Source organism: Panthera tigris, chromosome B4 (genome assembly GCF_018350195.1).
Source record: "Panthera tigris isolate Pti1 chromosome B4, P.tigris_Pti1_mat1.1, whole genome shotgun sequence".
NCBI lineage: Eukaryota > Metazoa > Chordata > Mammalia > Carnivora > Felidae > Panthera > Panthera tigris.
In genome coordinates, this window is record NC_056666.1 from 74,600,017 (window position 1) to 74,672,105 (window position 72,089).

General features: G+C 39.2%; 2 protein-coding genes and 1 pseudogene across 2 annotated transcripts; 2 read left to right on the plus strand and 1 right to left on the minus strand.

Moving 5' to 3' along the window:
* Positions 1 to 6,726: 6,726 nt before the first annotated feature.
* Positions 6,727 to 7,644, minus strand: LOC102958857 (olfactory receptor 8S1-like). The gene has a single exon (XM_007073071.1). The coding sequence runs from the start codon at positions 7,642 to 7,644 to the stop codon at positions 6,727 to 6,729; it is 918 nt and encodes a 305-aa protein (XP_007073133.1).
* A 16,772-nt stretch (positions 7,645 to 24,416) lies between these two features.
* Positions 24,417 to 49,242, plus strand: CB4H12orf54 (chromosome B4 C12orf54 homolog). Its single transcript, XM_042992191.1, has 9 exons — positions 24,417 to 24,437; positions 25,236 to 25,348; positions 30,548 to 30,578; positions 31,068 to 31,106; positions 34,393 to 34,425; positions 36,431 to 36,455; positions 38,140 to 38,188; positions 47,702 to 47,816; positions 49,031 to 49,242. Exons 2-9 carry the CDS (start codon positions 25,293 to 25,295, stop codon positions 49,040 to 49,042), a joined length of 360 nt encoding a protein of 119 aa, XP_042848125.1. The 5' UTR covers positions 24,417 to 24,437; positions 25,236 to 25,292; the 3' UTR covers positions 49,043 to 49,242.
* A 2,692-nt stretch (positions 49,243 to 51,934) lies between these two features.
* On the plus strand, positions 51,935 to 59,566 carry LOC102959142 (annotated as a pseudogene).
* Positions 59,567 to 72,089: the final 12,523 nt, after the last annotated feature.

Consider the following 72,089-nt stretch of genomic DNA (forward strand, 5'->3'; position numbering starts at 1 on the left):
CCAAACTTCCCAGTTTCCACCAGGTGCATGAGACCATTTAAAATACAACCCTGCTGTGGGATGCCTGGGTGGCTCAGTCGGTTGAGTGTCTGACTTTGGCTCAGGTCATGATCTCACAGCTCTAGTTTGAGCCCCATGTCAGGCTTTGTGCTGACAGCTCGGAGCCTGGAGCCTGCTTTGGATTCTGTGTCTCCCTCTCTCTCTGCCCCTAACCTACTCGCATTCTGTCTCTGTCTCTCTCAAAAATAAATAAACATTTAAAAAAAATTTTTAAATACAACCCTGCTGCCACTGACCATTCTGTGTCTCATACTGGCTGAACCCCAGAACTATGGGCACATACACACATGCTTGAGACCAGAACTTCCTTTTGGAAACTCTCAAGCCAAAAGGTGACAATCAGGTACCCTAGCTCAAAGGAAATGAGTGGCAGGAATTTGCATATTTTAAAAAATTGAGGGGCGCCTGGGTGGCTCAGGTAGTTAAGCCTCCGACTCAATTTTGGCTCAGGTCATGATCCCATGGTTTGCAAGATCGAACCCCATGTTGGACTCTACACTGGCAGTACAGAGCCTGCTTGGGACCCTCTGTCTCCCTCTCTCTCTCTCTGTCCCTCCCCTGCTCATGCTCTCTCTCAAAATAAATAAATAAACATTCAAAAAAGGTTGAGTCAAACTCATCTGGGCTATAGCCCAAATATTTTACTCTAACTGTGCAAAGAACAGGACTTGGATTTGGAGTGGGAGGTCAAGACTGTCCTTCACAGAAGCAAATGAAGGCAACTGTACCTTGCAGCAACAGGCTCAGAGTCTCCCTCCAAGGCAGGGTCTGCCCAAGAGGCTACGGGGCGGGGGGGGCTGGGGGGGTGGTTCCTAACATCAATCATCCCCGGGCTGGCTCTGTGCAGGTCCTGCTGGGGTCAGGCAAGGGCTCAAAGTCCAGGACAGACCTACCTCACCCATGGGTAGCACCTGCCCCACAGGGCCTCAGCAGTCTCCCCTACTACAGCTTCTCTGCAGAGCCCTGCTCCTCACGGCACAGGCTTGCACATTTCCAGATTAGCAGTGGTGCTGGAGCTTCTCTGGCAGCAGCCCCTCCCTGAGGGTGCTCCAGGTGCCCAGGATGAGGTGCGGGACTGGGTCCATGCCCCACTACCATGACCTGAACTGTATGCTTTGAATAGGTGATCTTTGTGATTTGTGAAACATAATCTCAGGAAAGCTGATGAAAAGACAACACCAGGTGAATGTAAGAAAAAAATCATACTATCTGATTTATGAACATAAATGGGAAATTCCTAAGTTAAATATTGGCAAAAGTTCATTCAGTCTTTACTACTCCACCTAAATAGGGTGATTTGAGGAATGCAACGATTCTTCAATACCAGAACACCTACTGATACAATTTAGCATTAAAAAAAATAATAAAACCATATAAATTTTAGGATTGTTTGTTCCAGCTCTGTGACAAATGTTGTTGGTATTTTGATAGGGATTGCATTAAATGTGTAGATTGCTTTGGGTAATATAGACATTTTAACAATATATGTTCTTCCAATCCCTGAGCATGAATGTTTTTCCATTTATCTGGGTCATCTTCAATTTCTTTCATCAATATTATCAGAGTATAGGTCTTTTACTTCTTTGGTTAGGTTTATTCCAAATAGCTTATGAGTTTTGGTGCAATTATAAATGGGATTTATTCCTTGATTTTTCTTTCTCTGCTTCATTATGGGTGTATAGAAATGCAACAGATACCTGTACACTGGATTTTGTATTCTGCAACTTTACTGAATTCGTGTATTAGTTCTAGCAATTTTTTGGTGGAGTCTTTTGGGCTTTCTATGTAGAGTATCACATCATTTGCAAATAGTGAAAGTTTTGCTTCTTCTTTGCCAATTTGGATGCCTTTTATTGCTTTTTGTTGTCTGAATGCTGTGGCTAGGACTTCCAGTACTATGTTGAACATTAGTAGCGAGAGTAGACATCCCCTGTGATCCAGTAATAACACTACTAGGTATTTACCCAAAAAATACAAAAACACTAATTCAAAGGGATACATGCACCCCTATGTTTATTGAAGCATTATTTATAACAGCCAAACTATGCAAGAAGCCCAAGGGTCTATCAACAGATGAATGGATAAAGAAGATGTGGTATATAAACATACAATGGAATATTAGTCAACCATAAAAAAGAATGAAATCTTGCCATTTGCAACAACATGGATGGAGCCAGAGAGTATAATGCTAAGCAAAATAAGCTAATCCAAAGAAAAACAAATACCATATGATTTCACACATATGTAGAAACAAAACAAATGAGCAAAGAAAAAAAAAGAGAAAGAGGCAAACCAAGAAATAGACTCTCAACTATAGAGAACAAACTGATGGTTACCAGAAGGGTGGGGGGCACAGGGATAGGTGAAACAGGTGATAGGGATTAAGGAGTGCACTTGTTGTGATAAGGACCAAGTGTTGTATGTAAGTGTTGAATCACTAAATTGTACAACTGAAAATAATATTACACTGTATGTTAACTAACTAGAATTTAAATAAAAACAAAAAATAAAATAAAACTATATGACTATTTCAATAAACTTATTTTTATTCAACATGTATTTATTGCATGCCTATTATGTGACAGATACTATACATTAGTAAACAAAAGAGAAAGGGTCCCAGTCTTCAATGGAAACAGAAAAAGCATTTGATAAAATTTTACACCAATTCTTAGTAAAATGTAGTTAAGAGAGAATTATTATAAGTGAATTCACTTATAAGTGTATTATATATCTTATAATGTAAGATATATTGATCAATAACAGAACAAACATCATCCTTAATGTTGAAACATAAGTTTTTTCACTGATCCCAATAAAAAGATGTTTGTACCAGAGGTTCTGGCCCATGGATTAACTTTAAAAATGAAAAACGTACAACTCAGCACCAAATAAATAATCCAATTAAAAATGGGCAGAGGACATGAATAGACATTTTTCCAAAGAAGACATTCAGATGGCCAACAAACACATGAAAAGATACTCAACATCACTAATCATCAGGGAAATGCAAATCAAAACCACAATGAGATACCACCTTAAACCTGTCAGAATGGTTAAAATAAAAAACACAAGAAATAACAAGTGTTGGCAAGGATGTGGGAAAAAAGGAACTCTCTTCCACTGTTGGTGGGAATATAAACTTGTACAGCCACTGTGGAAAACAGGATGGAGTTTCCTCAAAAAAATTAAAAACAGATGTGGCTGGATGGCTCAGCCAATTGAGCATCAGACTTTGGCTCAGGTCACAATCTCACAGTTCATTGGTTTGAGCCCCACATAGGGCTCACTGCTGTCAGCACAGGGCCCATTTCAGATCCTCTGTCCCCTCTCTCTCTCTCTCTGCCCCTCCTGTGCTCATGCTCCCTCTCTCTCAAAAATAAACAAACATTAAAAAAATAGGAATACTATATGACCCAATAATTTCACTACTGGGTATCTATCCAAAGAAAATGAAAACACTAATTCAAAAAGATATATGTACTCCTATGTTTATTGCAGCATTATTTATAATAGTCAAGATATGGAAGCAACCTAAGTGTCCATCAACAGACAAACACACACATACACACACACACACACACACACACACACACACACACACACACACACGAATACTACGCAGCCATAAAAGGATGAGATCATGCCATTTGGGACAATGTGGATGGATTCAGAGAGTATTATGCTAAGTGAAATTGGCCAGACTGAGAAAAACAAATACCAGATTCACTCATATGCATAAACTAAAAAAAACAAACAAATGAAGAAACAAACAAAAAAGAAGAATCAGACTTAATAAATACACAGAAGAAACTGATAGTTGCCAGAGGGGAGTGGGGTCAGGGGATGGGCAAAATGGGTGAAAGGGAGAGGAATATATGAGATTCCAGTTTTGGAAGGAAAAAGTCATGGGAATAAAAGGCACAGCATAGGGAATATGTCAATGATATTGTAAAAACGTTGTATGGTGACAGATGACAGCTACACTGTAGTGAGCATAGCATAACACATAGAGAAGCTGAATCACCTCTGTGTTGTACACCTGAAACTAATGTAATACTGTGTGTCAATATACTCAAATAACTTTTTTAATTTAAAAATAATAAACATAAAAAATAAAAATGAGATACATAAAAATTAGAAACAGAAAAAGAAAATTATTTGCTTTTATTCAAGATGAAATCATTAAAATGTAATTTTAAAATCCAATAGTATTTATAAATAAGCCATTAGAAATAGGAAGATAGTTCGACAAAGTTAACAGATATAAGATTAGTATACAAAATATCACAACTTTCCTATGTACTAGAAATAACCAAGTAGTAAATGTAATTGAATTTTTAATTCATAATAGAAACAAATAATGGAAAAATATCTGGTACTATATCTAACAAAATTTGTGTGTGTCACCTTTATGAAAATAAGTTTTGGGATGCCTGGGTGGCTCAGTTGGTTGACCATCTGACTCTTGATTTCAGATCAGGACATGATCCCAGAGTTGTGGAATCAAGCCCTGCATAGGGCTCCACACTGGGCATGGAGCCTGTTTAGGATTCTCTCTCCCTCCCTCCCTTTCTCTCTCTCTCTCTCTCTCTCTCTCTCTCTCTCTCTCTCTCTCTCTCTGTCTCTCACTCCCACTTCCCTCTCCCACTCTATAATTTAAAATATTTCTAAACAAACAAAAAATAATGAGTTTCATCAATGGTAACTGCAGAATAGCCTTTGTGAATGAAAATGTTGAACCTTTGCATGACCACCATGCCCAGCCATGGCCACACTGCAAATTCATGGACCAGAACTAGGCTCACCAGGAAGGAAGAGATTGGCATTCACATGGTAGACTATTCTACGCATGATTATTTCAAACTGCTTTGGCAGTGGAGTCCTTCTGGTGAGAACTCACCCTATATATTTTCTCAGTTTCTTTGCCTATAATTTACACAATCAAAATACATTTACTGTGAAATATACATGTTTGAAACTATTTTATATTCTTGAAAAAGTAGTGAAGATTGGCAGAGATCAAGATTGCCCTTGATCTCTTTAAGTTTATATCTTCTGCTACTGGGCAGTACAAAGTGAAGGGTAAGTAAGTAAAGTAAGTAAGTAAAATCTAAAAGGTAATTTCAGGGTCGTCTGGGTGGCTCAGTCAGTTAATCATCTGACTTCAGCTCAGGTCATGATCTCCCGGTTCGTGAGTTCACACCCTGCATCGGGCTCTGTGCTGACAGTTCAGAGCCTGCAGCCTGCTTCAGATTCTGTTTCTCCCTCTCTCTCTCTGCCCCTCCCCCACTCGCACTCTGTCTCTCCCTCTCTCAAAAATAAACAAACATTAAAAAAAATTAAAAGGTAATTTCAGAAAGAAATAATGATTTTTGACCTTGATAACTTTAATCTCCCAAATCTCCTTCTCAGTAATCCTCCAATTGTATTTCATGATCCAAGGGGCTTTTGCTGAAAATCTATTGGTTTCTTTTTAGAGTTTGTCATAGGCACAGTGCAGCATTTGCTTTGCCATTGACTCTCTCACATTCTGCCATTTCTGTAGCATTATTAGGGCTGAGTGGCAGAGCTACTTGTCCAGCAGTGTCTCCCTCTCACAGCCGTAGAGACTACAATATATAGAGATAGATAGATATAGATATAGATGATATAGATATATAGATATAGATATAGATAGATATAGATATCTTTTCTTTGCAAATGACAGAATCTAACTCTGACTTAAGTGAAATAAAACAAAACAACAATAAAAAAGCATTAAAAGGGAAATTCATGAACTGGGTCTGGGGTAGCTCATAGCACCAAAGGGACAGTCAGTGTGTCAAGGTAGTAAAGAAAACAGGCTTTGGGATAAGTCTATTTGATTCCAAATTCCACCCCCATCACTTACCTCTCTGAGTCCACGTTCTCTTTTCTGAACAAGGACAACTAAAGTATTTACCCAAAGCATTTGTTGGGGTATTTAAGTGAGATAATATATGTAAAATACTTAGCACAGTACCTGACATGATGCAAATATCTAATCACGTGCTTTTAATATAATTCATTTATCAATCTTCCTTGAAAGTACAGAATCTAGGATAACAATAGTGATCTTAGCAGCAGAGACACTGGGATAGGCTATCAGAGTGCTGCAAAGAGAAAGGCTGACCTCTGCCTCTCTGAATCTATCCTCAAGATTAAAATTTCTAAGGGAATGGATGGTCTGGCACTGACCATGTGCTCATTCCTATACCAGCCACTGTCTCAGGAAGAATGAGCGAATAACGAGTGGGGGAGGAAAGAGAATTTGGGGACACCATAATTAACAGTCTCTCTAGAACTATACTGAACAACATGGAGTTTAGTTACTGGTAGGATAGTAAAGATAGTGTAAGCAGGCAATAACAAAGTCTACCATACCGTCTGTAATAAATTAAATATTTTGTAAGAAAAATTGTAAGACAAGAGGTTTACCCATCTATTTTCCTCTGAATAGGACAGAACGACTATCATTCCAAGAAAATAACTCCACCTTTTCTTAAACATTTTAAAGAAACAATGTAAGGCATCTTGCAGATCATGATTATCAGAAAATTCTCCTTAATATTCAGGCACTACTTATTGTGGTTCTATTCATTTCTCCCCTCATCATTCTGATTTTGTAGCCTATCAATTAGAACGCTAGACACGTTTTCTCAAAATTCTTCTCACGGCTGCCTTCACCTCTTTGTTCTTCAGGCTGTAGATGACAGGATTCAGCATAGGAGTGACCACACTATAGTGCAAGGAGAAGATTAACTCTTGAGTGGATCCTAAATTTGGCATGAGATAGCGGAGTAATCCTGAGCCATAAAAGAAGATCACTGCAGTGAGGTGGGAGGAGCAGGTCGAGAAGGCCTTGTTTCTGCCTGTGGTAGCATTGATACTCAGGATGGTGAACAAAATGCAAACATAGGAGAAAAATATCAGGAGGAAATTTCCAAAGAAATGCAGGAGGCTGGAGCACAGCAGGACAGTAAAACTTGCAGACACGTCACAGCAAGACAAAGAGTAGAGAGAAGGCAGTTCACAGCTGAAGTGATGTATATTTTGAGCCCCACAGAAATCTAAATTGAGAGCTACAAGGATATTGACAAGAGAATCCAAAAAAGCCACGCTCCATGAGCCCCACACCAGCCCCATACACAATTGTCTGTTCATCATCTGGCCATAGAGCAGAGGGGAGCTGATGGCAACATAGCGGTCATAGGCCATGACAGTGAGTAGGCAGGATTCAGTGCCCCCAGTGGCAAACACAAAGAAGGCCTGAGCCAGGCAGCCCTCTACTGAGATGGTTTTCTTCTCAGACAGGAGGTTCTCCAACAGCTTGGGCACAGTGACAGAGGAGTGGCAGAGATCCAGGAAGGACAACTGTCCCAGGAAGAAGTACATGGGGGTATGGAGGCAAGAATCAGCCCTAATCACCAGCAGCAGCGTCAGGTTCCCCATCAGGGTCAGGAGGTAAATAACAAGGAACAGTACAAAGAGGAGAGCCTCGATCTGGGGGTCAGCAGACAGCCCGAAGAGGATGAACTCAGAAACAACACTGTGGTTTCTCATTGCCTTCAATATTTCCTTTAGAATGTAAGAAATAAATCAGATAAAGCCTCTTCTTCTAACAAATATTCAAGTCTTTTAATGTTCTTCTCCACTCAGAAAGTTTCATACCTACTCAAAAATTTATGCTCTGAAATGATAAACTTCCTTAAGTCTCTAGATTTCCTAAAATCTGAAATAATCTTTTCTACAGGATTCCAACCCTAGATCAACTCCCTGTCCACTTTTATTGTTCTTCCTTTTAATGTCTTAGAATTTATTTTTTGTTGTTGTTTTATTATTAAAGCTACTGGATGATGTTTTGTAAACTCTTGGTAATAATCCAGTAGAGAGGGAGAAATGGCAGGAGGAATAAGAGAAAATTGCAGAAATAGTGTCTGAGAGCAGCTGGGTTGCAGAGCAGAAGCAGAGCATGGCCTTAGGTGGGAGTGGGTTTACTTCATCCATCAAACATACATAGATTTGTTGTTGGGAAGGAGCAGTTCCCATCTAATGGCTTGTTTTTTCAATAAATATTTAAATGGGGTCATTAATGGGAACTGAAGATGAGTAGTGACTAGAGATTTGCAGAGTGAGGAAAAAGTTCATGAATTAGAAAGAAGGGAGCATACAGATATCCCAGATGCAATACAACTGATTAAGGGAAACTGTTGATGAATATGGGAACATACTCTGGTAATAATCTCTATCCCCAGTTTGTGTCATCTATTCAACTTCAGCTCTAGTCTGTTGCCCTTATGCCATTTGAAAATATAGACTACCTACTCACTTTCCAAAGCTTAGCTTTCTCTATTTCCTACTCTGGACTGACAACCCAGATTATAACTACAGACTCAGAATGACTCTCCAACACCACTGACTATATCATCTTGACCCCTCATGTCCTGCTCTGTCTCTTGCACTCATACTCCAAGACTGGCACGTTGAATTTCTCAAAGAACTTATTATTTCTTTCCCATTATTTATACAAACGACACCTAGAATTAAAGCTACTCTTAGGAATCAAGTCCCCATCACCTGTACCTAGGTGACCAATAACTAGCACAGAATTAAATGAAAACCTTTTCAAATCCAGTGATCCAGAAGACAAGTTTGAATATCAGTGTGAGAATTCAGTGTTAAGGTGGAGCTTGAAAATTCCTGTTGGATACAGACCTCTCCCTTGATTTCTAAAAGAGGGAATAGTAGGCTAAGTTGTGTGTATTATTTCTAAAAACCTAAATACTTCCAATCATGTAATGATTGCATTTTCCATATAATTTTTTTCTTTTGCTCACCACTGTAGTTCTAGCTACAGCAACTTGGATTCATCCTGAGAGCAGAACATCATTGGCAGAAGATGCCGGAAAAGCAAGGAACCAAACCATGAAATGCAGACAGAGAACCACCCATTATAATTTTGGAGGGCACCAAAAAGAAAGGCTCCTCATCTCTAAATGGAGCCCCACTTACTAGCACTAGAAACTCCTTAAACTTTGGGGAAATTTTCTCTCTTAGAAATAAAGGCAAAAGGACATTTTCATGAAAGATAAATCTAGAAAGTATGCCCTATCAGCAGCCATACTTCCTCAAAAGTATATAGGTGTATTGTAGTAGAGTTATTTGAGGGATCACATAAATAAATAAAATCACTTCTATTTTTACCTGGTGCTGCAATTTCATTACTCTCGATGTTTCATTTATTCAGACTGTGAGTACAAATTTAGAACAGAAACAGCTCTGAGAACATTACCGCTATAAGTTTTCAGTTATTATCACAATTAGGTGGAGTTAGCTGACTAGATAATTTCCAAAGAATAGCTGCCTAAGAGGAGCTTTTTTTAAGATGAGACATACAAAAGTACCTAGCATTATAACTGCTCCAAAGGATAAAAATGAATATGTGAATGAATGAATAAGTGAGTGAAGGAAACTTAGGGGAAGAATAGTCTAGGGTTTTACTACTCACAGGGAACAGATCTGATTAGGAACCAGTAAGGGATTTGGACAGTCGAGGCTTGCATGAAACCAGATGTATGAAGGGCACCGAAAAATTTTGCCAACTGGAAATGTTTGCCCCATTATAGTGTCTCATGCCCTGGTCTGAACCTCCACATACCTCAGAGCATATAATTACAGAGAATACCTATAACTAAAGATGTAATTAGTTTCTGGACCCATACATTTGGAGTGCTTGAAGAGAGTTATTTTTGAGTCACAAAGTACCCAAAGTCTATCATTGATGTCCTATCCCTTCTCACCTCTTACAGACAGCTCTCAGCCTTCCTGAACTTCCAGGTTTCTGGTATAATGTGGCCTTTGAGCACCCCCAAAACAAGGAATAAAGCTAGATATAAAAAAGATCTTGTCCCAGTTGTCCCATATGTAAAATGAAAGCTAAAAATTATTACCTTGAAGAGTTGTGAGGACTTAAGAATCCTGAAATGTTGAAGACTCATTAGATTCTCTTTTCTTCACACCCAATGCAAGCGTTTAATTTTCCCAAAAGAAGGAAGAGAGGTGATTTTAAGGAGCAGACCAAACATTTCAGGTCTCAGAAATGAATGCCATGTCAGAGAGAGACGGGGAGGCAATTATATCCAGCCCAGGGGAACAGAGAGGAGATGAGAGCTATAAGAAAGGAAGTGCCTGATGAGGGGGTAACAAGAAGCAGCAGTAATTGAAGCAGAAAGGATCCTATACAGGGAGCACAGAAGCAGATAAATTCATCAGAGAACAGATGAAAAATATTACCACGTGTCTGGGTTTTTCTGGTGCAGAATATGTCCCGTTTTTCTGAGTTGGTGGGCATGCCACTGAGCTCAGGAGAAATTCACAAGAGAGAAAATGTGCCACAACTGTCCAGTCATGTGAACTGGCATTGCTTTTTCTATTTAAAAACTTTCTGTGCATAAAGAGAAACATGTAAGCTCAGTCCTCAAAAGCCTCTGCAAATAAAGGCTTCAGAAAACTCTTCTAAATTTTGACAGCATCTTTACACCTATCCCTTAGTGATTCCATAAAATGACAAAGGAAAACTTGAAAACTTAAAATTCCTAACAATAAAGCAATTTCTTTCGTATTTCCCCCAGCATAATTACACAATAATTTCTGCACATATCTCTCTGTATGAGCGTTAATATATTGCTCAGAGCACCATCCTGACAGAAGAGGCTTAGGTCTAGCCTTTCAGAAGGGATTGTGGGTTAAGGTGGCCAATGAGATGGCAAAGTATGACCTGACAGCCCAGGGGACATTGTGGGTCCATCCTGATTGCTGGAAAGCTCAGCTTGAAGCTTGTTTTAGACTCATTAGCTAAACATGGTTACTGAATGATCCCTCTGGGAATTCCTACTAAAGTGATTCACAGCTTCCCTTTAGGTCATTTTTCTAATGTTGTCATGTATTTGATTGTTACATTTATTCAAATGTAATTATTATATATGACATCATCATTGTTACTACCACCGCCACCACCACTACTACTACAACAACAACAACAACTACTACTACTACCAACTACTACTACTACTATATGGTCAATGATAATTTAAATTTACCAACATATTTGACTTTTATTTGCTCAATTTTTTCTATGGCACAAAAACAGACACATAGACCAATGGCATAGAATAGAAACCCCAGAACTAGACCCACAAATGTATGGCCAACTAATCTTTGACAAAGCAGGAAAGAATATCCAATGGAAAAAAGACAGTCTCTTTAACAAATGGCGCTGGGAGAGCTGGACAGCAACATGCAGAAGATTGAAACTAGACCACTTTCTCACACCATTCACAAAAATAAACTCAAAACGGATAAAGGACCTGAATGTGAGACAGGAAACCATCAAAACACTAGAGGAGAAAGCAGGAAAAGACCTCTCTGACCTCAGCCATAGCAATTTCTTACTTGGCACATCCCCAAAGGCAAGGGAATTACAAGCAAAAATGAACTACTGGGACCTTATGAAGATAAAAAGCTTCTGCACAGCAAAGGAAACAACCAACAAAACTAAAAGGCAACCAACGGAATGGGAAAAGATATTTGCAAATGACATATCGGACAAAGGGCTAGTATCCAAAATCTATAAAGAGCTCACCAAACTCCACACCCGAAAAACAAATAACCCAGTGAAGAAATGGGCAGAAAACATGAATAGACACTTCTCTAAAGAAGACATCCAGATGGCCAACAGGCACATGAAAAGATGCTCAACGTCGCTCCTCATCAGGGAAATACAAATCAAAACCACACTCAGACATCACCTCATGCCAGTCAGTGGCCAAAATGAACAAATCAGAAGAGTATAGATGCTGGAGAGGATGTGGAGAAACGGGAACCCTCTTGCACTGTTGGTGGGAATGCAAATTGGTGCAGCCGCTCTGGAAAGCAGTGTGGAGGTTCCTCAGAAAATTAAAAATAGACCTACCCTATGACCCAGTAATAGCACTGCTAGGAATTTACCCAAGGGATACAGGAGTACTGATGCATAGGGGCACTTGTACCCCAATGTTTATAGCAGCACTCTCAACAATAGCCAAATTATGGAAAGAGCCGAAATGTCCATCAACTGATGAATGGATAAAGAAATTGTGGTTTATATACACAATGGAGTACTACGTGGCAATGAGAAAGAATGAAATATGGCCCTTTGTAGCAACATGTATGGAACTGGAGAGCGTTATGCTAAGTGAAATAAGCCATACAGAGAAAGACAGATACCATATGTTTTCACTCTTATGTGGATCCTGAGAAACTTAACAGAAACCCATGGCGGAGGGGAAGGAAAAAAAAAAGAGGTTAGAGTGGGAGAGAGCCAAAGCATAAGAGACTGTTAAAAACTAAGAACAAACTGAGGGTTGATGGGGGGTGAGAGGGAGGGGAGGGTGGGTGATGGGTATTGAGGAGGGCACCTTTTGGGATGAGCACTGGGTGTTGTATGGAAACCAATTTGACAATAAACTTCACATATTGAAAAAAAAATTTTTTTTCTACTAAAATTGGAAAGTTTGATAGCTGAAACTGCAATGGATGAGTTCAACACAAATCAGACAAAGCTGAAGAGGTATTAGTGAATCAGAAGATAGGTCAGAGGAAAATAAGAACTCACACCTGTGAGCATTTTCTTTCTCCTAGAACTTCTTTTAAGTTTCATTTAGTGCAATTCTTCTTCATGACGTATTTATCGCATCTTCACTCTTAAATGATGTTTGACCAGACACAGAATCCTAATGGGGAAGCTTTTGTTTGTTTGTTTATCCAGTACTTTGAAGATATCTTCTGTCATCTGTCTTTTGTCTTCTTGTTAGTCTAATTCCTCTCTTGTGAAGGCAGTTGTTAATCTAATTGTACTTCTCTGGAGTTCATTTGTCTTTTTTCTCTCTCTCTCTTGCAGGTTTTAATATTTTCTCTTTTGATTTTTAGTAACTTTATTATGATATGACAAAGTGTGACTTTCTTTTTTTAATTTATTTATTTAAATTCAAGTTAGTTAACATACAGTGTAGTATAGGTTTCAGGATTAGAACCCAGTGATTCATCACTTACATATAACACCCAGTGCTCATCCTAACAAGTGCCCTCCTTAATGCCCATCACCCATTTAGTCCACTCCCCTCTGGCAACCCTCAGTTTGTTCTCTGTATTTAAGAGTCTCTTATGGTTTGCCTCCCTCTGTTTTTATCTTTATTTTCCTTCCATTCACCTATGTTCATCTGGTTTGTTTCTTAAATTCCACATGAGTGAAATCATACATTTCTCTTTAACTGACTTATTTCACTTAGCATAATACCCTCTAGTTCAATCACATTGTTGCAAATGGCAAGATTTCATTCTTTTTGATTGCCAAGTAATATTCCAGTGTGTGTGTGTGTGTGTGTGTGTGTGTGTGTGTGTGTGTGTGTGTGTGTACACCACATCTTCTTTATCCATTCATCAGTCGAAGGACATTTGGGCTTTCTCCATGATTTGGCTATTATTGATAGTACATAAACATGTATAGATAGATACATATAGATACATAGGTAGAAACATATACATATTGATAGATAAACATAGGGGTGCATGTGACCCTTCCAATCAGCATTTTTTTTCTTTTCATTTAACATACTTGGGATTTACTTATAGGGCTTCTAGTATTTGTAGTTGATATACTTTTTTAGTTTGGAACATTTTCATCCATTATCTTACATGTTGCCCTATTTTCATATATATTACCTTATTCTCTCTCCCTTCTCTGTAATTCCATGTACATGTATGTTATCCTTACCATTCTATGCATTAGGTATTTTATATTCCCTTGTTTTTTTCTTTATTCTTTCTGTACCTTACTGAATACGTTTTCTTCTTACCTACCTTATAAGTCATTAGTATACTCCTCAACACTAATATCCTTCAAACTTATCCATTAAGATCTTAGTTTCAGCCACTGAATTTTCTAGAACTTTCACTTAGATTATTTTTATAGTTTCCAGAAATATTATGCCAAATTCTCAATCTTGTCTTTAATCTCCATAAATATTTTAAGTTTATTTGTTTTAAAGTTATGTGTCTGGGTCTGTTTCTACTGTCTTTAGTTTTTGTCTCCCCATATTGTTTATTTTTTTCTATTGAGAACAGGATGTTATTATGAAAATTATGGAAATAATTTAAAGCTCTGGCTTATATTCTCTTCCTCCAGAGAAAATTTTCACTAGCTTCTGTCAGACAGCCATGGATATTCACAGTCCTGGATCATTCTCATGTAATTCCAGGGGCTGAGATGAAGCTGGGCTTCAGTCCTTATGAAGTTGGGCCGCTTCCAATCCACTTTTATTTCAGGGTATTGCCCTTCAAGGCTCCAACCCACCCCCTTGGTGGTCCCTGCATTCCATTTTTCCCACTAACTTTAGGAAACTGTCAAAATAACTTTTCACATTCTCAACGACCTCTTCATGATGCACTTATGTGAAAAAGAGATCCCCGAATGCTGAGCTTGCTTCTCTAGATTTTCTTTTCTTTGGGATGATGGCTCTAAAATTCTTCACCGCTTTCTTAGTTTTAAAATATCTTCAAAGCATATATTAAAAATATGCTTTTCAAATAAAGATCCCAGAAATAAACCCATGCTTATATGGTCAATTAATCTATGACAAAGGAAGCAAGAATATACAATGGGAAAAAGACAGTCTCTTTCAATAAATGGTGCTGGGAAAACTGGACAGCTACATATAAAGGAATGAAACTGGGACACTTGCTTACACCATACACAAATAAATTCAAACCAGATCAAAGACCTAAATGTAAGACCTGAAATCATAAAAATCCTAGAAGAGCACCAGGCACCAATTTCTCTGACATTGGCTGTAGTAACATTTTTCTAGATACCGTCTCCTAAGACAAGGGAAGCAAAAGCAAAAATAAACTATTGGGACTCCATCAAAATAAAAAGGCTTTTTGCACAGCAAAGGAAACTATCAACAAACAAAAGGACAACCTACTCAATTGGAGAAGATACTTGAAAATTATACCTGTGATAAGGGGTTAATACCCAAAATATATAAAGAAATTATATAACTCAACACCAAAAAAATAAAATAAAAACAGTCCAACCAAAAATGGGCAGGGTACCTAAATAGACGTTTTTCCAAGAAGACATACAGATGGCCAACAGACACATGAAAAGATGCTCATATCACTAATCATCAGGGAAATGCAAATCAAAACCACAATGAGATACCTATCAGAATGGCTAAAATCAAAAACATAAGAAATAACAGGTGTTAGCCAGGATATGGAGAAAAAAGAACCCTCTCGCACTGTTGGTGGGAATGTAAATTGGTACAGCTACTGTGGAAAACAGTACGGAAGGTCCTCAAAAATTAAAAATAGAAATACCACATGATCTGGGGTGCCTGGGTGGCTCAGTTGGTTGAGGGCCCAACTCTTGATTTTGGCTCAGGTCATGATCTCATGGTTGTAAGACTGAGCCCCATATAGATTAAGATTCTCTCTCTCTCTCTCTCTCCCCCTCTGCCTCTCCCCCAACTAAGCACATGTTATCACTCCCTGTCAAAAAAAAAAAAAAAAAAGTTCCCTACTGTGCCCAGTTTGCAGACTTCTATAAATAATCACTGAACTTTTTTTAATTTTTCTTAACATTTGTTCATTTTTGAGAGACAGAGACAGAGTGCAAGCAGGGGAGTGGCAAAGAGAGAGGGAGACACAGAATCTGAAGCAGGCTCCAGGCTCTGAGCTGTCAGCACAGAGCCTGATGCGGGGCTTGAACCCACAGACCACAAGATCATGACCTGAGCTGAAGTTGGCCGCTTAATTGGCTGAGCCACCCAGGAGCCCCTCACTGAATTTTACTGAATGTCTTGTTGTGTCTGTTGAGATAACGTGGTATTTTTTTCACTTAAAGTTTCAATTAGTGGGTTTAAATAAACTTTTTTAAAGCTTGAATTAGAAAAGTCTTGCATTCATGGTATAAATCCAACCACTTTAAAATTAGAGGATTGGAGAAAAAACAATTCCTTCTAAATATATTCATAGTCAAGGTTCAAATAAATTAATTTTCCCAAACCTTGTAACTAGAAATTGAAAGGTATTAAAGAGCAAGGATTAAAGTTTATTTACATCTAAAATACTTTTCATGTTGCCTGTCTCAAACACACACACCATTATATATGAAACATGTAAGTGAAATATCATATACCTCTCTATCCATCTCTCTCTCTCTCTTTCTGTCTCTCTGATCTATCTGTGTATCTACATAGACACACACAGAGACACACACACAAACGTCACTTGTAGCTCATTTGCTCTGTCCTTGGAAAAAAAAAAAAGGAAGGTGACATTTCATTCTTCCACTGAACTGAAACCAGAAATGCCTTATTTTGATTTACATAAATTGGCATTAGAGGCTGCTCCTGTAACCCTGGAGCATAATGGCATTATCAGGTCACACAACTCCTGTTGTTGTTGAGAAATAAAGCAGGGGCTCTAAGTTACAGGAAATAAAATGAAGATAGTTCCTCTAATTAAATCAATCAGATTCAACAGGTGGCATAGCCATTTTTACCTGAGATAGAAACAAGAGAGAAATGATCACAAACTGTAAGCACATTAGGAAGGTCTGGAAGATACACGGAGTTTGGCTGAGCAAGTCTGATAGCTGAGAATAAAGCCCATTGACTACTTTTTCTCTTCCTACCCCTTTTTTTCTTTTCTTCTTCTCTTAATGCAACCTAAAATTAAAGGTAATTAGAATAAGCTAAGAGTTAAGAGAAAAATACAAAATTATACCTTGACTTCCTTTTTTAAATGTTTATTTATTTATTTTGAGAGAGAAAGAGACAGCACAAACAGGAGAAGGACAGAGAGAGGGAGAGAGAGAGAATCCCAAGCAGGCTCCATGCTCAGCCTGAAGCCAGACACGGGGCTCATTCTCAAGAACCCTGAGATCATGACCTGAGCTGAAATCAAGAGTCAGACACTTAACAGACTCAGCCACCCATGCACCCCATTGACTTCCTTTTTAACACTTAAATAATTCCTTTTTAACATTAATTCCAAATATCATATTTTAAAAATAGTGCCTGAGTAACCACTGCAACAGATTTACATTTTTTTGTAAATGACATACGGGAAGCTCAAAGTCATAAATCATGGAGGCATGAGAGTAAAGAAACCAGCTGGTTCAGACCAAATGACTAAGACACCACTGCCTCCTCGTGGCACAATTCCAGAATGACAAGTGATGATTAGTGGAAGGTGTTTTGTTTTTTCAAATCAGAGTTTCGACAGCCAATGTCACAGAAGCCATGGCTTGGAGTAGAAAGAGAGTTGCTATAAAGATCCCAGAAAGACATGAGAAGAATAGCAATTCTGAAAAGAGACAAAACCAGAGGAAAGTTATCCAGGTTTTCTTTCAGGTCTCCCAGGTATGGGGGCAGAGACATTAAAAAAGACTTGAGTAATAAGAAAAGCTGGACTTCAGTAGTTCCAGAATGGTATGCAGTAGAGGGAGATTGTACAGAAAAACCAATAGACACTTAAATCAAGTCTACATTACAGGCGTTGCTCTTTTCTGTATCATGTAAAATTATATATATACACATATACACAACCTGGTATTTCTTCATAAATATATAAAGACCCAGGCTCAAAAACAATGTCATTTATTGTATGTTTGCCTATGAATAAGTTACTTAATCCTCTATTAGTTTTCTTATCTATAGGGATAATCATAGTAACTACTTCAGTGAGTTTTTGCAACTCAGTTTAGTGAGTTTTGCAGTTAAAAATGTTAATAATAAAAATAATGACATGATTGAGTCTTTACCATGTGCCACAGGCTATTTTAAATGTTTTACTTTATCTTATTTCTTCTCAAGACATTTATAAAGCATGCAAAGCTCTTAGCTAATACTATGTCAGCAGTTTGTACTCAATACACAATATTTTTAAAGTCTGCAAAGCATCCTCTATATCTCAAGTCAAGTAGGAGGAACACGTTTGTTTATACAGTTCAGCCAATAAGACACGTTGTCCAGGCACTGTACTGGGCTCTGGGAATATAAGGATGAGTAAGACAGAGTCTCTTCCTTTAAGACATTTATATTGTGTGGAAGAAAGTTGTAGTAACAGCTATAACGCAACATAGTAATTTATATTACAACAGTGTGACAAGATTGCTATGGGAGTTCCGAGGAGGAAAAAAAAATTATTCTTCATCAGATACCTACTTGACTTTGCCTTGTCTAGCTCACTTAATTTTAGGAAGAAAAGAAAAAAAATCTTCCTGGAAAAACAAACACTTTATAGTAAAGGGAGAGAGATGTGGACAGTAACATTTGAGATTAAGAGGATGAATTTTGGAATTAAACAGAGTCGAACTGAAATCCCAGCTCTGCTCTTCACCTGCCTTCTGACTTTGGACAGGCTACTGCTCTTTCTCCTGTTCCCTTGCCTATAAATAGGATGTGACAATCGTGCCCTATCAAAGGTTGGTTGTGAGAATTAAATGAGATGTTCACATAACATTTGGCACATTGTCTAGCCCATTAGTGTTGTGTTGTTATTAATATATTTCCCTCTAAGTTGTCATTTGCTGAAAAAGGAAAACCACCTACTAATTGCTAATTTTTTTTGACGAGCAGAATTAACCATGTTAAATGGATTGTAAGATGCATTTGTATTTCAGAAACACTAAAATATGAAAAATGTCCATCTTAGAATCAAAGAAGATTACATTATCATAATTATGAGGACAGTCTGCAAAGAATCTTTAATGCTATCCGGAATATTCAGATTTGAGCCTACTGTTAAAATCCTTCCCTTGTTGGTGGTTTCTAGACATTTTGTTTATAGTTCTTAAATCACACCTTAAGGTTAATGTTAACTTTCTGTTTCGTGTGGTCTCTAACATGTCCTCAGCAAATAGTGGATATTCCAAAGAGTATGGAATTAAATGGAATCTGACCAACCCATGAAAGGTGACCATCAGGTTCTCACCTTCGAACTCAAAGGAATAAGCCATAAGATCAGTACAAAATGAGTACAAAAGATGCAGTTTTTGCCTAAACCCAATAGCTGATAGATAACTCACCTCCTCCCACTGTGTGCTTGTTTGTTTAACAAAAGCAAAAAACAAAACCAACTACAGCAGTGGTAACTACATGTTAGAGTGCCTCTGAATCATGTGTTGTTAATACATGGATTGCTGCCCACACCCTTAGAGTTTCTCCTTCAGTAGGTCCAGGGTGGAGCCCCAGAACTTGACTTGTTAAACCTGGTAGGCTAGTACTGATGAATCTAGTCTGCTACACTTTGAGAACCACTCAAGTAGAGGCAATTGGGCCTCCAGAGTCTCAGCCAGGGACAATTATTCAGAAAGGTCCTTGGCTCGTCTGACCTTCTCTCTGGTGGGTTGGATAAGTCTACCTCAATGCCCAGAAGCCTGTGAGGCCTCTCCAGTCAGCTGCCTTCTCTGGTTCTGGCTCTTCTCTTTGTTTGGCATTCTCTACATCCACGATAACATTAGATATTGTCCTGGGGAGAAGGAACTGTGCTCCCACTGAGCATTATTAGCCATAGAGAGAGATGAATGGGAAGTGAGATTCTGCCAGGTATCTCGGGGTCTTGTTACTGCAAACTACACTTGTCTCTTTAGGCTCCGGCAGCTTCTGCCTCCTCTGACAGATCATAGGAGGCTTAGTTAAGGAAAATTTGTGGAAGGAGCTCCCCAGTGTCCAAGCTCAGGAACAACTGCTGAACTTTAGCCTCCCTCATCTAGAGACCTCTGAAGAAATTGGCCAGCTGCCCACTTTGTCTTCAGCTTCCTCTCAGCAAAAGTATTAGAAATAAAAGAGAGGGGATACCCTTGAGGCATTCCTAGTGAGCTCCAACCTGACCTGCTACAGCCAAATGCAAGCATAAATTGTCTTCAGCCTCACTAGCTGGGATTGTTTAGAAGCTAGCTGGATTTAGAAAATATTTGTTAACTGCTACAGGAGAGGGATCACACCAGTTAAAACCCTGAATTATAGACATTTAAAACACATAACTCAAGTAATTAAACATACATGGCATTTTGTTATTGGGATGTCTGAACAGAATAGACTCCTCCTTTCCATTATAGTTCACACATCCTTTCTACTGCTTTGTTATTGTAACAGTGACCACCCTATTGACCTCCTCCCCATTAACATGGACATTTACTGCATAGCTCATCCAAACGTTACTGCTTAACTACAAAAGAGCTACTCAAGGACTTGGACCACCTCCTCCAGCTATTTTACTCCCAGTTTCCATCCTAGTAGCCAAGACACAGCAGGTGCTTAATAAACATTTACAGAACAAATAATGTTAACATCAACCTCCTGATCTCTCTTCATTGTTGTTTTATCCCTGATACCCTTTCCCTCAGGATACCTCATTGGTTTTTTTTTTTTTTTTAAATAAAACCCCTATCCTGATACCTCTTTTCCTATTTTAGAAAGATGATTGAGATGTTTCAGCATGAATGAACAGACTCAAATACTTCTAGTCTTTAACAAAACATGTAAATCTTTTAGTTTTCAAATACAGATTTTAAGCAGTTTAGCAGACTTATCAAATCTTTCTCTTCTTTCTGTTGCTGTGTTTTTCAACAGCATGTCCAAGTATAATGACATTACTTCCCACCCATCAATTCTTTTCTTAAAGCCCATTTTCCCTGAAAGCTGGCTTCTGTCTCTCCTCCTTCTCGGGAACTACACAGTCTGTGCACTAAAATCTTACTCTTGACAAATCTTAACTACCACTTTCTTCTTTGATTTCTATACCTTCATGAATATTACAAAATTGCACTTTCCCTGTTTCCTCATACTTCTTGTAATTCTTTTTGTCTGCTTAATAGATCCTACTTTAAATGGTAGATGCCTCAGGCCAGGACTTTTAGAGCTTGCAAACGCTGAAGTAATTAGCAATGCTATTCACCAATACTCCAGTTTTCTATCTAACAGCATGATAGGAGGGAATTTCTGAACCACCTCAAAGCTAAGAGTGCCTATGTCTTGCTTGAACCAATGAAATATGAGTTGGGGGGCCTGGGTGGCTCAGTTGGTTGGGCATACGACTCTTGATTTCTGCTCAGGTCATGATCCCAGGGTCGTGGGATCCAGCCCCACATTGGGCTGCACACTCAGAGTGGAGACTGCTTAAGATTCTCTCTCTCTCCCTCTGCCCCTCTCTCCTGTTCCTGATCTAAAACAAAATGAAATAAGTGGAAGTTACAAGTTTAAGGAAAATGTTTTTAAAACAGGCACAATTCATCATGTTTCTAGTTTGCTGCATCAGAAATTGCTGAAGCATGAAGAAGAAACTTCCTCAGCTTGATTACTTGAGTGAGGATGATACAGAGTAGGGCCTTTCCCCTAAAGCTCCCCAGAAAGGACATGTAATGTGAACAAAACCAAAACTTCCCAGTTTTAAACTGCTGAGATTCGGGCGTTATGTTGGGAGTCCCAAGAGTACCCTCAGGCTTGATGACTCACCAGAAAGACTCACAGGACTTCAGAAGTGGTCCTAATTATGGTTACAGTTTATTACAGGGTTAGGATACAAATGAAAATCAGCAAAGGGAAAAAGCACATGTGGCAAAATCCAAAAGAAACCAAGCACAAGACTCCAGTTGTTCCCTCCCAGTGAAGTTGCATGGGGACCTGCTTAATTCTCCCAAGAATGATGTGTGAGAACACACGTGAAGAGTTGCCAACCAGGAAAGCTCACACAAGCTATGAAGTCCAGATTTTTTATTGGAGGTCAGTCTCATGCAGTGCCTATGTGACCAGCCTCAACTACTCAGACTCAAGTCGCCTCCAGATCAAAAACATTCACCATAAATGTAAACTTATTTGGTCAAGCTAGTACACCATGGCTCAAAGTCTCCGTCTACAAAAACATTCTTGTCAGGCAGAATATTCCAAGGATTTGGAGATTATCTCCCAGGAGCCAGCCAAGGAGTCCTAAAGACAGGCCTTTCTTTGGAATATGTAGGGAATGAGAAACCCAGGCCAGCGGAGTTAACTCTTTACTGCCCAAGGAGTTAATCTGGGGGGGCATACAGTCCCCAAATCATCCAAATCATCCAAATTCCAAATCATCCAAATAATTTCCACTTTTGAAATACTTGTTAAACTAGAAAAATTAACAAACGTCCAAAAGTTTAAAAATATCATTACCAGGAGATCTGTACCGCAAGAAATTTAAAGAAAATTCCTTTGGTGAGAAGGAAATGATACCATATGGAAATCTGGATCCACATAAAGAAATTAAGATATCAGAAAGGATATTTACATGAGTAATTATAAAAGACTGTTTATTCTTTTTAAATCTCCTTTAACAATAATTGACTATTTAAAGCAAAAAAAAATAATGTATTTGGGGGGTTATAACAAAAGACAACAATAGTATAAAAGCATCAGGGGATAAATGAAAGTATATTGTTATAAGATTCTTATACTACACATAAAGTGACATAATGTCACTTGAGGGTAGTCCCTAATATGTTAAAGATATAAACTATAAATCATAAAGCAGCCCTTAAACTAAAACAAAAAGAGCTACAGCTAATAATCCAACAAAGGGGATAAAAGAAAATCATAAAAATACTCAATTCACCAAGACACAGAAAAAGAGGAACAAAGGAACAAAGAATAGCTAGGACAAATAGAAAACGTAGAGCAAGATGGCAGCCTTACACCCAAATGTATCACAAATCACATCAAATGGATGAAAAACTGGACAGCAACATGAAAAAGAATGAAACTGGACCACTTTCTTACACCATACACAAAAATTAACTCAAAATGGATGAAAGACCTAAATGTAAGACAGGAAGCCATCAAAATCCTCAAGGAGAAAGCAGGCAAAAACCTCTTTGATCTTGGCCTCAGCAACTTCTTACTCAACACGTCTCCAGAGGCAAGCTAAACAAAAGCAAAAACGAACTATTGGGACCTCATCAAAATAAGAAGCTTCCGCACAGCGAAGGAAACAATCAGCAAAACTAAAAGGCAACCGACAGAATGGGAGAAGATATTTGCAAACGACATATCAGATGTTAGTTAGTATCCAAAGTCTATAAAGAACTTATCAAACTCAACATCCAAAAAACAAATAATCCAGTGACGAAATGGGCAAAAGACATGAATAGACACTTCTCCAAAGAAGACATCCAGATGGCCAACCGACACATGAAAAAAAGCTCAACATCACTCATCATCAGGGAAATACAAATCAAAACCACAATGAGATACCACCTCACACCTGTCAGAATGGCTAACATTAACAACTCAGGCAACAACAGATGCTAGCAAGGATGCGGAGAAAGAGGATCTCTTTCGCATTGCTGGTAAGAATGCAAGCTGGTGCAGCCACTCTGGAAAACAGTATGGAGGTTCCTCAAAAAACTAAAAAGAGAACTACCCTACGACCCAGCAATTGCACTACTAGGTATTTATCCAAGGGATACAGATATGCCGATTCGAAGGGACACATGCACCCCACTGTTTATAACAGCACTATCAATAATAGCCAAAGTATGGAAAGAGCCCAAATGTCCATCAATGGATGAATGGATAAAGAAGATGTGGTATATATATGCAGTGGAGTATTACTTGGCAATCAAAAAGAATGAAATCTTGCCATTTGAAACTATGTGATGGAACTAGAGGGTATTATGTTAAGCAAAATTAGTCAGAAAAAGATAAATATAACTTTACTCATATGAGGACTTTAAGACACAGAACAGATGAACATAAGGGAAGGGAAGCAAAAATAATATAAAAATAGAGATAAAAAATAGAGAGGGGGACAAAACATAAGAGACTCTTAAATATGGAGAACTAACAGAGGGTTACTGGAGGGGTTGTGGGAGGGAGGATGGGCTAAATGGGTAAGGGGCATTAAGGAATCTACTGCTGAAATCACTGTTGCACTATATGCTCACTAGTTTGGATGTAAATTTTAAAAAAATTTAAATTAAAAAAAGAAAAAAAAAGAAATTGAAAGCCAAACTTTTAAGACCCTGTTTTGCAATTCAAAGTTAAAGGTGGATTCTGCTAAGCTCCTTCCTGCTGTCTCTCAGAAGCACTGGATGTTTAATGCAATGGGTGGAAGGCAATGAAGCAGCCAAAAATCGTAGAAATTAAAATTTTATATTTTCTCATTCTTTCATCATTATCATTTAGATTGAATGGAACCCGGGCTGAGGCGGGGGGCGGGGGAGAGCCAATTGTCTCAGATCTGTGATGTCACAGCTGAAGTCACAGAGAGTTGAAAAGGGCAAGGTAGATGGGGAGCAGATGAGATGGGATTGTTGTGAAATGGGGTTCAAAGAGGAGAAATTCTAGGGGGAAAGGGGTGGGACAAAGTATGACTTGGGCAGAGGAGCTGGGTAACTTTCTGGGCATAATTGGCCTAGTTCTGACTGGGGTTTGGAGGAGGGGAGGATAAGAGCAGGAAAAGGGGAGGCAACTTTTCAGAGGAGGGTTGAACTCTTGTCTAGGTCACTGCTTTGGCCTTTCAACCCCATGTGTTTTTGACACTATCAACTATGAGGTTTCCCTCTTCCTCCACAAAGCACTTGAAGGCTGGGGCTGCCAGACTTCCAGCCTGCAGTGTTACCCTTAGATGACCATGAAGATTCTGACTGTGGGGTAGAATGGGATAGGGAATTTTCCTATCTTCAGTTCATTACACACTACTTCCTATCCTTGCTTTAAAGTCCATCTTCACCTCAAGGGGACTCTAGCCAGCTTCTTAGCCCCAATCTCAGCCAGCTATTATTTTTTACTCAGGTTCTTTTTTTTTTTTTTTTTTCACCTACCTTCTCACTGGAACTTTCTGTTCTTACTTACTGAAAAAGACTTACCCGGGGCTACACTTCCTTCCTCTCACCCTTATCTTTCTTTACACTTATGTGCACGTGCACACACACACACTCACACACACACACACACACACACACACACACACATTCAAAACACAAATGCTTCGTGTACTACTGAGACCTCTGTCCTTGTGGGTAAGTGCTTCTCTTCTCACTATACACCTGCCCTCTCCCCCTATCATTTGTGCCTCCCCAGGGCCTAGAGCTATCTCCAACTTCAGCTCCAGAGTCTCTGGTTTCTGTTCAAGGACAAATGGCACAGCATACTTTCCAAGATCAAGAACAAAGGACCTCCATACAGCAGAATAGGTAAATGGGGGCAATGATGATCGTCAAAAGTCTTTAGATTAGATATGCTGCGTGGGAGAAAAACTAGGGTCACCTGTCTACCATCCCCCTTCTGATACACTTACTTCCTGACAGAGGAAGGTGGGGGGGGACTTTCATGTATCCTCTCTTCTCCACCTCCTCAATGTTAGAGACATTAGTAGACCTTTGTCATTTCAATTTAGAGGGTTAGCTTCAATCTGAAATCCCTCTAGGAGTTAGTTGAGTATACAACGTAGGGACATTTATCCCAGGGTAAACGTTTGTTAAGAAGTCCTTATGTGATCTACAGTTTAAATCAAGGCCAGCCATCCAAAACCATGCTTCCCTTGGACTAGGGTGGAGAGGAGGGCCAGAATCCGCTGTTTGCTCAGAAGAAAGGAGGCTTGCTATGAACTTATGGGTCAAGAAAGCTTCAGAAAGGAATTAGGACTTGGCTTGAGCTTTTGAAGTATGCAGATGTTTTGACTTAAGAGTTGGCAGGAAGTCAGGAAGAAAGAGAAAGTGTCTTCAAGGTTACCTATCTCTAAAGTGCTCAGAATGGTCAATTGGACCTCAAGTCTGAGAGCCAGTGAGGAATTGAGAAGCCTGAAACTTGTAGGAAGATGAAAATCTGTTCCAAGAGTATAAAGTCTCTTGAAGACAGCTGCAGGACTATGAGGAGAAATAGTGAGTAGATATTGGAGTCTCTGAGAGTTCTATATGAGAAAGCATAAAAACCACACCAGAGATGTCTGCTGACAGATAGGTGTTCTGACGGTAGAAGCAAGCAAGACACTGAAAAATAGTGATAACAATATTTAAAATGAACTTTACAGTTACAAAGGCTTTTATATAATCTAACCCCAAACTCAGTAAGGTAAAGATCATTTCTCCTACTTTTTTTACATGCGGAAATAAATTTATACAAAGAGACTTGACAAAAGTCCAAGAACTAGAACACAATGAAGCTGGAATTCAGACAAACTCTTCTTTCTCTAAACTCCAAATTCTTCCTACTGCAGTGTAATTAGGCTTTCAATAACTCAGTATAAAACAAGGAGGACATGGAGCGCCTGGGTGGCTCAGTCGGTTAAGCGGCCGACTTTGGCTCAGGTCATGATCTCGCGGTCCGTGAGTTCGAGCCCCGCTTCGGGCTCTGTGCTGACAGCTCAGAGCCTGGAGCCTGTTTCAGATTCTGTGTCTCCCTCTCTCTGACCCTCCCCCGTTCATGCTCTGTCTCTGTCTCAAAAATAAATTAATTAATTAATTAATTAATTAATAAAAAAAAACAAGGAGGACATAATATATGCTCTCTTAGAGAAGTCATAACAAAGAATATATTCAAACTGACTGAGTGGGAATTAGCTTTTTTTATTACTATTATTTAGCATGACAGAGCTTCAGTTTGCTGTACAGTAAAATGCTTCCCCCACCCAGCAGCCCTGTTTGAGGATAAAAAATGTGCATCAAAGCACCCACCTCAGTGCCTGGTTCATGGAGGCTCAATCTTCTTCAGCCCCAACTTCCAAGAATAAATTGCTAAAATTCTACCATGACTGCATCTTTTCTCTCTCCTCTTTCTCCCTTGTTGCCCTCCTTTCTCTTTCTCTTTCCCTCTATCTCTCTCTCTTTAGATAGATAGGTAGATAGATGGATATTGTTTTAATTTATTTAGCCATTGTTTATTAAATAATTTAATCAATTTGTGCTTATCCATTGATCATTACATAGCAATAATTATTTACTATTGCCATTTTGTTGTATCCTGAACATATTGTAATTCCATTGCTTCTCTCCTCTTGCTATCTTTGTGATTTGTTGAATCTTTCTTTTAGAACAAAATAAGCTGTTTAGTTAGGATTATATTTTCAGAAATTGCAAATAAAATTGTAACATTTATAACAGGAATATATATGAATACACACACACACACAGAGACAAAGTGTAATTCATTCAGTGGAGACAAGAATGTTCATTTTTAGAAGAAGTTCATTTTAGCCTAATCAATAAGTATAATGGCAAGTACAATCACCTACAATACATAACAACAACAACAACAAAAACATTTTACTAAACCTGTCAACAAATTCCGTGAAAAATGTTCAATAAAAAGAAGTTGCCTAAAATGACCCATAAGTAAACAAACCTAAAACTAATAGGACTAATATTCACTGTCAAATAACCAAAGGCCCTTTCTGCTTCCATATATCCTGTAAGAACGATGAATTGTGAAAGAAAATCAAAGTTTGGAATTTCAATAAAATGTCATTTAAAAACTTTACAAAAATGGCTCTTCTATATTAATAAGAAAATAAACTAGGTGTACAATCCCCATTACTACGTTAACAAAACTAGGAAATGACTGGGAATGAATTGTTGAATTTTTCTAGTGATATGCTTTGATTCCTTTCTCTTTATCTTTTGTGTATGTACTAGAGATTTCTTCTTTGTGGTTACAAGGAGGTTTACATAAAACACCTTATATAGTATAAGTTCATTTCAAGCTGATAAATTTGATTGCATACAAAAACTACATTTTACCCCTCCCCTATGTTTTATATTATTGTTGATATTTACATCTTTTTTTTTTTTTTAAGATTTTAAGTAATCTGTGCATCCCACGTGGGGCTCGAACTCACAACCTGAAAACAAAGAGCCGCATGCTCTACTGACTGAGCCAGCCAGGCACCCCAATATTCACATCTTTTCATAATGTGCATCCATTAACAAATTATTGTATCTAGAGTTATTCTTAATACTCTCGGGTTTTAAGGTTTATACTAGCATTAAAAATGATTTAAGCACCAACATTACAGTATTGAAGTATTCTGAATTAGACTATATACTTACCTTTTCCAGCAAGATTCTACTGTTTCACATCCTCTCATTTCAATTTGAAGAACTCCCTTTAGCATTTATTTTTTTTAATTTTTGTTTTTACATTTATTTATTTTTGAGAGACAGAGCACAAGTAGGGGAGGGGCAGAGAGAGAAAGAGACACAGAATCCCAAGCAGGCTCTAGGCTCTGAGCTGTCAGCACAGAGCCCAACATAGGGTTTGAACCCACAAACTGTGAAATCATGACCTGAGCCAAAGTCAGACGTTTAACCGACTGAGCCACCCAGGTGCCCCTAGCATTTACTGTACACCAAGTCTAGTGGTGATGAACTTGCTTAGCTTGTTTTTCTGGGAAAGTCTTTGTCTCTCATTTATTTCTGAAGGATAGCTTTGCCAGGTAAAGTATTCTTGGTTAGCAGTTTTTTTCTTTTGATACTTTGGTGTGGGATGCCTGGGTGGCTCAATTGGTTAAGCATCTGTCTCTTGATCTCAACTCAGGTTGTGATCTCATGGTTTGTGAGATAGAGCCCCACTTCAGGCTCTGTGCTGACAGTGCAGGGCCTACTTGGGATTCTCTCTCTCCCTCTCTCTCTGCCCCTCCCTTGCTCTCTCTCAAAATAAATAAACTTAAAAAAAAAAATACTTTGGCTATTTCATCCTACTACCTTTGGCCTGCAAGGTGTCTGCCACGAAGTCTGCTAATAGTCTTCTGGAAGTTCCTTTGTATGTGGCAATTCACTTTTTCTTGCTGCTTTCCAAATTCTCTTTGTATTTGACTTTAGACAATTTGACTATAATGTCTCAGTGAAGATTTTTCAATGTTCAGCCTTTCTGAGATTTTTGAGTATCCTGAATCAGGATGTTTATTTCCCTTCCTAAATTTGGGGATTTTTCTGGCATTATTGTTAAATAAGCTTTCTGCCCCCTTTCTCTTTCCGTTCCTTCTCTCAAAATGTCATTGTGTCATTTGATGGTATCCCATAAGTTACACAAGGTTTCTTCCCTCTTTTGCATTCTTTTTTCTTTTTGTTCCCCTGCTTGAGTCTGCTGTTGAAGTTCTCCATAGAATTCTTCAGTGCAGTCATTGTATTCTTCAGCTCCAGAAAGTGTTTGGTTCTTTTTTTTTTTTTTATGGTTTTTACCTCTTTGTTGAACTTTTCCTTTTGTTTATGTTTTGCTTTCCTGATTTCCACTAATTGTCTGTGATCTCTTGTAGCTCACTGAGCTTCTTTAATATGATTATTTTGAATAGTTTTCAGACAATTCCTATGTTTCCATTTCTTTGGTGCCTGCCACTGGAGCTTTGTTCTTTTAGTAACACTCTTCCTTGATTCTTCATGTTCCTTGAGTTCTTCCATTGCTGTCTTGGCATTTGAAGAAGCAGTCCCCACTGCCAATCTTTACTGACTGGTTTCAAGAGTGAAAGACCTTCACCAATAGCCCAGCTAAAAATGGGGGTGGGGGGTGTCTCTCAGGCCTTTTTTATGGATGCACTACCCTTACCTTCTTGTTTCCTCTTGTGGAAGGTTTAGGATTTTGTCTTCTCTTCCCATAAAGCTAGTCTGGGTACTGAGAGCCTCCTATTTATTTTCCCCAGGATGGTGCCCTGGTGCATTCCAAGACTGTATGTCTTCTCTCATTCCTACATTATTGAGCCAGCTGCTGACATCTACATACTGTAAAATGCTTGCACTTGCCATCTGCAAAGGCCTATGTGCACCATCTTGGGGTGTGTGCAGAGTACTGTGGGCATTTGTCAGCCAATTCCAGGGGTAGGGGGACCTGCAGATAAGGAGTCCCATAGAGTTCATGCGTGGTCCTCTTGGTAGAGCCTACAAACCAGCTAGTAGGATCTGCAGCTGGTTTCTGAGATCCATGTGGTGGCCTCTGTGAGTGTCCACTCCTTTTCTTTGTTCCCAGATTCCCTCAAACTATTTAGCTGTGCCAATAACCTCAGTGACCTGGGTGAGGTGAAGCAGAAATTGGCCTCTTATGCAACGTCTCACAAGGCTGGGGAATCAGACTGCTCATTTCACTCTCACTTTTCCCCATGGGAGAAATCACAGGCTAAGAGTGTTTCTTTTGACACTGAATTATGCTGCCCTTGGGGAAGGGTGACATAGGTAAAGTGAAACTGTTTTTCTTAACCTCTTTAATGCATCTACTTATGGATATTTTGCTCCTGCAAGGTGCTGGAATCTCTCCACTAGACTCCTGGTTTCCCACAGAGGTTTTCCCATTCATGGTGGTTGTCAAAATTGATGTTTCTGTGGTGGGTATGAGGACTGGAATCTCCTTTTCTGCCCTCTTGCTGACATCACCTACCCAGTGCCTCATCAGATTTATATCATTCTTTCCAGAAAATCCACTGATGACACCATGCAACCAAAGGTAGGTAAGACTTCCAAATAGACTGGTTCCTTTCGGGTTTCTCATTCCTGGGGAAAATGGAGAAGGGACTGTAGCTAGGAGACAGGAATGCTGCCTAGTAAGAACCATATCTTGGAGGACTTGGGCATTATAGTTCAGAGTGCTCTTGACCAGCTGGTGGATCACTGTCTACCAAGACTAGGTAATACCTTCAATGCTACTACTACACTAGATAACTCCAGGGGCTATGTGGATGTTCATAAGGGAAAAATATGAGACTATTTATACCTGTCACCCACCAGATAGATCAAGAGATGACACAGGAGATATGGCCTGAAAATGACTCAGTAGGGCTGAAGGAGACTTTGGGATGTCTGAAAAAATAGGGTGACTTCAAGTGTCCATCTCAATTCCAAAAAAATATCTTGTATTATATCAGTTTCAGGGTGTGTCTTCTGATTCTGGGAGGATTAGGGTAATATTCCCAAGATATGTCTCTTATTTCAACAGGAAATACAGCTAACAATAACTGAAGCCCTCTGGGACCAAGTAAGTACAAAGGGGTCATCTTCGACAGCATTGTGAGAGGCAGGAGAAGGGACAGAAGACTTAAGAAAGGAGCAAACTTCTTTCTTTCCCCTTGAGTAATTACTGATTGATAGTGAAGGATTCCCATGCTCTCTTCCATCTTGTTCTATTACCCATCCAGTCCTAAATCCTCAGAGACTCCTCATGTTTGTGCACTTCAGCACTCTTCTAGAGATCCACCTGTCCATTAGATAATCCCAGCCTTTTAATGACTGCAAAATGAATAATTTAAATCTCATCCACGAGCAAGAACCTTAGGGGAAGTATTGAGAAAGCCATATACTTTAAATCTCGGATGAGAAGAAGGCAAAGTTACCATTTTGTTAGGAAAATTAAAGATCTTAACTCCATTTATGATCCAAAAGAAAGTTATTTTATCTTTGGAGCTACTCAACTTGTCCAATAACTACTTGACTGTGGCCCTTGATTCCTATATCATAAAATGTTTTCTGAAAGATTTGGCCCCTCCAGAATAAGTTAGCTCCAAAATAACTGGAGAGAGTGATGCTAAGTGAAATAAGCCATACAGAGAAAGACAGATACCATATGGTTTCACCCTTATGTGGATCCTGAGAAACGTAACAGAAACCCATGGGGGAGGGGAAGGAAAAAAAAAAAAAAAAAAGAGGTTAGAGTGGGAGAGAGCCAAAGCATAAGAGACTCTTAAAAACCGAGAACAAACTGAGGGTTGATGGGGGGTGGGAGGGAGGGCAGGGTGGGTGATGGGTATTGAGGAGGGCACCTTTTGGGATGAGCGCTGGGTGTTGTATGGAAACCAATTTGACAGTAAATTTCATATATTAAAAAATAAAAAAAGAAAAAAGAAAAAAAATATAAAAATATATTCAAAGACAAAAAAAAAAAAAAGTTAGCTCCAAAATAAACGTCTCAAAAAATAAATGAATCAACCTGAAGAATAGAAGTATTTAGTTTTATCCATTTGAATGCCAAATTAAGTCCATTAAAAAAATACTAAGTTTCCTATAATTGCTAGTGAGTTTCAGAGAGTAACATGCCAAGTGATCCCATTGCTTCTAAAGGTCTTGTCTGGAACATGATTGGGGTTTTGTCATTAGCACAGAGGAGGATTATTTTTTCCCATTGGCTATGGCTGGCAGGTCTATATCAAGACATTAAAAGACATTAAAATTAGATTGTCATTCAGATACAATTTCAATATTTGGGATGCCATTCTCCTCTGCATTATTTATAATAGGAAATTGCGTTATTACTAATGCATTTCTAGCTGTTGTGAATTTCTTTAGAGTATTTTAATAAAGATTTTGGAGAAGCACAAATGCCAGATTCATCCTGTGGGATCAGAGGCTGCTAATAAAAATGTTTTAATGCTCCAAACTGTCCTACACATTCCCAAATTTATTGACAGTAGTTTAAACGGGAATAATGGCTAATAGTAGAAAACCATGCTGAAGCTTTCCTGTTCTTTATTAGAGAGATTCAGACCCGCTTTTTGTTGATGACTTCTAAAGTGTTGAGAAGTAAATGAATAGAAGTCTGTACTTTGGATAGGAACATGAATTGCCATTTTTGTGGTTAGGAAAAGAATGGTCAGGAAAACCATTTAAGTTGATTTAAAGAAATCCAGTCAAAAAATGTCTTCCTTTGTTAAATCAAATGTTCTATAATAATGAAATTGTTGAATCCAATTAAGAGTGTGTTTTGGAATTTGACAACTATGAGTTGAAAACAAAAATAGGCCCATTAGGTCACCAATCTGAATTTGTTGCCTTCAGTCTTCTAATGAAGCAATGCGATGAATGGTTAGTCTCAGAATCTACATTATTAAGTCTTGCTTTCTGAAACTGCTTTACAATAGACATGAATTTAATGAATTTGAAAGTAGCTTCTTTTAATTCTATAAAAACTGATGCCTTTTCCATTTTCACGAAATGTCCTTGGTTTCCCAGCTATATGAAAACAACAAGGTGGCCAATTCTCAAACATGAAAATGCCAGGTTTCACTTTATATTTCAATGGCCTATCAGTGCAGAAGCTAAGTATTCCCACAAGGCAGCCAGAGCAAGCTGTTGTGAATTCAAGAACACAGACACTATCTGGAGTTTCTCAGGACTTCCCAAAAATATCAACTACTTCAGCTTCCAAATCTTGACATTCTAGTTGCATATACATTTAAACTGTTAGATAGAGATGGGAATTAGAGGACAATTGATCACTTTGAACTTATATGTTTCCCATACTGAGCCAAGCAGGAAAAGACAATTAAATTAATGACTCTGGATTTTTTATCAAAAAATGAGAAGTCTCGCTAGCCTCTCCTGCAAGCTCCCAATGAACAATATTATATGAAATGAGTAATGTGATCAACTTTTTTATTCTCTGTGATTTACAATGACTCTTCCTGTAAGTTTTAAAGAAGAAAGTAATCTTCTTAATTTAAAATGGATAGAATAACTAATGTTCTTATAATTATTGTATTATAAGAGTGAGTTGCTTATGAAAGCCTCAGAAAACCATCCTGTTGAGAACCAATACATAATTGGATACCTATGACATAAAAAAGGATATGATAAAACAAAGAGTGAACAAAGGTAGTAAGCTGGTAACTGGCATAGTCTACCCTACTGACCATCCAGCTTCCATATGCACCTGCACACACCTGTTGAAACTCCTGAATTTCAACAAAAACAACTCTATATTTCTACCAAACAAGACATAACTATCTATCTCAAAGTCTTCATCCTTCTCCCAAAATGAGGCAACTCAGATTTCTAACAGTCATTCTATCCATCCATGGCTAGGTGTGAGGGTAGGTACATAGTCAGTTTTACAAGAACTGCCAAAGCTTTTTCCAAAGCGAATATACAACTCTACACTCCTTCCAACAATGTAGGAGAGTTCTGACTGCTCTGTATCCTCACCAATATTTGGTGTTGTCCTCCAATACAAATATGTGTTGACTTTAATAGCTATGCTTAGCTTCAGAACAAGGACCAATTAAACAAAGTATAATAGGTTTCACTTATATTCCTCTCACAACTCAGCCCTCTTTAAATAACTTCCTGCATTTCACCCATTTACCATATGGAGAAATGGTGGCCCAGATATATGTAGAGAAGTCAATGGGATCTATTGCTAAAGCTAGGAGGCCATGGTCTCTTGGCATTCACACCCTACAGCCTAATAGCTGGAAGATTCTATAAATATAATCCCTTTGTAATGAAGTCTATAACATTAATTTTTTCACAAGTTTTGTGTCTTCTTTCAGGTACTAATGGCTTTTAGGGATATACAAAAAGAGGTGAGATTAAATTTCAATTTTCTAAATTCCCTGGCCACGTCACTTTTCCCTTGCTCCCATGTTTTCCATACCCTACTGTGATGTTGACTCTGATCAAAGTTTAAGTTTCAGTCCTTTATCTAGTGAATTCTCCCTTTAAAGAGCAGCACTGGCTTGTCAGTTCAGGAAGCTAAGGGAAGAAGATGCCTAACAATCCCCTCGTGGAAATATGACAATAGAGAAAATTGTATCTACCAGAACTTCTCTGAGCAAGAATACTCTGTGTAATTATATGAAACACTGATAAGTGACTGAGTTAGGAAGAGTCCCCAAGTGATGTGGTAAATTCCTTATTAGACAAGTATGTCTATTCACTGTAGGGAAGTGCAAATTAGAGGTCAGAGCTAAATGTCTCTGCTAAACAGAAACATTCCTCCTCCTCTGCTCTTCCTCCACATGGATTTCAGTCTTTTTCTATACAAATACTGATCAAATATTTTAAAAATATACTCAAACATGCACTGTCCCCAGCTTGCTCAAGGTGGTGATATATCTGGGTCCTACCAAGCCTGCTGTCCCGCCTTTTTTTTTCTGTCTGTTACAGTGGACAACAATAGGCACTGTCTACACAATTACCTATCAGTAGACTATTTACATAGGTAAACACATAACTTAGGACAGGTAGTAATATTATAAAACCAAAGCAAATGGGAAACTTCTACACAGATTCTTAACTTTTGTTCCTCTGAATAAAGACAGTTTCATTAAAATTAGCATCTAAGTATAGTATGAGCTTCCAGGGGTCTCAGAAACAGTATCTCTCTTTCTAGTTGGCAAGAAGTCATGTATAAACTGATTGAGAAAGCACTGAAAATAAACCTCTTCTAAATCACTATCTTCGCCTTAGAACTGAGCCCCTTCTACGGTCCCAGGAAGCTATGTCATTGTATCCTGCTGCTATGTCCAGGACTTACTCTAGGGAAAATTAGAGCAGTCTTTGCCTCCACCTGGCTGCAAGTAAAAGGCAGCACCAGGTAGAGATAAGAAACTTGATATTTTCACCCAAGTTTTGCCTTAGGGTCAGGGTGCCTCTACCCTCCCCAGAACTTTAGTCCCCTTAGGCCTGAGTCTCCTCCAGATAACACTTGAATTAGTAAGAGGAGAAGCCTATCTATAAGTGAGACTTGTGTGTGTTGATTTCCATCCTCACAAGGCTTATATATTAAGTTAAAAGTCCCCTCTGATGTCCTCTATGCTGAAGCTCTCTTCTAGCGCTTCTTCATGGGATCCACCAGATAAATCCCTGTCTTCATAAATTCCCCCAGGCTGATACAGGCAAACATACTCCTTACTTACAGACTTATTAAGAAAAAATTTTATGCTTAAATACTGAGAGAAGAATGTCAAACAAAAGATAGCAGAGAGGTAGAATTAGAATGTACTTTCTTTTTGATTAGGCAAACCTTAGGACCCATGCTTAGAGCATCGTTAGGTAGAAAGATGATCTACCAGGCCCCTGTTTGCTCAGGGGTCCCAAAGTGTATCAGCAGCAGCTGTTCACTCTAGGGTGGGTAAAAAGGATTTTTTTTTAAGGTCCTTCATAGATATTTAATAGTTCTCCTCAGAGAACCACTGGAGATGCAGAGAGGAGGGTAAAAGGGGGCCAGAAAAGGGAGAGCAAAAAAAAACATAAAAAAGTAAAAGAGAGTAATGAATTGTGTGTCTCCCACCCCTAAAGAGGCCACATCTTGTCCTATTTATTTATTCATCATTCAACAAACATTTATTGAGCATATGCTGTATGCAGGGCATTATGTTAAGTGGTTTGGTGTGAGGGATATAAAAACAACACAAAATTCTGCTTTCAGGAAACTCAGAATTTAATTCCAATCCCTAAAAGCCCCTATTTTCCACATAGACATTCCTACAGTTGACCAAGTAAGTGTACAGCTGGTACACTGAAGTTTCAGAGGATATGGATGGCCTCTAAGTCTCTGACTCTCTCTGAATTCTCATTATCTTTCAGCTGCAGGAAGATGCTCGGATTCGAGGTAAAAAAGCAGTATTTCAAGGTTTGGATAAGCCAAGAGTGGTGGGAGGGAACAAGAGGGAGTTCAACCCAAAGTCTCATCTTTTCTTTGGGTAAGAGCTGGAGTCGAGATCCTCCTTTCTTTTCCCCCTTCAGCCAAGTGAACATGGACTTTCCTTGAACTTGCAGGAGCACTGCTAGTCTCTCCTCTGTCCAGCCCAATTACCCAGATGGGCACAGAGGGATCCTTTTCTCCCGTGGGATGACTGCTGAGGACCTGAGGATACTCTCAACCCTCAGTGAGACCTACCTCTTTTCAGCAGAGGAGGGGCAGCAAGCATAGAAGTCTGCTGTATGGGCTTACTAGGGCTGGCATAGGGCTTAAATAGTGGGGACATCAGAACAGAATGCTTATTCATGGTGGTCAAATTTTAGTTCTAAACTACAGTCCTATGCCCATATGAAAATTTTAGTGTTACAGGAAAATATTCAAAACACCCAGAAGCCTAGAATTATAGCATAAAACCCATATCTGGAGTTCCATCCTTCACCCATCCAAGGAGAAATTTATAAATCAGGGCTTTTCAAACTTTTGCATGTATACAAATCACCTGTATACCTTGTTAAAAAGCAGATTCTTATTCAGTAGGTCTAGCGTGGGCTTGAGATTCTGTATTTCTAAGAGAGTACCACATGATGCCAAAACTGCTGACTCGTGAACCAGACTTTGAGTATCAAGGATATAAATAACTGGGCCCAGTGAAATATCCTCCAATGTCAGAATGAAGTAAGATTTATTTCAGGGGTTTACAAGTCCCATCACTTCAAATATGGGTGGAGTAATCACAGGGAGGAGCAAATCAAAAGGAGATTCTGACTAGCCTAGGGGTCTTTCTGAAAATTAAAACTACTCTATGCTTTTCTAGACCCTCCCCAAAACAGAGCTCATTAACAGTCCGAAACTTCTTGAGAATCTTTAAATATAACAAGTCCAGAAAGAATTGCTCTGATCTTTCCCCAAGCCTGGTCAATCACCTCCATTCCAGAATGATAAGGAAATAGGGCCAGGCAGAATCCATCATGAGATATAGAGGAAAGTTCTTGGCTGCCAATTCCCTAAGGGTCAACAGGTCAAAAGTGCCAAATTTACCTCAGCTTAAAGGATACTCTCCTTTATCCAAGAAAGGCTGATTTTCAAAGAGGTCACTGCAGGACTCTGGGAATACCCACCTGATGACCTAGGATGTAACTGCTGCTGTTGTTAGTTTTCCTAAAAGGTGAGGGAGAGCAGGAGGGGGTGGGGGTAGGGAGGAGAGACTCAGAATAGGATGAGGAGAATTAAAGTCTCATTGTATCCATTTTCCATACAAAAAAAGTAGATAAGAAGTGAGAAATCAAGGACCTGCTCTAGTGGCAGTGCCCAGGGACTGAGACATTTGGCTAACTCCTAATGCCCAGCACTGCTTAAACACAGAATCATGGTGGCCATGATTTGCTCTGCTTTGCAAATGACCATATGTCTGGTGCAAGCAACCAGGATGGCTGGTGCCATAATCTGCATCTGCCTCTCTTTAGTTTCCCCATAAGTTCCAACCTCTCCTTCTTTGGCTATACTCCAAACTAAGGATGTGAGCAGGGCTCAGGGCCCTTAGGGAGACATTTCTAGATCCTTATAACAAAATGACTCCTTTGTGTGTCCACCTCAGGGATGAGCAACTGCTCCATGATACCCAGGTCATTTGCATTTGGGACTGCGTAAGTAGCCCTCTTTTGATAATCCCCAATGGAAATGGTATCCACCCAGATATGGGTATAATGGCTAGGAATATAGCTGGCTCTGAGCCTTGAACTTTCAGATGCCTGTATTTCCAATATACATCTCTTCTAAGGGGGGAGGAAGTGGCCCCCCACCACTCAACTAATGGTTAACTACAGAACCAGGGGTTCTTCTTCCATCCTCATCCCCATCAGAAATCCCTGTAATCTCAGGATCAGTCCTGGACCTCACCATAATAGAAACGGGGAAATTCTCATCATTCAATTGAGGGAGTAAGGGAACATCAAAAGAATGTCAGATAAGAAAATAGAGTCATGAGAAAAGAATAAAAAATTATGGAGGTACAAGAAAGACTTAGAAGAAGAAAATTAAATTAATAAAAGTTTGAAAGTCCAATGCCCTAACATGGGGAGATGTCAATTTCTTTTCCAAAAGAAAAATACCAGGATTGCTCAGCTGGGAAGACGGCAGGGTAGGAGGACTCTAAGCTCACCTCATCCTATGGATACAAATAGATAACACTCACGTTAGTATAAATAACCAGAAAATGATCCAAAGCCTGACAGAACAAACTCCACAACTAAAGGTAGAGAAGAGGCCACATCAGGGCATGCAGGAAGGGTAAAACATGGTTTGAGAGTGAAACAGACCATGGCTATCCAGGTGGGGAGAGAGCTGGTAGTGCAGAGAAGGGCAAAAACCAGACTTTCACACCAGAGAGCCTAAGAATGGGGAGGACAAATCCCCATAACATTTGCCTTTGAAAGCAAGAGGAGCTGAATTTCATAAGTTCTTACAACCAGCGGGACTTAAAGCCTGGAATTTTAAAAATCAGCCAACTCAGGTCTGGCACAGCCTAGAGGGCATTAGGAAGCTGAGTCCCTAAAAAGATAGTACAGCAAACAACCTGTGCAGATACAGCATAGAACCAGCAGTGTGAAAAATGCCAGGGCAGAAGAGAGAGAGTGATTTACTCATCTCAGAGCATGGCCTGGAGAGACAGAGAAAACAGAGAGACCCCTCCAGGAGCAAAAGAGCTGGCAGGCACCATTTCCCTCCTCAATACACCAGCATAAACAACGGCCACCTGTAGGAACCAGCATGGGTCAATACTCATTACCTAATTTATTTGCACCAAGTCTCCCACCTACTTCACTTCAGCAGATCCACTCTTCCCAGTCCCACTCCCATTGGTCCCATAGCTCCAGGCCTCCTTCCCCAGAAGAACAGCACAGAATATCTCCCAACCTACACATTTTGAGGGACCTCAGTTCCATCGACAAGGCAGATCTCATTTCACAAGCATTTCACCACATGTTAAAACGCACCCCACCCCCCACCACCCTGCTGGGGACCAAACATTGCCCACAGTAGGCAAAGAGAGCCTCTGCAGACAACCGGACTGAAGTAAAAAGAGGCCAAGACTTAACAGCAGAGCAAATGCAACACACATAGGAGACATTCCCTGAAATTCCAGGCCCTGAGGAACAGGGGACACTGCACTGCAGAGTTCTACAGGACCTCTTCTTCATACGGCTACTATTAAGAGTAAGAGGTAGCTGACTTCTCTAACACACAGTAACAGGCACAGAGAGTTAGACAAAAGGAAGAGACAGAGAAACATGTCCCACATGAATGAACAGGACCAAACCACAGCAAAAGACTTAGGGGAAACAGATATAAGTAATATGACTGATAGAGAATTTAAAGTAATGATCATGAATATACTCACTGGACTTGAGAAAAAAGTACACAACATCAGTGAGACCCTTAACACAGAGATAAAAAAAAAAAGAACCAATCAGAGATCCAGAACATAATAAATGAAATTAAAAATACACTTGAGAGAATAAATAGCATACTAGATGAAGAAGAGGAACAAATTAATGACCTGGAAGACAGAGCAATGGAAAGTAACCTAGTTGAGCATAGGAGAAGAAAGTTATGCAAAATGAGAATAGTCTCAGAGAACTCAGAGACTCCATCAAGCATAATAACATTTAGATTAGAGGGATCTCAGAAAAAGGTAGAAAAAGGGCAGAAAAATTTTTTTAAAATAACAGGTGAAAAGCAAAAATGAATTACTGGGACCTTATGAAGATAAAAAGCTTCTGCACAGCAAAGGAAACAACCAACAAAACTAAAAGGCAACCAACGGAATGGGAAAAAATATTTGCAAATGACATATTGGACAAAGGGCTAGTATCCAAAATCTATAAAGAGCTCACCAAACTCCACACCCGAAAAACAAATAACCCAGTGAAGAAATGGGAAGAAAACATGAATAGACACTTCTCTAAAGAAGACATCTGGATGGCCAATAGGCACATGAAAAGATGTTCAACGTCGCTCCTTATCAGGGAAATACAAATCAAAACCACACTCAGATATCACCTCACGCCAGTCAGAGTGGCCAAAATGAACAAATCAGGAGACTATAGACGCTGGCGAGGATGTGGAGAAACAGGAACACTCTTGCACTGTTGGTGGGAATGCAAATTGGTGCAGCCACTCTGGAAAGCAGTGTGGAGGTTCCTCAGAAAATTAAAAATAGACCTACCCTATGACCCAGCAATAGCACTGCTAGGAATTTATCCAAGGGATACAGGAGTACTGATGCATAGGGGCACTTGTACCCCAATGTTTATAGCAGCACTCTCAACAATAGCCAAATTATGGAAAGAGCCTAAATGTCCATCAACTGATGAATGGATAAAGAAATTGTGGTTTATATACACAATGGAGTACTACGTGGCAATGAGAAAGAACGAAATATGACCCTTTGTAGCAACATGGATGGAACTGGAGAGTGTTATGCTAAGTGAAATAAGCCATACAATGAGAAAGACAGATACCATATGTTTTTACTCTTATGTGGATCCTGAGAAACTTAACAGAAACCCATGGGGGAGGGGAAGAAAAAAAAAAAAAAGAGGTTAGAGTGGGAGAGAGCCAAAACATAAGAGACTGTTAAAAACTGAGAACAAACTGAGGGTTGATGGGGGGTGGGAGGGAGGGGAGGGTGGGTGATGGGTATTGAGGAGGGCACCTTTTGGGATGAGCACTGGGTGTTGTATGGAAACCAATATGACAATAAATTTCATAAACAGATAAATATAAATAAATAAATAAATAAATAAATAAATAAATAAAATAACAGGTGAAAATTTCCCTAACCTGGAGAAGGAAACAGATATCCAGATCCAGGAAACACAGAGATCCCCCAAAATATTCAATCCAAAGAGGTCCACACCCAAACAAATAGTAATTAAATGATAAAAGGTAGTTATAAAGAAAAAAATATAAGCAACAAGACAAAAGAAGACAGTTACATATAAGGAAAACCCCATAAGGCTATAAGCAGATTTTTCAGCAGATACCTTGTAAGCCAGAAGGGAGTGGTATGATCTATTCAAAGTGCTGGAAGGGAAAAATTTGCAGCCAAGAATAGTCTATCCAGCAAGGCTATCATTCAGAATAGAAAGAGAGATAAAGAGTTTCTCAGACAAACAAAAACTAAAGGAGTTCATGACCACTAAACCAGCCCTATGATAAATATTAAAGGGGGCTCTTTGAGTGGAAAAGAAAGACCATAAGTGAGAGTATGAAAAGTAAAAAACACAAAAGCAGTGAAATATGTATTTCTGTAAAAATCAGTCAAGGGATTCATTAAAAAAAAAAAAGAATGTAAAACATGACATATACCTAAAACATGGCAGTGGGGAAGAGTTAGAAAGATTTCAAACTTAAGCAAGAATCAGTTTAATATAGACTGCTATATGCAGAAGATGTTATATACAAACCTACTGGTAACCACAAATCAAAAACCAGTAATAGGTAAGCAAAGAATAAAGAGAAAGGAATCTAAGTATATCACTAAAGAAAGTCAACAAACCATGAAAAAAGCAAGAGAAGAAGGATCAGAGTAAATCTATAGAAACAACCAAAAAACAAGTAACAAAATGGCCACAAGTACATATCTTCAATAATTACATTGAATGTAAATAGACTAAAGGCTCCAATCAAAAGACATATAGTGACAGAGTAGATAAAAAAAAAAAAAAGACCCATCTATATGCTACCTACAAGAGACTCATTTCAGACCAAAAGACACCTGCAGATTGAAATAAGGGGATGGAGAATCATTTATTATACAAATGGAAGTGAAAAGAAAGCTTGGGTAGAAATACTTATACTGGAAAAACCAGATTTTAAAACAAAAACTGTAATATGAGACAAAGAAAGACACTATATAATAAAAAGGGGAGAATCTAACAAGAAGATACAACAATTATAATATTTATGCACCCCACATGAAAGCACCCAAATACATAAAACAGTTAATAACAAACATAAAGGGAAATAATCAATAGTAATACAATAATAACAGGGGACTTTAACACCCCACTTACACTGATGGACAGATCATCCAAACAGAACAGCAACAAAAAAAACAGTGGCCTTGAACGACACACTGGACCAGATAAATTTAACAGACACATTGAGAACATTTCTTCTGAAAACAGCAGAATATGCATTCTTTTCAAGTTCATACAGAACATTCTCCAGAACACATCACATATTAGGCCACAAAACAAGTCTCAACAAATTCAAAATGATCAAAGTCATACCATGCATCTTTTCTGATCACAATGCTAAGAAACTAGAAATAAACCACAAGAAAAAATCTGGAAGGACTACAAAAACATGTACATTAAACAACATGCTACTAAATAATGAATGAGTTAACCAAGAAATCAAGAATAAATGCAAAAGTAAATAGAAACAAATGAAAATGAAGACACAACAGTCCAAAACCTCTGGGATGCAGCAGAAGTGGTTCAAAAGAGGGAAGTTTACAGCAGTACAGGTCTACCTCAAGAAGCAAGAAAAATCACAAATAAACAACCTAACTTTACACCTAAAGGAGCAAGAACAGGAACAACAAGTAAAACCTAAAAACAGCAGAAGGAAAGAAATAATAAAGATCAGAGGAGAAATAAATGAAATAGAAACTAAAAAAAAAAAAAAAAAAAAAAAACAGATCAATGAAACCCAAGAGCTCATTCTTGGAAAAGATCAACAAAATGGATAAACTTCTAACCAGACTCATCAAAAAAAGAGAGGGGACCCAAGTAAACAAAATCACTAATGAAAGAGGAGAAATAACAGCCAACACCACAGAAATACAAAAATTATAACATAATATTATGAAAACCTATATGCCAAGAAATTGGACAACTTAGAAGAAATGGATAAATTCCTAGAAACACATAATGTACCAAAACTAAAGCAGGAAGAAATGCAAAATTTGGACAAATTACCAGCAATGAAATTGAATCAGTAATCAAAAAACTCCCAAAAAAACAAAATTCCAGGAACAGATGGCTTCATGGGTGAATTCTACCAACCATTTAAAGAAGATGTAATACCTATTCTTGAACTATTCCAAAAAAAAGAAGACAAAGGAAAACTTCCAAATTCATTCCAAGAAGTCTATTATCACCCTAATACCAAAATCAGATAAAGACACCATGAAAAAAGAAAACTACATGCAAACATCTCTCACAAATATAGATGTAAAAATCCTAAAATTATTAGCAAACTGAATCCAAAACTATATTTTAAAAAATCACACACCATGATCAAGTGGGATTTATTCCCAACATGCAAGGTTGTTTCAATATTCACAAAACCACCAACATATGTCACATCATTAAGAAAGGATAAAAATCATATGATTTGACAGATGCAGAAAAAGTATGTCACAAAGGATAACATCCATTCATGATAAAAAAAAACCTCAGCAAAACAGGTCTAGAGGGAACATACCTCAACATAATAAAGGCTTCATATGAAAAACCTTCAGGAATATCAACCTAATGGTGATAAAACTGAGAGCTTTTCCCTTAAGGTCTAGAACAAGATACAAATATCCACTCTTACCACTGATATTCAACATAGTATCATAAGTCCTAGCCACAGCAATTAGACAACATAAAGAAATAAAAGGCATCCAAATTGGTAAGGAAGAAGTAAAGTTCTCATTATTTGTAGATGACATGATACTATACAGAAAGAAACCTAAAGACTCCACCAAAAAAACCAGAATTGATAGCTCAGTAAAGTCGCAGGACATAAAATCAATGTACAGAAATCTGTTGCATTCCTATATACTCATAATGAAGCAGCAGAAAGAGAAATTAAGAAAATCCCATTTACAATGGCACCAAAAATATCTAGGAATAAACTTAACCAAAGAGGCAAAAGACTTGTACTCTGAAAACTATAAAACACTGATGAAAGAAATTCAAAATGACACAAAGTGGAAAGACATTCCATGCTAATGTATTGGAAGAATGAATATTATTAAAATGTCTATACTACCCCAAGCAATCTACACATTTAATGCAATGCCTATCAAAATGCCAACAGCATTTTTCACAGAAATAGAACAATCCCAAAATGTGTATGGAACCACAAAAGACTCCAACTAGCCAAAGCAATCTGGAAAAAGAAAAGCTGGAAGCATCACAATTCCAGACTTTTAAGTTATATTACAAAGATGCAGTAATCAAAATAGCATGGTACTGACACAAAAATAGACACATATCAATAAAAGAGAATAGAAGCCCCAGAAATAAACCCACAATTACATGGGCAATTAATCTTCAACAAAGGAGGAATGAATATACATGGAAAAAAATCTCTTCAACAAATGGTGTTAGGAAAACTGGACAGCTACAATGCAGAAGAATGAAACTGGACCACTTTCTTTCACCCTACACAAAAATAAACTCAAAATGAATTAAAGACCTAAACATGAGACTTGAAACCATAAAAATCCTTGAAGAGAGCAAAGGCAGTAACTTCTCTGACATTGGGCATAGCAACAGTTTTCTAGATATGTCTCCTAAGGCAAGAGAAATAAAAGCAAAAATAAATTATTGGGACTACATCAAAATAAAAAGTTTCTGCAGTGAAGGAAATAATAAAACTAAAAGGCAAGCTATGGAATGGAGAAGATATTTGTAAATGATATATCCAATAAAGGATTAGTATCTAAAATATATAAAGAACTTACACAACTCAACACCAAAAAACAAATAATCCAATTTAAAAATGGGCAGGGGCACCTGGGTGTCTCAGTTAAGCAGCTGACTTCAGCTCAAGTCATGTTCTCGTGGTTCGTGGGTTCAAGCCCCTTGTCGGCTCTGTGCTGACAGCTCGGAGCTTGGAGCCTGCTTCGGATTCTGTGTCTCCCTCTCTCTCTCTCACACTCTCTCTCAGTCTCTCAAGAATAAATAAATGTTAAAAAAATTTTTTTAAATGGGCAGAAGACATGAACAGACATTTCTCCAAAGAAGACATACAGATGGGCATACAGACACATGAAAAGACGCTCAACCTCACTCATCATCAGGGAAATGTCAATCAAAACTACAATGAGGGGTGCCTGGGTGACTCAGTCTGTTAAGCGGCTGACTTCGGCTCAGGTCATGATCTAGCAGTTCACGAGTTCAAGCCTCTCATCAGGCTCTATGGTGATAGCTCAGGAGCCTGCTTCAGATTGTTTCTCCCTCTCTCTCTATCCCTCCCCCACTCACACTCTGTCTCTCTCTTTCTCTTAAAAACAACTTTTTTTCTTTAATTTTTTTAAAAACTACAATGAGATATCACCTCACACCCGTCAGAATGGCTAAAATCAACAACACAAGAAACCACAGGCAAGGATGTGGAGAAAAGGGAACCCTCTTGCACTATTGGTGGGAATGAAAACTGGTACAGCCACTGTGGAAAACAGTATGGAATTTCCTCAAAAAGTTAGAAATATAAGTCCCACGTGGTCCAGTGATAACACTACTGGGTATTTACCTAAAAAAACAGAAAAATACTAATTCAAAGGTTAGATGCATCCCTATGTTTATTGCAACATTATTTACAATAGCCTGACTATAGCAGCAGTCCAAGTGTCCACTGACGAATGAATAAAGAAGAGATGGTGTATATATACAGTGGAATATTATTCAGCTATAAAAAAGAATGAAATCTTGCCATTTGCAACACCATGGATGGAGCTAGAAAGTATAATGTTAAGTGAAATAACTCAGAGAAAGACAAATACCATATGATTTCACTCCTATGTACAATTTAAGAAACAAAACAAACAAGCAAAGGAAAGAAAAAGACAAACCAAGTATCAGACTCTTAGCTATAGAGAACATACTGATGGTTACCAGAGGGGCAGTGGGGGGGGGGGGATGGGGGGGGGGTGGGATGGGTGAAACAGGTGATGGGGATTAAAGACTACACTTATCTTGATTAAAAAAAAAAAACAGAAAAGAACATGTTGGCTCAGTTCATTAAGCATCCAACTTTGGCTCACGTCATGATCTCGTGGTTTGTGAGTTCAAGCCCCTCATCGGGCTCTGTGTCGATTACTCAGAGCCTGGAGCCTGTTTCAGATTCTGTATCTCCCTCTCTCTGCCCCTCCACCCCCAAATAAATAAACATTTAAAAAAAAAACATTAAAAATAAATTAAAATAAATTTTTTAAAAAACGGAAAAGAACAAAAAAAGACTAGGGAAAAAAAGATCAGACTATAACACCAGAGATTTAATTTAGACATTAGGAATAACTTTCCAATAATGACAACTAAGAAACAAGAGGACTGGGTGGTCAAGAAAGATGGCAACATCATGTTCTGCAGAGGACTTAAGAGATTCTTTTTTAAAAGTCAGTTTGATATATTTCAGATACAGTCCTTCCTGAACCAGGAAATGAAGGTGAACTCCCTGACCCTGTTTGAACGAAATTTGATCCTTTCTCAGACAGCTGGCTCTAGTGAAATAAAAACCATAAGAGACAGATCATTATACTTTAAATTGATCAGTGCTAAAACCATGAAAGGAATAACTGACCGGTAATCTCATCTTTACATACATTTTAAGTGTAATTACTGTAAACTTTTATAACGAGAAGCACTTTTGTTTGGTAAAAACCATATTGGACCTATGATTTCACTTAATTTTAATATTCCTCTGAGGCAAGCATGAGGAACTATCCTGACTTTCCTGATGAGGACACAAGCTCTCATAAGCTATGACACTACATCTCCTAAGACCTAGCAAGGGCTATTCCCTGTGGGCCACATGATCACCAGAGAATTGCAACTCCCAGAGCTAGTGATTCCCATTCCTGGTGGAATGTGATGAGAGAATCCTTCAGGACAGTGAAAACCAGGACAGGGGGGAGGGGTGGATGAGATCACTCTCTGCCATATATTCACAATCACAACCTTGTCTTATTGGGTACAAAAGCATCAGGCCTCCAGATTCTGGGATGACCCTAAATTTGGGAAGCACTGGAGAACAGCCATCCAGGGCGCAGGCCCACAACCTAAGAAGACAGTTCTCTGATCAATCAGCTTGCTACCCTGGACCCTAACCCTACAATCAAGAAAAGAAGGTCTCTCTTCTGCTTCTGCCAGGTTTCACCCACATGGCCTTTCCCCTGAGGTCTCCCCTGCCCATCCTTCTATAGTCAAGAAACCACGCCTCATGGGTCCTCACTCGAACATGAGAGAGCAGCGCCAAACCAAGCAGGTATGCTCCAACCCAAGGGACAAGGAGTTGGGGTGCCTGGGTGGCTCAGTTGGCTAAGTGTCCAACTTCGGCTCAGGTCATGATCTCACAGTTCGTGAGTCCAAGCCCCGTATCAAGCTCTGTGCTGACAGCTCAGAGCCTGGAGCCTGCTTCAGATTCTGCGTCTCCCTCTCTTCCATTTCCCCACTCACTCCTCTCTCTCTCTCTCTCTCAAAAATAAACATTTAAAAAAATTAAAAAATAAAAGGGACAAGGAGTAAGAGAATGGAAGCCTGAGGGCAGGGCCAAGCCATGACTTCTTGGTCTCTTTGAACAATACAAAGAGCCAAAGTATGTCAGGTGTGGATGGTTCCATATAGAGAAAATCATGGAGAAACAAGTATAGGATAAAGAGATAGAAAGGTAGGAGAGCTTAAACACAAACTAAGAAATGTGAGGCCCATTATTCCTTTCTGGAAAGTGCTCCAGAAACTTGCATTACCGTGAGGGCTTAATTCAGACTCAAGAGTTAAACACAGTAGGCCCACAATAGACTCCATTGTCAAGATTTTCATCAATAAAGTACTGGAGTAGGCTGCCCTCAAAGGCACTGCTTGAATGACAGGTCATTTTCTCAACCTTTTTAAGTTCCCTACTCCCTAGTTTCATCTGACACCTAATATCATATGGAGAAGAAGACTGTCTCAGATGTTCACCTGTGGCATATACAGTGCTAGCCACACTCTCTATATGGTCCGATCTATGACTTACTGGGAATTCCTCTTAAGACAGAGTCTGAGTGATGGGTGATGAAGAAAAGTGGGCATATCTGCATGTCTAAGTATAGTAACTGTGTATTTTCTTGAGTAGTCCCCTTTCAAATACTTTATCCCATATTTATCCCCCATAGCAGCAAAATACACAAAATTTTCCAACATTTTGGCAATAAGATTACATCTTTGTGAAAGAACACATACACTGACAAAACCTCGGTCATCATTCAAAACTCAATTTGGTTCAGAAATTAAGGCAGGGAGCTTCCTTTCTCTTCAGTGCCACATGGGCAGCAATGTAAGATAGCAAAGAATGAACACTGCATAGAAAGATGGTATGCAACCAGTGGATCTCCTCCCTTACTTCATGTTAGATATCCTGGGATAGGATCGTGAAGGCAGTGCCACCTGCTTAGTGAACCAAATCTCTTTTATTTCCATTCATGTGACAATGACATCTAGGGCACAGCTTAGGTTGCCTGAAAAAAAGAGAAGTTACTCGGCAGACATCACCTCTGACCCAGAAGAGAAACTGACCCTCATGGACAAAGATACCATGATCTTCGGCCGCACCTGGTAACTTGGAAATTGAATGAGACCCAAGCACATCACAACTGCCAAGCAAAGAAACCAGCAAACAAACAACCAGTAAAATAAATGTGATATAAAAGGCACTCACTTTATCAGTTCTTACTGGGTACTGGAATATAGTGATCAGATGTCCAAGTTTGGTTCATAGAACAGCACTGTAGATTAGAAGAAAATATGAATTATAAGGTCACAAACCCACTTCGACTTTGAGTTATTCTTTTTTATGGACCTCAGTTTCCTCCCCTGTAAATAATGCAGCATAACTGGAAACTACTGAAGGCTCCTTTCATTTTTAATATCCTATGATCTAGATGGTCTCACAGTCTACAATTCCAACATAGCTATTCTCCAGACTTGAAAAGCCATCTCATCCAAAAATATTTCCTACAAGGAAGGAATATTTAGGATTTTATCAAAGATGGTGGCCTTTGAACACACAAATGCACATATTACATGACAGAAAATGTAGAGTTTTCTTAACTCTTTCCTTCCTAAACAAAATCTAAACAAATGAACATAACGTACTAAAAATTATACAACATAGCACTAACCCAGGACTTAAAATTTGTCATAACATCAGTAAAATAATAAGCAGAACACATTATAGCAACAAAACAAGTATTAAAAAAACATCAGGGCACCTGGGTGGCTCAGTCAGTTAAGCACCTGACTTCCCCTCTAGAAAATAGAGATTCCTCAAAAAATTAAAAATAGGGGTGCCTGGGTGGTTCAGTCAAACACCTGACTCTTGATTTCAGTTCAGGTCATGATCTCATGGTTCATGAGTTTGAGCCCTGAATCAGGCTCTGCACTGACAGTGTGGAGCCTGTCTGAGATTCTCTCTCTCTCTCTCTCTCTCTCTCTCTCTCTCTCTCTCTCTGCCCTTTCCCTGGTCATGCTCTCTCTCAAAATAAATAAACGTTTTTAAAAATTAAAAATCAAACTACCCTACAACCCAGCAATTGCACCACTAGATATTTATCCAAAGGATACAAAAATGCCAATTCAAAGGGGCACATGCACCCCAATGTTTATAGCAGCATTATCAACAATAACCAAATTATGGAAAGAGCCCAAATGTCCATCGACTGATGAATGGATAAAGATGTGGTGTATGTATGTATGTATATATACATACATACACACACACACACACACACACACACACACACACATATACATACAATGGAATACTACTTGGTGATGAAAAATAATGAAATCTTGCCATTTGCAACAACGTGGATAGAACCAGAGTATATTATGCCAAGCAAAGTCAGAGAAAGACACATATGATTTCACTCCTATGTGGAATTTGAGAAACACAACAGACGAACACAGGGGAAGAGAAGGAAAAATAAGATAGAAAGAGGAAGCAAACCATAAGAGACTCTTAAATACAGAGAACAAATTGAGGGTTGTTGGAGGGGAGGTGGGTAGGGGGATGGGTTAAATGGGTGATGGGCATTAAGGCAGGCACTTGTTGAGATGCGAACTTGGGTGACATATAGAAGAGATAAATCACTGAGTTCTGCTCCTAAACCCAAGACTACACAGTACGTTAACTAACCTGAATTAAAAAAATAAATAAATAAACAGCAAAACGGGCACATTATGGTGATACAGAGGTGTTAATTACAGGAAGTAGCTACCCTCCTTAGGGCTAGGGGAAAAAGATGAAGTTGGATTGCCAGCCACTACAAGCCTGCAAGAGATTCTCTGTGAGCTGGGACTCACTTCCCTGAAGAGGCATGCTGCCTGAACGTGCTGCTGTCTCAGGAGTTCAGAGGAGGGAGCCTGTGGGGCTGAGAAGGGGAACTTTCTTGCTGAGAGGCCATAAGGAGACCAGTTCTGGGAGTGCCAAGAAAAAGCTGGAAAGCGGAAGCCCAGCTATTGCTGGGCTGCTAACAGAAACAGCAGTCTCCCGTTAGTGCCGGAATTTAAGAGAAGTCTTGTTGTCAAATAAGCTTTCCAGAACCCACACTGCACACAATGGTGGGTCTGAAGATGAGAGTTGCTTAATAACTACTATGAACCTCCAGCAGGATAAACGCAAAAGAAACCACACCTCAGCACTGCATAATAAACTACTGAAAACCCAAGACAAAGAAAATTCTCAAAACAGACGGAGACCAAGGACAAATACCTTTAAACAGCACCACCTTTAGACCCAGGCAACTGTGGCCCGGGGCCTGGACTTAGGGGTTCCTGTTTGGCTTCCTTCCCACCCGTCACCCTCCACAGGGTGAGGGTCCTGCAGAGTCCCGCAGCCAGCACACTGTGGAACTCAGGCTCCAAACAGAACTCTGGGCCCTCAGAATCCCCTGCCCGCACAGCCTCAGGTCCACCTCCAGCGCTCGCAGCCCTCTTTGCACCCCAGGGCGCGCCCCAGGCCTGAGCGCCCAGAGCTCTACGGTGCGGGCTGAATTCCTTAAGCATGCAGACCCCCCCACCTCCATTCAGGGACGACCCAAGGGTGGGGAAAGAAAGGCACCTGGGTTAACGGCCTCCATTTTTTGGTCAGGGCGGGCCTGCCTCTCAAAGGACCATCAGGTGCAGCCGACTCCTCCCACTCAGGCGGTGGGCGGTGCGAGGGAAGGAGACTGCTGGGAAGGCGGGAAGTTTAAAAGGCCACTCCCCCCAACCCCGCCCCCCCGGCCTCCAAGAGCTCGTGTCGCCCTACCAAGAAACGCGGCAGCTGCGCGGGCCTGCACAGCCACCCGGCCACGTGACAGCATGGAGGCAGCGGGCTGTGAGGACAGCTTCTACCTCTTCAAGGTGGTGAAAAGCCTCTACGACCGACCGTGAGGCCGGCATCCCGGAGGACGGGCTGGCGGCACACATCCAGAACCAGAGGAGTGAGGAGAAGAAGCTGCACCCCGGGTGCGTGGCATCCTGCGAATCATGAAGCCCTGCAACCATGTGCTCAGCCTGCTGGTCCCCATCCCGAAAGACAACGGCTCCCCAGAGGTCATCTGGGGCTATGGGGCCAGCACAGCCGGCACTGCACGCTCCCGTTACAACCAAGATGTGGATCTAGGGAAGATAAGTTTTGGCTTCCCTTATGACGTCTAAATGTGCTGTGGTTGATGTGCCATTTGGAGATGCTAACGCTGGTGTTAAGATTAATCCCCAAAACTACACCAGTAAGGAAGTGGGGAAAGATCACAAGGGGGTTCACCGTGGAACTAACAAAACAGGGCTTTATTCGTCCTGGAATTGATGTGCTTTCTTCAGAAATAGGCAATGTGAGTGAGAGATGTCCTAGATTGATGACACCTATGCCAGCATCACAGGGCTTGCATAGCGCATGCAAATTAACGCACATGCCTGCTATCCTGGTAAATCCATCAGTTGGGGTCTCATCCGCCGACATCTCCGCTACTGGCCAGTGTTTTACATGGGATTGAAAACTTCCTCAGTGAAGCTTCTTTCATGAGCATTTTTGGAATGACACCAGGGTTTGGAAAGAAAACATTTCTTATTTAGGGCTTTGGCAATTTTGCACTCTATAGTTACATTATTTTGCTAAATGTGTCGGTGTTGGTGAATCTAATGGGAGAATATGGAATTCAGATGGCATTGACCAAAAGGAACTAGAAGACTTTGAAATTGCAACATGAATCGGAGCACCTGGGTGGCTCAGTCAGTTAAGCGTAGGACTCTTGGTTTCTGCTCAGGACATGATCTCACGGTTTGTGAGTTCAAGCCTCACATCAGGCTCTGTGCTGGCAGTGCTGGCAGTGTGGAGCCTGCTTGGGATTCTCTCTCCCTCTCTCTCAAAATAAATAAATAAACTTAATTTTAAAAAAAAAATAAAGTTGCAATGTGAATCAATTCTGGGTTTCTCCAAGGCAAAGCCCTAGGAAGGAAGTATCTTGCCAGCAAACTGGCATACTTATTCCTACTGCCAATGAAAAGCAGGTAACCAAGTCCAGTGCACCCAGAATGAAAGCCAAGATCATTGCTGATGCTTCCAATGAACCAACAACTCCAGAAGCTTATAAGATTTTTCTGAAGAGGAACATTACGGTCATTCCTGATTTATACTTGAATGTTGAAGGAGTGACAGTATCTTACTTTGAGTGACTAAAGAATATAAATCAGGGGGCACCTGGATGGCTCAGTTCGTTCACCCATCTGACTCTTGATTTCAGCTCAGGTCGTGATCCCAGGCTTGTGAAACCGAGTCCCTCACCAGGCTCCATGCTGAATACGGAGTAAGCTTGTGTGTGTGTGTATGTGTAGTCAGCTATGGCTCTTTGACCTTAAATATGAAAGAGATTCTAGCTACTGCTTTCTCATGTCTATTCAAGATAGTTTAGAAAGAAAATGTAGAAAGCACCATCAAACTTTTCCTATTATATCCACAGCAGGGTTCCAAAACAGAGTATCTGAGAAAAGACATTGTACATTCTGGTTTACCTTACACTGGGGAGTTTTCTGCCAGGCAAATCATGTACGCAGCTGCAAAGTATAACCTGGGATTGAACCTGGAAACAGCTGCCTATCTCAGCACCATTGAGAAAGTCCTGAGGGTGTAACTGGTTTGACCTTCAAATAAATGGAACATAGCTGACTACTTCACTACCCTCTTTAACTGTAACTTCTGCAAACCTATCACATGTTTACATATAACCACAAAAAGATTTTTCTCTTAAGGACATCATTCTTAATAAGTCAGTCCAAATCACAAGAAGCTAAGTGATGATAGAAGATACATGTAAATTGTGTGGAAGGGAAATACGGAGAAGTGAGCAAATTGCTTCATGAGATGGAAGAATGGAAAAGAGCAATATTCTAAAATAAATCTATTCTTTTAAAAATGTTATTTTAGGGGCACCTGGGTGGCTCAGTCGGTTGAGCATCCAGCTTCGGCTCAGGTCATGATCTCGCGGTCTGTGAGTTTGAGCCCCACGTCGGGCTCTGTACTGACAGCTCAGACCCTGGAGCCTGCTTCGGATTCTGTGTCTCCCTCTCTCTCTGCCCCTCCCCCGTTCATGCTCTGTCTCTCTCTGTCTCAAAAATAAAATAAATGTTAAAAAAATGTAATTTTAAACAGAGATGTGTAATTAAGTTAATGCATTACATATTATAAGTAGGAAAAAAAGATAAGTCAGTCCAAATCAGCCCTTTAAAAAGGAAGAAATTAAGGGTGAGAGATCACAGACACATTGATGAGTGTGAAAGTAGAAATTGCCTGTGCCAGAGGGCCACTTGGGATAATTTGCCTTTAAATCAAAAGCCTTTTCATCTAGCTATATGCTCCCAGCTCACAGTTTGTTCCCAACATGTTAATTACCTTTTGTTTCAGCTGAGCAATCAGTTGTTTGCCTAATTTTACTCTGGCCAAGTCTGAGATGGAACATGCTATAATTTTGATGCATTTAAAAAGTGGGCGTGTGGCATTTTCAGAAGGTAGTATTGTCCTAAAATTAGTTATTATTATTTCACATCAGCAAAATAGCTCGATTTTATAGGTTACAAACAAAAATAAAAGCTGTTTCTTCTATGCATTTTATTCTCTTAGGAAGACATAAGTACATGCTGCTGTAATAAAATTGCCTTTAATCATTTAACAAGCCTAACTTTGACTCAAACAGTAAGTGCTTACAAACATAAATTAAAAAATCTAGTATTTTATGATATAAAACAGCATTACTTATAGCTCATCAGTTGTGTATTGTCCAGCAAAAATAAAAAGCCAGATGGAGAATTATTATCTTCAAAACTACAGATGATGGAGGCTATTTTTATTGTGGCTATCTGAATTTGCTAAATATAATTATGACATATAGTCCAAATAATGCAGTGACCTGCTTACCATGTTAATTTTTCATTTCTTTAGGGATCCATCGCTGAGTAATTGAACAATAATTCAAGTGGAGTAACCCAGAAAAAATCTACTCGGTCTCCCTGTCTAGAATCTGGCTAACAATTTAAGCATTACTTGATTTTGTTCTCTTTTCTTTTAGGGGGCTTCATATGCACACAAGCTTAATTAACAAAGTAGGACTTAAAACATTGGATTGAGTGTTTTGTTTGGGACTTTTTTGGCCAGGACCTTTTGAACAGTGGTATACCAATGAAATACTAGACATTATGTATGTAATGAATGAGGCCTTTTTTTAAAACAATAAAACTCTCAGAAATTTCTAATTATTTTGTAACTTCATCACTTAACCTGGTAATAAAAACAGTTATTAAAAGTCTGCCTTTTAAAAATAATTGAAAGGGAAATATTTTCAGACAAATGACAGCTAAAGACAGCACCAGTATACATTTACAACAGAAATACTGAACGGATTTCCTTTTATAGAGGCAATCTGTTCCTAAATGGAAACATTGAAATAGAGGAGTGGATTAAGACCTACTGAAAGTTTGAACATGTGAGTAAGTTTGCATGACTATTGAACTGTATAGCAACAATGTCTTGAGGATTATACACATACATACATATATGTACATGTACACACACACATATAATCAAAATACATTTCAATAACAGCACAAAAAGTTGGAGAGGGGTAAAACATGTTAAAACTGTGCAATGATCCTTATATTGTCCAGGAAGTGGTAAAAGTACTAATTTATAGGATACATTTGGTAACATCCAGGGTAACAACTAAAACAAGACCAGAAGATTGCCTCCTAATAGAAAGGAAATAATGGAGTGATAAAATAAAAGGGGGGGTGGGTAATCCAAAAGAAGGCAAGAAAGGAGAGAAAAAGGAATATAGAGCAGGTGTGACAGTGGTGAGGTAGGAAGTTAAATTCAATTACACTAAATTCTCTGACTAAAAGAGAGGTAGCAACTAAATGCTATCTAAAAGAGTTGCACATTAAATATCAGGTACAGAAAGTTGAGAATAAAAGGGTGGAAGATGCTGCATCTTATAAATGATTAAAAAAAAAAAAAGCTTATAAGGCGGCAATAGGAACCTCGTCAAAACCTCTCCTTTATCCATTCCCAGAGAGAGATGTGAGAGTTGGGGAGGTAAATCATCATAAGATTATTATAGGGTGGCACTTATAATCGATTCTACTTTGGATGCGTGAGGCAAGATCAATATTCAACCAAGACATGCCTTAGGAATAAATACAGTCTAATTCAAAAGAATAGATTATTTTGAGAAGCTACGTCCCCTTTACCTCAAACATGCAAATGTAGTCCAGGGCCTGGGACGTTGGAGCTGATAACAACAACAACAACAACAACAACAAACTTTCCAATGTGCAGAAATCTCTTTAAAAGGGTTCTACATTTACCACTCTTCATTTTCTTGTGAGGCATACATTCACCCAATTGAGCTAGGAATCTCTTTATGATCTTACCATGTCTTTAACAAAAATATTTAAATTTCCCATTCTAGTTGTTCAATTAAGTCACTACTCCATAGGTGTTAAGTGTTCTTTTGACCCATTTTTGTATAAGAGTCATATTCAAATGTGTTCCTTGATCCAATGAGGTGTAGGTTATGGCTCCAAATTGACATAAAATGCCTATTTCCATGACCTTAATGGTGTTTTAGCTGCTATTTCTGTTAAAGAGTAAGAAATAGTTATTTTTGTTAAAAATCCTTTTGAATTCTTCAGAAATATTAGCAGTGACCTTGTGTCATTCACCTGTCAGCTTTGAGTCAGTCTTGTTATTGGGGATTTTCCCAAGGCCAATTTCAGATAGTTTATCTGTTGTTAACATTTAGTAAATTATATTTGTAACTTCCACATTAGTGACTCTGCTGGATGACAGTGGAATATGTTCTTGTAAACTCATTGTTGTATGACTTGGACATGACCATGCCTCATTTCATGTATCCAAGTGACTACCTGCAGGCAGCGGACAAAGGCTTCATCTTGGCATTCCAATTCTCCTCTGAAAGAAAAATTGGGTTCTTTTGGTGAGCATCAATATGATCTACTTTAATTTTCTTTCTGAAATTCCACAGGCCTTCCACAGTTGTGTTCTTTACAGATGGTACTCTTTATTGTTCATCCATTAAACATTTATTAGCTATACCCTTGGACCATTGGCTATGGACGAAGAGCTTGTGATACCCACAATTTTTATATAGCATTTTATGTCAGGACTGTGATCTAGAGCAATATTCAGTTCTTTTTATATTGCTCTATGCACTGCTTTCAGTTTATCCCATTGTACAGAATTACCTTTACCTTTTTCTTTCTTTTTTAAATTTATTTTAATTCTAGAATAGTTAATATACACTGTTACATTAGTTTCAGGAGTGCAATATAGTGATTCAACAATTCTATACACTATTCAGTGCTCATCATGATAAGTGTACTCTTTAATTTCCATCATCTATTTCACCCACCTCCCACGAACCTTCCTTTTGGTAACCACCTGTTTGTTCTCTATAGTTAAAAGCCTGTTTCTAGCTTTGTCTCTCTTTTTTTTCCTTTGCTCATTTGTTTTGTTTCTTAAATTCCACATATGAGTGAAATCATATGGTATTTGTTTCCCTGACTTATTTCACTTAGCATTATACTCTCTAGCTCATATCCATGTTGCTGCAAATGGAAAGATTCCATTCTTTTTAATGGCTGAATAATATTCCATTATATATATATATATGTGTGTGTGTGTGTGTGTGTGTGTGTGTGTGTAACCACATCTTCTTTATCCATTCATCTATCGATGGATACTTGGGCTGCTTCATGGTTTGGTTATGGTAAATAATGTTGCAGTAAACATAGGGGTTCATGTATCCCTTTGAATTAGTGTTTTTGTATTTTGGGGGTAAATACCCAGTAGTGTGATTACTGGATCATAGGGAATGCCTACTTTCACCATTTATATTCAACATAGCATGGGAAGTCCTAGCCACAGAAATGAGACAACAAAAAGAAATAAAAGGCATCCAAATTGGTAAAGAAGAAGTAAAACTTTCACTATTTGCAGATGATATGATACTATATGCAGAAAACCCCAAAGACTCCACCAAAAAAAACTACTAGAACTGGTAAATGAATTCAGTAAAGTCGCAGGATACAAAATCAATGTACAGAAATCTGTTGCATTTCTATACAATAATAATGAAGCAGCAGAAAGAGAAATTAAAACAACCTCATTTACAAGTGCACCAAAAATAACAAAATACCTAGGAATAGAATTAACCAAAGAGGTCCTTTGACCTGTATTCTGAAAACTGTAAAACACTGATGAAAGAAAGTGAAGACAACACAAAGAAATGGAAAGACATTCTATGCTCATGTACTGAGCGAACAAATATTGTTAAAACGTACCTTTGCCTTTTTCAACTAGGGAAATAGCTGGGCTAACAGCAATTTAGCAGCTGGGCAAAGAGCAGCAGACTCCCATAAGAAGTCTTTTTCAGTATAGGAGCTCCCACTGGTGGAGCAAGCAGCCTATTACATGTCAGTGGCAAGAGTCATACAATTCAGACCACTCACAAACAGGAGACGATGTTCTATCATTGATCCTAGAGGTAGAGAAAGGCTACCTGATCGTGAATATGATGCACTTACTCCATTTCAACATATTTGTAAGTATAACGTTTACATTTTCCAAGGAACTGTGTTGTACATCCCTTTCTTTATTTGAATGTCTTTCTCACATCACTCACATCAAAATATATATCTTGGTAAGTTTGTCCTTCAGCCATATGACCTGTTGCCACCAGAGCTTAAGAGCACACTAGTACTTATATTTCAAGTGGTTTATACTAAGTTACAGCATAATCTTCTAATTCAAAATACCAGTACCTGCCATTTAGCGTCGGAATTAGACTTCTAATAACTGCAGTCTCTGAGTTTTACTGGTATACACATATAAAACCCTTGGTCTGTTAGGATTAGATAGTCCCAGAGGTTCCCTTTACATATCCTCAAAGACTTCCTCTGTTCCAGCTCGTTTGAATTTAGTCTTTTTTTTCCCCTAGTCACTCTATATTACAGAGGACAGGATACTCAAATTCAGTATACGTGTCCACCAGAATATATATAGCTCCACAAGACTTCGTATCTTTTTCTCATTAGTGGGACCCAGAAGGGACAGTAATTTGTTCTTTACTATTTGTGAAATGTCCCTAAAGGCCTCAACCTGGGATATTCCTGGATATTTGCCTGATTGGCCTTGACCCTAAATCAGCCATCCTTGACTACTTCTGCACATTATAATTTACAAATGCCCTTGGCTTCCTCTTCCAAAGAGGAAATCATCATATTATCAATGTAATGAATCAACTTATTTTGAAACTGATCGTATTTAAATCTCATCCTATCAGGTTGTGATAGTATGCTGCAGCATTCAGTTACCCTTACAGGAGGAGAGTAATTGCATAATGGAGTCCATTTCACATGAAGATAAACTGTATACTTGACTGGCTTTCCAAAATGAGATACGAAAGCCTAGTCACCTTTAGCTAACCAGTCACCTTTAACCTGCTGAATGCTTGAAATGTTGTCCTCATGTCTGGCATAGCAAAGGCTATCGATGGAAGTGCTTTTAAAATGTGGTAGTCAGCAGTCAGCTGTGCAGTGTTTTTTATAAGCCATATAGGAATACTATAGAAAGAATTAGAAGAGACACCCTTCTACAGTTTTCTTAGTAAGGGCTGAGGTTCACTATCCTCTAGTACTCAAGTACTGCTTAATAATTACTATAGAAGAGAGTACAGGCAATGCTTATGTCCCATTTAGCATGTAATTAAAACTAGGCAAAGGGTGAATTTGCCCAGCATTTGGCTACAAGCTGGTAATGGCAATGCCCTCTATTCATGCATTAACTGTCTTCTGTATATACATTTGTGACAATATGATACCATCACTGAGAATCTCTCACTTTCTCGATTATCTACACTTTTACTCAATCTTGGCACCTTCTGCCACAGAATCAGCATACTACCCCAAGGTTTACTTTTATCCCCTTAATGTTGCTTTCTGATCTCCCTAAAAGTATAATAGACATCATGTACCAGAATCACTAGGGAAAATTATATGTTTTCAGTATTTGAAAGCATAGAGGTTATGATGGTCCTACAATGGGGGTGATCATGGACAAATCTAAAAGATAAGATCCAAAGGTTAGAAATGAAGTTCTCCATGCCTATATCCAGACCTGCCAGGAACAGTTTTCTTCAACAACCATACGATTTAAAATATATATATACTTTTGCTTAGTAAAGAATCCTGGGTGAAGGCACCATATCAATTATCACAGCCTGATTTAACTTATCTTACTCCCTCCCTGGTCCAACCATCAGAGTCTACTTCCACGTATATTCCCCAGTTTTCCCCAATATAAATTAGCAAAATCTTACTTCGACTATAAGCCCTCTTCTTTCATTTTGCACTTTGTAATTTTCCCACTCCCCAAACTGAGACCATTCTGGGATTTGAGTGCATTAATACATTTAGAAGCAATAAGGGGTTTTGAAGTTGAGTCACAAGGAGAATTGATACCTTCTTGCAAGCTGTAGCGGTTAATGGTTTTAGTGAAATTACAGAATCCTGTCTGGTTAGTTGAAGCAGAAATGAAATCTATTAGCATTCAGTAGCTGGTACTTAACTGCAAAAATCAGGTTAAGGTGATTAAGCTTCCAAAACAATTTCCAGGACTAATCAGCAATTCTATCCTCACCAGAAAGCAGTCATCAACACTGCCATCCCCAGAATTTTGCCTCTCCTGCCACGACCTGTTTAGTTTTCTCTTGCTGTAAAAAAATATTACCTCGGGGACACCTGTGTGGCTCAGTCGGTTGAATGTCGAACTCGGTTTTGGCTCAGGTCATGATCTCACAGTTCATGGGTTCGAGCCCCGTGTCAGGCTCTATGCTGACAGTGCGGAGTGTGCTTGGGATTCTTTCTCTCTCCCTCTCTCTCTGCCCCTCCCCTACTCTCTATCTCTCTCTCTCAAAATAAATACATAAACTTTTTAAAAAACATATTACCACAAACTCAGCTGCTTAACACAATACATTTATTGTATCATAATTACGCTATGGCAGTTTCTGTGGGTCAAGAGTTGCAACTGAGCTAGTCCTCCACTGCACTTGTAATGTTGGCCAGGCTGCCTTCTCACCTGGAGATTCTACTGGATGAAAGTCCTCTTCCAAGCTCAGTCAAATTTTGGGGGAGAACTCATTTCCTTGCAACTTCACAACTGAGGGCCTCAGCTTCTTACTCGCTGGTAGCTGCCCTCAGCTCTCGGAGGCCACCTGTATGTCCCTGCCACATGGCCCTCTATAGGCAGTCACAACATGACACTTTACTTCCTGAATGCCAGCAGGAGAGCATCTCTCTGCACAAAAGGGTCAAGTCCCTTTTTTTTTTTTAATTTTTTTTTTAACGTTTATTTATTTTTGAGACAGAGACAGAGCATGAACGGGGGAGGGTCAGAGAGGGAGACACAGAATCTGAAACAGGCTCCAGGTTCTGAGCTGTCAGCACAGAGCCTGACGCGGGGCTTGAACTCACGGACCGCGAGATCATAACCTGAGCCGAAGTCCGCCGCTTAACCGACTGAGCCACCCAGGCGCCCCTCAAGTCCCTTTTTTAATGGCTGATTAAGTCAGGCCCTCCCAGTATAACCCTCCTTTTGACCAATTCAAAATCAAGTGACTTAGGATCTTAATTACCTCTGCAAAATCCCTTCACTTTGCTTTATAACATTACCTAATCAAGGAAGTGACATCCCTTACCTTCACCATATTCCAGAAGTCACACATTCTGTCCCCACTCAAGGGAAATGTGTGGATTTACCCTAAAAGTGCCCTGAGAGTAAGAGCTGTACATGACCATTCTCAAGAAACTCTGGGCTTCCAGGAGAACCGCTACGATCTTTGTGTGAACATTAAACAGGGGCTCCTGTGGGCAGTTACCACTCCCACAAGTTCACCGTTGGCAAGTAGGGATTGGCCTAGATTTTAGACCACCACTCCAACCCAACCTTTATTCAATGCACAAACCGCGTACTGAACCAAAGGCACAGGCTAGGCCAATACCCTGCACGTAGTGGGTGAACATCTGATGGGTGAATGTCTTCTAGAATGTCAAATCACCCAGTCTCATCATCTCATTAAACAAAGTCTACCAAAGGACAAACGGTATAATCCTGCCCTGTCCTTTCTCTCTGAAAACACCTTCTATTTTAACTTTTTTTTCTAAGTTTTATTTATTTATTTTGAGAGAGACTGTGTGCACATGCAAGCAGGGGAGGGGCAGAGAGAGAGGGAGAGAGAGGGAATCACAAGCAGGCTCCACGCTGCTAACACAGAGCCCGACATGGTGCCAGAACCCACAAATTGCAAGACCGTGACCTGAGCCAAAACTAAGAGCCCGACACTCCACTAAGCCACCCAGGCACCCCAGAACACCTCCTTGCTACTACCATCCTTTAGCCCAACTATCCTGCACTCTTCCCAGTGAATCCTTTGGTCATCAATTTCATTTTCTTTTTTTTTATTGAGGGATAACTCACATAACGTTATATTAATTTCAGATGTACAACATAATGATTCAGTGTTTGTATATACTGCAAAATGATCATTATCGTAAGTCCAATTAACATCCGTCACCACACAAAATTTTTTTTCTCGTGATAAGAACTTTTAAGATCCATTCTCCTGGCTACTTTCAAATATGCAGTACAGTATTATTAACTGTAGTCACCAGGCTGTACGTTACATCCCTATGATTTGTTCACGTATTGTACCTTTTGACCCCCTTCACCCATTTTGCCCATCCCCCATCCCTAGCCTCAGGCAACCACCAATCTATTCTCTTTTTTGTTCATTTTGTTGCTGTTATTCTTGTTTCATTTGTCTTTTTGTGTACTTTTTTGGATTCCATATATAAGTGAGATGTTACAATATTTATCTTTTCATTTTTGACTTATTTCGTTTAGCATAATGCCCTCATTTCATCCATGTTGTCTCAATGGCAATATTTTATTCTTGCTTATGTCCTATATCTTTTAACATCCTTCATCAGATTTTTCTGGGTCAGTTCATAGTGGTTTGGAAAATGTGGCAAATATGAAAAGTGGTTTGCCTATTTGATCATCAGAGAACAAATATGCAGGATTTCTTTTGTGTGTTTTTTTCAAGTTTTTATTTAAATTCCAGTTAGTTAACGTACAGCGTAATATTAATTTCAGGTATAGAATTTAATGACTCATCACTTACATATAACACCCAGTGCTCATCACAACAAGTACCCTCCTTAATGCCCATCACCCATTTAGCCCATCCTCCCACCCACCTCCCCTCCAGCAACCCTCAGTTTGTTCTCTATAGTTAAAAGTCTATTGGGCGGCGCCTGGGTGACTCAGTCAGTTGAGCATACAGCTTTAGCTCAAGTCATGATCTTTAGCTCAAGTCATGACTCACGGTTCGTGGGTTCGAGCCCCACGTTCAGCTCTGTGCTGACAGCTTGGAGCCTGGAGCCTGCTTCAGATTCTGTATCTCCCTCTCTCTCTCTGCCCTTCCCTCACTTATACTCTGTCTCTCTCTCTTTCTCTCAAAAATGAATAAACATTAAAAAAATATTTTCTTCTTAAAAAAAGTCTGTTGGATGGGGCGCCTGGGTGGCTCAGTTGGTTAAGCGTCAGACTTCGGCTCAGGTCACGATCTCGCAGTATGTGAGTTCGAGCCCAGCGTCGGGCTCTGTGCTGACTGCTCAGAGCCTGGAGCCTGTTTCAGATTCTGTGTCTCCCTCTCTCTCTGACCCTCCCCCGTTCACGCTCTGTCTCTCTCTGTCTCAAAAATAAATAAACGTTAAAAAAAAAAAAAGTCTGTTGGGGTGCCTGGGTAGCTCAGGCAGTTAAGTGTCCAGCTATTGATTTCAACTCAGGTCATTATCTCATGGTTCGTGAGTTTCAGCCCTACATCAGGCTCCTCACTGGCAGTGCAGGGCCTGGGTGGGATTCTTTCTCTACCACTTTCTCTGCCCCTCCTCCCCATCTCTCTCTTTCTCAAAATAAACTTTATAAAAAAAGGATTTGTTTCCTGTTTTGCCTCTCTCTCTTTTTTCCCCCTAGGTTTGTCTGCCTTGTTTTTTAAATTTCACATATGAATGAAATTATATGATATTTGTCTTTTTCTGACTGACTTATTTCACTTAGCATAATACTCTCTAACTTCATCCACATAGTTGCAAATGGCAAGATTTCATTCTTTTTTGTGGCTGATGTTCCATTGTGTGTGTGTGTGTGTGTGTGTACCACATCTTTGTCCATTCATCAGGACAATGGACAAAGGGGATCTTTCCATAATTTGGCTATTTTTGATAATGCGTCTATAAACATCAGGGTGCATGTTTGAATCAGTATTTTTGTATCCTTTTGGGTAAATACCTAGTAGCACAGTTGCTGGATCATAGTTCTATTTTTAACTTTTGGATGAACTCCATGTTTTCCAGAGTAGCTGCACCAGTTTGCATTCCCATCAACAGTGCAAAAGGATTCCCCTTTCTCCACATTCTTTCCAACACCTGTTGTTTCCTGTTAATTTTAGCCATTCTGACAGGTGTGAGGTGATATCTCACTGTAGTTTTGATTTGTATTTCCCTGGTAATGAGTGATGTTGAGCATCTTTTCATGTATCTCCTAGCCATCTGGATGTCTTCTTTGGAAAATGTCTATTCATATCTTCTGCCCATTTTTTAACTGGATTATTTGTTTGGATTTTGAGTTTGATAAATTCTTCATAGATTTTGGATACTAACCCTTTATGTTATTTGCAAGTATCTTCTCCCATTCCATAGGCTGCCTTTTAGCTTTGTTGATTGTTTCCTTCACTGTGCAGAAGCTTTTTATTTTGATGAACTCCCAATAGTTTATTTTTGCTTTTGTTTCCCTGCCTCAGAAGACATATCTAATAAGAAGCTGCTACGGCCAATGTCAAAGAGGTTACTGCCTGTGTTCTCTAGAATTTTTATGGTTTCAGGTCTCACATTTAGATCTTTAGGTCTTTAATCCATTATGAATTTGGTTTTGTGTATGGTGTAAGAAAGTGGTCCAGTTTCATTCTTTTGCATGTAGCTGTCCAGTTTTCCCAATACCATTTGTTGAGGAGATTGTCTTTTTTTTCAGTACACAGTTTTGACCCTAAAACATTTCAGATTGTTTGCACCTCCCCCAGTAAAAAATCCAGTCCATATTTTCTGTCACTTGGGCCCATCCACTCTTTTCAAAGTTCTTTATGAGCACTGACTTCTCAATATCATTGACCCATTTTACTTTTCATGCCATAGTCCATAGGTGCTTATGGAGCCAATGGGAACATCCAATTTCTCTTCAGATTCACTGACTCTTGTTTCTGTTTCTTAGCTGATATCAGGTTGTTTTGTTGCCATGTTGTCCTATGGGCTCCAAGTATACAAGTGCACAGGGGAGTGTAGATGAGAGCTGCCCTGACCCCAGCCCCACTCCTTTTCTCATAGGAGGACACTACTGGCTGCCTAATAGCCAAGCCAGCTGGAGGCCACAAGTATGATTTTTTTATTATAGTTTACTTTTTTATTTCTGTCGGTCTCATTTTGTTTCATAAAATGTCCTGTATCTCTTTCCATACTTGAAATTGATTTTTATAAAATAAGAATTATTGGTTATTTACATTCCTAAATAACTCATCAGTCCAGACCAGTGGAAGGAGGAATTTAAGGCCCAGTGACCTAGCTCCTGTCAGGATTTGGTTGCTGCAATTGCCCATTTACTACACTCACTAAACATGGAAGCAAAAGGTCCTCAGGGAACCCACCTAGCTTCCAGATATTCATCTTCATGCTCCCATTATGTAGAAGCATCTCTGGATACTCATGATAAAGAACCCTCATAAATTTAATAACTTCCTATATGTCATGAGAAGCCCAAAATGACCAGGCAGCAGTTGTATCATTAGGTTTGGTGGAAATGTCACACCATTAGCTGATGGGAGCATTCTCCCTAGCTTATCCCAAAGTCCTCCAATCTCTAATTCCCCAGAGTCTGAAGTGTCAGATATGGAAAGCACAAGTTTCCCAAACATGTCACTAGGAATGGTGATGAGAAGATCTAATTCAACTTTATCCCTATGGTTACTGAGGCCCTGGTATTCTGGCTAATGTGGACAGAGCATCATATAATGGCCATTGCTTCATTGTATAGTCTGCTCCATGGAAGATGTTCACTGAGGGTGTGATAATCAAGCTGGCATATCACCCATTTGCACCATTTTTACATTCTGTCAGACCAGAAGCTTCCATGTGAGTGGTATAGTGTAGGAACAAGGGACCCCATGGTCATGTGGCCATTGTCTCAGCTCTTTGCCCTAAAGTGGGTCCTTTGATACAAGGTAACAATATGCAGGATCCTTAAATTTATAAATTAGGTATTCTATCAGTCCTTAGATAGGAGGCACTGTGGGAAGGGAAGGTTAACTAATATCTAGAATAAGTGTTAATACAAGCAGGAAGAAATTAGAGGCTTCTCCAGACTAAAAAATGTCTGATGTAATTAACTTACTGCCAAGAGGCTGGTTAGTCTCTGAAGGATGGTTCTACATCAAGGCTTTGGTATTGCACTCTGCTTTTTACAACTTGGACACTAAGCTGCAACAACAGCTATGTCAATCTTGGTGAGAGGGAGTCTATGCCATTGGACCAAAGCATAACTCCATTCCTGTATTATAACTATACCTTTGGCCCATTGTACAAGTACTGAGGTGATCAAGGACAAAAGTTGGCAGGCCCCCACTTGTTGACCCTTCCTGTCCTTCCTAGGCCTTCTTGGTTTATTAGAAACCAAGATCCACACATTTTATGAACACTTATACATTCATCCACTTTCCTTCTCCCAAGACTTCTTTGTCCCACCTTCCAATATTCCTCTTTCTTGGCCACTGACCATTCAGCTAAGCTATTTTCCACTACCCAAGAGTTCATGTGTTACTCCTATTTTGGATCAATTCTGTCTCCATACAAAGTTGATGTCTAAAGTGCACCACCCAAAGTTCTGTCCATTGGGAGACTTTCTCCTCATTACCTCTTGGAGCCACCCCTGAGTAGAAATGTGGTATATATATATATATCATCAGGCTTTTTCAGCTTGTACTAATTAATTTAGCAAACTCAATCACAAACTAAACCTGGGTTTTGTCTTTCTCCATCAATTAGTCATGGGGAAATTTCTATGAGGCCATAGGTGTGAACTACATTTAGGTGAAACATTGGTGCAATAACGGTGGGTGTCATGAGGCTACCTGCCCATGAGGACTTGATGGTGTTTTATGTCCCAGGTATCAGGGTTTAGCTCAGACCCTGTGCATAATATCCCTCAAAAGATCTAAGTATTTTTATTTTCTCAGTGTACAGTTAGTCTGATAAATTAACAGTTTGGAAAAAGAATTTGAGTAACAGTTTTGAAAATACTATATGTGACTGTAGGACTTTCCTCAAGGACACTTGGCTTCCCCTTAATGAGATGGACTCTGGGTCTTAAAACTAGTTCACGTCTGGAAACTTGACATGGAACCATGAGTTTTCATGGTGGCAGCTAACATCAGCATTCTGCTCACTATTCCCGATCATGTTTGGGGGCCATTATTAGTAAAGAAATAATGGCTCATTGGCTGCCTATCTCCCCACTACGCACATTGTGATCGGTTATGCATCAGTACAGATGTTTGCAGGCCAAAACACCTTGGTTGCCAATATGGCCTTGGTGCACATCACAGTAATTGTATTCACCTTACACTTGATTATTAAAGACAGTCATCTGGCCTCTGCTATTCCATAATCTTATTTCCTTTGGCAATAAGTACCCCAATCCCATGGCAGCATCTCCAACCACCAAACCTTGCCTACCTAGGACAGACTCCCCTGAGGTTCTGAGTGATTCCATTGCTCTTTTCAGTAATGAATTCCTTAGAACTTTAGCAAAGGGAGGGCCTCATGAAGAACACAGTCAGATGATGGATACTCCAGCCATAAATAGTAAAACTACTTAACATGCACAAGTCTTTTTTCTTTCCTTAGTAGGTGTGAGGCAGTTCTGGCAACTTCAGCTAATTTACTCTATTGTGTGGTTGCTTCCATTGCACCCTTTCAGGGACCTAAAATTTTAAATTATGTGATAGTGCTACCATTTAAATAAGTCACCCTTCTCCCACAAATACCTTTAGGATATATGTGTTCCACAAATTCCTGCTAGTATATATTAACTGTATCTTGCTGCCCTTTCAACGAATAAGCTATTTCTTCCTACAGAGATGCCAAATTTTCCTACAGTCCTGAGGTCTAACCTATGTTATTGGTCTAGAAGCAATGAGGGAAAGTTAGGGCAGACCCTGAAGAGGACACACATCATCTTGTGAAACATGTACTTCAGGCAAGGCTTTTTCATCCAAGCAGTGTGAGAGTGATGGACTTTAATAAAGAGGACTGGGAGAGACCATCACTTCTGAAAGCCTGAAGATTTAAGACAATATGTGTTCAGGGTTCTCTGTCCACCCAAATATTCACATTCCTGACTGCAGGGTTTAGTCCCTTCCTTATCAAGGCCTTTACTTTAGCACAGGAAACCTTCTAGAGCTGCATATTTAGATTTCTTAATGGCTCAGCTACCTTAAGATCAAATCTTGAACTTTGTTTTCGTACAGTCTCCCCTTCTGCAATGGGAAATAAGGGTTTTTTCAATGCTTCCATATAATATTTTTGGATTTGCAGTGTACCCTAAGTTGATAGCTGACTGATTTGAAAATATCATTTTCTATTTCAGGCCTTCTAGCTCAAGTGACAAATGCTTGGTTCTCCACAATCTTTATAATTATCATTATCCACATATTTTTGAATTGCTGCAGCTACAGCCAATACGTTCACTTCCATATGTACATCATTCAAATCAAAAGAATCATAGTAATTGGATGTTAAAGGGGTTATCCCCATAGTACTTACCCCTAGGAAAAGTCCCTGCTGCCCCTTAACTGGCAAGGGATGTATTACCAAAATCCCACTGTTCTCTAGAACTTCATCTGGTACCATCTTCTTTTGCATTCTCCCAGAAGCATTTAATGAGACACGGATTTGGGTACTCATAGAGTATTTGAGAGAGGATTCAAAGTAAGGAAATGGGAGGCATGAGACAAGAAAGAAAAACCAATAAAGGATGTGTTAACGATTTTATAATGGGAAACTAGAACTCAATCTCACTGGGGACCCGCAGAAAAACCGTGTGATACATAACTCGGGAACTTTCCTCCTGGGGCATTTATCCACTGATTTCCATTTCCTATTGTTTAAGTTTGATCCTGATGGCCATTAACTCCATGAACTTCTGGGTTGAGTATGCGTCCTTGGAGCAAGATCCTATTATTCTAGAGATTATCCTCTTTTGTAGAAGTAAATTGATGCAGGTACTTGATCTGGGAATCTATCACTATGCAGATGAACTCAAGTGGGTCCCAGAAAATGTGGCTGGGATATAAATACTATATATTCATATATGTAAATATTTCATATACCTAATTTTAATTTTATAAAAACTAATGTAAATAAAATAATTTTAGTATCCACATACGTTTCCTGCAGGAAGACAATCTTCTAAAATGGACTTGTAATCTAACTTCCTTACAATTCTATTGCTTATGTTTATTTAATAAATTGACAGGGGGGATGAAAATCACTATTAAGCATTCTAGTTTGAATGATAACATTATAGTATATCATAAATAAGTGGGCATTATGATTTATCATAATATATTGACTCAATACATGATACATTCAGTAAGTAAATGCTTGCTTAAATGAAATCTTAATCACTAAGCATGAAAATTGTTATATAGCCATCATGTGGCTAAAGTGTATATGGATTCATATATATGGGTTAATCACACCAGAAAAAGTTGACTGGGCAGTTTGGACAAATGACTAGTTATGAGATTTCTTTCCTTTATTATAATTTTTTACTCATTTTATCTTCAACTCACAGGTACGCAGCAGATTACCTGGGTGAAATTGCTTTAGAGTGTCAAGTGAAAAATATTTGTTTTTTACAAGGAAGACAGTTAAAAAAAACCATTGCCTTTTCTGTCCCCTGTGAACTTCCCTATCAAGAGTTCACATCTGAGAGTTCTGGCCTTTGCTTCAACCTAGAAGTTCCAAATGCCACACTTAAGGGAACCCCATTGGTACTCTTTACTATAAAACCTTCAAGTTCTGACTACAGGGAATAATTGGCATTGCATCAACCATTCTCTGGGCTACTGTTGCCTGGTAGTCAACCCTCAAGGTACCTAAACTAAGCAGCTTTGAGGATTACTTGGACCAAAGTATTCTATATATGGCTGAGACAAGGTTTTTGGAAAACAGAGGAACAAATGAAGAGGTGGCAGGGTGATTTTGTGAATTGTGTTTCAGACAATTCGAAAGAAAAAAATTCCCTGTAGCTATTTCACTCTAATAGTGAAGAATATGAAAAAAATATATTATCAGTAGAATTTTATAACCTCAGTCATAAAACCAGGTATTAAAAAAAGTGCCTTCTCCCAATCATTTTTCATTCTTAAAAGTTGAATCAAACACAAGCCCTATAGCCATATCAGGGAGTAGACCGTCTGTTGAAGAAGATGTACAGGTAACATGCATTTGGGTATTGGAAATGGAACAGGGATGTGTTGATGGCTGATCAGTTGAAAAGTAAGCATTCAAAGTTAACCTTGGTCAGGTTTTGAACTTATTGGGAACAGGGCAACAAAGGAATGGCAGGAAGAGGAAATACACTCAGTCACTGTATAAGTCCTACGAGTGACCCAAAGATCCAATTCTAACACATCTGACCAATGCTAGAACTGATGGATAACATCCAATGTTCAAACAGGCAGAGTATTTTTGTAAACCAAACCTGAGTGTTTGGGCAAAGTCAAGGTACAGTGAAAGGTGTTGGTACTAAAGTATTGGGAAGTGTCTCAGGATGAATGTCAAAGGATAAATCTAAATATGTGCATGACTGAATGCTCTATTCCCCTCTTTAAGAAGCCTTCTTAAAATGGACAGAGGAAAGTTATTTAGGAAGAATCTCTTCTTGTGGTAATTCCAGAATAATTTAGAAGTCCTGCCAAGCTCTCAGAGTTCTAGGATCATGGGCTCCTGAAATTCTGTCCCTACTTTACCTCTTTTCTGCCTTGTCTGAGTGAGTGATCTATGCCATGGACAATGGCAAGGTACTCCTTTATATGACCTCTTCCTTATTTGCCTGGAGGTCTGGCTGTTCATGGAGCACACATCCATCCCAGAAAGTGATTTCTTTCTGGGGCCACAAGTTCACCTTCTCTCTCCTTTGGCATCTCTCAAGTCTGGCTGCTTTTTTGTTCTGAGTAACATTGCCCTCAGTAACTTTAAGGTCTTTAACCCTTTAACATTTCAATGTGATTCCAAATCCCAAACTCTTTCAGGTGGGAGATGGAAAAAGGAGAGTATCTATCTTTAGTGATTTCAAAATAACTTTATTATACTCCTTTCAGTAAGGAACAGGAGCAGTAGTGGCAAAAATAACTTTAACTCTGATAGGGGATAATTCTGCATGAGGATATTATTTGTTTTAGGCCACAATTGTAATCTCAAATAACGATGACAGTACATTAAGAAATAGTGTACAGGCAGTCGGTTAAGCGTCTGACTTCAGCTCAGGTCACGATCTCACGGTCCATGAGTTTGAGCCCCATGTCTGGCTCTGGGCTGATGGCTCAGAGCCTGGAGCCTGCTTCCGATTCTGTGTCTCCCTCTCTCTCTGCCCCTCCCCCGTTCATGCTCTGTCTCTCTCCGTCTCAAAAATAAATAAACGTTAAAAAAAAATTAAAAAAAAAAAAAAGAAATAGTGTACAGGTTTTTAAAATGCACTTAACATATGTTATCACATTTAATTCTCCTAACAACTCTAACAGAGGTATATTGTTATCCTAATTTTCAGCAAGGAAAC

What these genes read in the sequence shown, in the direction of transcription:
- LOC102958857 (XM_007073071.1), bottom strand. Translation starts at nt 7,644, where the DNA reads ATGAGAAACCACAGTGTTGTTTCTGAGTTCATCCTCTTCGGGCTGTCT.
- CB4H12orf54 (XM_042992191.1), top strand. Translation starts at nt 25,293, where the DNA reads ATGGCACAGCATACTTTCCAAGATCAAGAACAAAGGACCTCCATACAG. An exon ending in ACCTCCATACAGCAGAATAG is followed by an intron (nt 25,349 to 30,547) that starts GTAAATGGGGGC and finishes CATTCTTTCCAG; the next exon opens with AAAATCCACTGATGACACCA. An exon ending in TTAGGGATATACAAAAAGAG is followed by an intron (nt 34,426 to 36,430) that starts GTGAGATTAAAT and finishes ATTATCTTTCAG; the next exon opens with CTGCAGGAAGATGCTCGGAT.